This window comes from Camellia sinensis, chromosome 11, assembly GCF_055761805.1.
Source record: "Camellia sinensis isolate YWXY chromosome 11, ASM5576180v1, whole genome shotgun sequence".
Classification (NCBI taxonomy): Eukaryota; Viridiplantae; Streptophyta; class Magnoliopsida; order Ericales; family Theaceae; genus Camellia; species Camellia sinensis.
The window spans coordinates 6,641,293-6,713,381 of NC_138971.1; the positions used below are offsets into that span (position 1 = coordinate 6,641,293).

General features: G+C 40.0%; 1 pseudogene; it reads right to left on the reverse strand.

The window, feature by feature from the left end:
* Positions 1-38,664: 38,664 nt before the first annotated feature.
* LOC114273191 (MDIS1-interacting receptor like kinase 2 pseudogene) lies at positions 38,665-51,053 on the reverse strand (annotated as a pseudogene).
* Positions 51,054-72,089: the final 21,036 nt, after the last annotated feature.

The following is a 72,089-nucleotide window of genomic DNA, read 5'->3' on the forward strand; positions in this document are numbered from 1 at the left end:
TGGATTGATTAGTGATGTTTCGCCCGTAATTTTTTAATCACAATTGGAGGTGCTCCAATTGTGATTTTTCCACGTAAAAATCGGTAATGTCGATTTATTGATTTTGAAGCAACAATCTAAATCACTTTCGTATAGGCTAGATGATTTCAATTGTTAGTTTTAACTGTTTAGGAATTATTGCAATTAATTTTGGTCCGAATCACAAATCACTTAGGTTTTTCAATTGGTATCAAAGCAGGTCACTCTTTGTTTTTATCAAAACTACAGGAGTGTGATTTTGTGTGATTTGTGATATGGATTCAATTCGCGGAGGTAACTCGACCCATAGACCTCCGTTACTTGATGGTACAAACTATTCTTATTGGAAAGCTCGTATGAGGGCGTTTTTAAAATCTATTGATGAGAAAGTTTCGCACTGTGTGATCTATGGGTGGAGTGAACCTATTGTCACCGTTGATGGTGTTCATATCCCCAAACCACTTGATAAATGGGACATAATTGATTTTCAAAACTCGAGTTGGAACAGTGAAGTTCTCAATTCCCTCTTTTGCTCCGTCACACCAGAAGAGTTTCGTCGTATTTGCACGTTTGAGGTAGAAAAAGAGACCTGAGACATTCTTGAAACTATTCATGAGGGTACTACTGCTATTAAAAGATCAAAACATCAACGTCTCCCCTCCTCTTTTGAAACTCTTTTTATGCGTGATAATGAGACGTTTGATGATTTTATGCTAAACTTAATAACATCATGAATTCCTGTTTCACACTCGGTGAAAAAATCCCTGAAGCTAAGGTTGTTGGAAAAATTTTGAGGTCATTACCGGAGAAATTCCAATCAAAAGTGACAGTTATTGAGAAGGCTCGAGATGTTGAGAACCTCAAGCTTAATTAGTTGGTTGGAAAGTTGCAAACTTATGAAGCCCACTAGATTTCTAAGAAAAAACAAAAAGATAGTGTGGCTTTTACCAATGCTCATAAGACCGCTAGGACCCCTGAGATTGAGTTTGATCTAGAGTCCAAAACGACGGCTATGTTAATTAAAGAAAAGAAGCCTAATTTCAAGGACTCTAGTTCAAAAGATAAGGGTGCTAAAAAATCCAAAACTTTTCCACCAAAAGTTGCTCCAAAAACTGAGAAAAAGACTGTGAAGGGGCAAGGTGTCAAGTGTTATGAATGTCAAGGGTTTGGTCATATTGCTCTTGAATGTCTATCGAAAAAGAATCAAAAGAAAGTCTACACAGTGAACTGGGATGATGAAAGTGGGTCAGAGCAAGAATCCGAAGAAATTGAATCCGGTGAAGACGAAGATAGTACCTACATGGCATTCTGGTCTACCTTCACTCAACCACCTCTAAAGCCAGTTGAGTCTGCTCGTGGTCAAAGTCTGCACCGTGCTTCTGTCTTTGATGAGAGTAATTACTTATTCTGGAAGATCAGAATGAGGATGTATCTTAAAGCTCATGACCCTGAAGGTTGGCGAGCAATTGAAGAGGATGTTGAAAGTGCTGACAATCCGAGCAATCAAAGAGTTTTGAATACCATCCATGAAGTAATTTCTGAGAAAGACCAACAATGAATTGCTCACTACACAAAGGCCAAAGATGCATGGGACATTCTTAGTCAAGTCTATGAAAGAGGAGAGTTATCTTCACAACCATCCATCAACTTTCATGCCTTAGTTGCTCGACTAGATGAGATCGAGGAGAAAGTGAAGCAAAAAAAAGATGATGAAACCTCAGAAGACAACGAAGATATTGATAGTGATGGCCTACAACAAGCTTATGAAAAGCTTTACAATAAATCTCTGAACTTGTCCAAGATCAATGACAAACTCACTTTCAAGCTCAAAGCATGTGAAAGAGAGAATATCCAGCTAAAGGGAGAGATTGCAACAGCAAAAAATGATGTCTTCAAGATCTCTATTGACCTTTGTAGAAAACTTCTATCTTGTAGAAAAATTCTATCTTGTGAGACTGATAGGAATGAACTTCTGAAAATCTATGCCACATATGAAGAGAAGGTTGAAATCCTTGAGATGTCACGAGCTGCATTAGAAGAGTTGGTTGGTCAAAAAGAGGAAGAATTCAAAGATGCTAGAGCCACGATTGATATGTGGAACAAAGGGTGAAAAACACTGGAAGACATTATCGGGTCTCAACAGATGAGTTGTACAAAAGTGGGATAGGCTATGGTGATGCAACATTTCAAAAGGGGCAGGCCTCTACATCACATGACATCAAGACTCAAGCAAAGGGAAAGGTGAAGGTTTAACAAGGTGATCACTCTCTTCATCAACCTAAAGGGGGTAAGATCAACAAAGGGGAGGTAAAATATGTGTTTGTTTGTCATCGTTGTGGTAGGAGACAACCTTACATGTCTAGTCGAAACACCAAGATTCATGATGGTGTTCACAACGCTAAGGCGTTTACCAAGATTGTCTGTCTTGCTTCTGTTAAGGCCAAAAAGATATGGGTAAGAAAGAGTGACTGTAACAACGCCCGCGTGGGCCCCGTGCTACAGTTCGGACTCGATTTGTGTCACGGTTCTTAATCTGAACCAAAGAGTCCAAATCTGGCAAATCGTTTGAGAAAACAGATTTTGTTGAAAAAGTAGTGCCAAACATGGACTGCTTTGCCAGATACAGAGTCGCCACCTAAATATTTTAAAATGGGGGAATTTAGGAAACCCTGACTCGGTGCCGAAGGCCACGTGTCCGTCATCACCGGAGTTGTCTCGGCTCGGGAGCTTGGGTACGATCGGGGAAGGTCAGCTATGAGCACTCCCTTTCGCCCGGTCCGAAGACCGGCCTCTACTAACCGTGATATCCGTTTTTGAAAACTTTATGTGTTCTTAAACCAATTGTTAACCTAGAATTACTATGTTATGCGCGCAGCAAACAAGTATAGACCAAATCACCCAAATTGGAACAAAACATTTCATGTTCGTTTTGAAAATGGTTTGCTACTCGTAAGTAGGCTAAAATGCAGGTTTTGCCACCTTTAAGTGGGCTTTTGGAAAAGATGGTTTTGCCACTATCTAGTGGGCTTAAAAAAATCGCAGTTTTAACGCATTATCCCAATTTAAGCAATTTGACCTCCACCCACAGGCATTCAAGTAGTTTATCTCATGTAAGCACTTAGTCGCATGGCAAGCATACTGTCATGGCAACACTCACACGCATGCTGGATGCTAAAGCAAAAATACTTACATCGTACTCCGTGCCAAAACAGTAAACTAGTTAGCAAACATGCATGTCCTAGTTTATGTTAAAAAAAATGGCTAATGCATCACATGCAAAAATGCAATCTAGGCAGGCTCGGCTAACCTAAGCATGGCATATGAAATGCGATCAACTATCACATAGTCAATTTTTGAACTGAAGTACGAATGCAGTTAGCGTGATGTACCGAGCCTAATGCATGCAGTACAAATGCATGGATGCACACATGCGTAGCATAAGGTATGCTAAATTAAACGTGCCCTAATCTACCATCATAAGCAGGTAAATAAAAGGGAGAAAGAAGTGGGGGTTGGAAGACATACACCACACGCACGCACACTTATTACAAATATGCCCTCACTCGGAGGGACCGAATAAATATTACAAATTAATTAACTACGCAAGCTAATTAATATTAAAAATTGCTTAATTAATTAACAAATTAACTAAACTAAATAAAAACAGTAAACCGCCTCGGGGCGAGGGCCAGATGCAACGCATGCTCGGGACTGGCTCGGAATCGTACTGCCATGCATAGTTTGCCTCTGTTTTCCCTGCTCTGCTCTTCTGAAAACTGCCAAAGTCTCAGGGATGCCTCTCAGGACACTGGGGGATATCATCGGCTGACCAGAATTTCCACCGGCAGTATCATTTAGTCATCGGCACAAAATAGATCCACCGGCCATCGATTGACTGCCGGTCGGCACTAAATACTGCCGGCCGGCAATGAATTCCTGCAGAACCTGCAACTCACAGCAGTAGAGGGCAAAATCTTGCATGGCAATGCAATTCAAGCAATTTATGCACCCATCACATTCCTTCTCATGTTAATGACTCAAAGGAGGATGTGCTCCAATTCTCGGACCACCAATCACGCATTTCCATGCATGATGGCCCAAAGAATCAAGTGTGCAACTTCAATTTCAAAATGCATGCAAAATAAATAAACACACAAGGAGGCCTAACCTCTATCATACTCATCTCAAGAGGCAAGGTGATGCATGCAAGATGCAATGCAACTTAGGCATACGAGCTAAGGATGCAACATGCCGATACAAGCAAACATGCAAGGTGAGCATGCAAATAAGCAAAGGATGGTCTTAAACATGAATTAGGCAGCTCTAGTTAGGCCCAAAACAGTGGCCAATGGAAGAAAATGAAGTGCCTCGAAATGCGTGCGCACGGGCACGCAAACCGAGGCAATGGCATATGCAATGCAATGGCTAAAATGGCATATAGAATGCAACATGGACTTATACTAACATGAGAGAGCCTCAGCCACACTCACATAAGAGGTTGATGGATGAAAATGAAGTGCCTCGAAATGCGTGCACACGGGCACGCAAACCGAGGCAATGGCATATGCAATGCAATGGCACGAAAAATGATATGCAAACATGCCAATGGGATTTCAGCACTGAAATGTGGGGGAAAACAGCCCCGAAATGAGGCGAAAACACACCCGATGCATGGAATAGTCCCGAAACATGGACTTTTGGCACCCGAAATGGCTTACAGCTATACAAAGCATGCACAATATGGACATGGAGCATGAAGACAGAAGCAAGAAAGCTCTGAGACAAGCATTTTACTAGTACAAAACATGGTCAAACAGCAAACCAAGATAGGGCAAAACTAGCATGCAAGAAATGGCCCTAAACATGAGATTAAAAAGGAACTCATAGGTGCTGGCCCCAAACAGGTTATGGTCCTTCAACAATGTTGAAGAGGGACCCAAAATAAGACTATTTACAGTTTATGGCAGCCCCAAAAACAGTATACAAATATATTAGAAATGCAATGCAAAAATGAGGCTCAAAAGTGGCTATAACATGAGGTATACAGAACATTCACCAAACAAGAAAATACCCTTAATAAAACATGTTCAGAAGGTCAAAATAAAGCCACTTTTAGTTCGGACCAAGGTCCAAAAACAGCAACATCAGGGGCTGCCAAGACATACAAAAATGGGACCAAAAAGAGGATATAAAGGGAAGTATAACATGGAGGTCCGAAACAGTGTTGAGCCCTTCTTCAATGTTGAAGAAGGGCTCAAAATAAGCCTATATACAGTTTACTACATGCCCAAAACAGATTACACATAGGCCAAAAATAACATGCAAGATTAGGGCCTAAAGGAGAGATAAAGAAGGAAGTGCTAGCTACTATCCTCAAACAGCAAGAGGTCCTCAATCAAACATGAAGAGGACCTCAAAATATGATGATTTGAAGTTTGGGTCGGAGCCCAAAGATGTAACCACAAGGAGCTAAGATATAGGCCAAAAAAATGCACAAAAGAGGGAAAATGAGACTCACCCTTGTAGAACCAATCTTTAGCAACCTTTGGACTGAGTTTGGGAGCTTTTAACCTCTGGAGGACAGCCTCAAGCTGCTGTAATGGGCGTTGGATGCCTTGTGCTATGAGTTGATGAAGAAATGGCCCAAGAACAAAGGTGTTTGATGGTTGAATGAGAGAGATATGGAGAGAGATGGAGGTTTGTATGTATGTATATCAGATATATGTGGTATATCTCTGGTTTTTCTTGCCTCAAATCTCTAACCCTAACAAAGGAGGAGGAGAGGTGCTTATATAAGGCAAGGAAAACACTTAACTTACAAGCTAAGTCAAGGGAAAGGGGTCAAAGGGGTTCAAGGCTTATTGGAGAAGCTTGGACAGCTGGTAGGCTTCTTGAGGAAGCCAAGACAAGGGGTCAAGGCTTCCTCAAGAAGCCTTGAGCAAAGGGTGCAAGAAAAGGGGCCAAAGGGTGTGCAAAGGGTGCAAAATGGACACATATATGCACGTGGAGTAGGGTTTGTGCATCCCAGCTGGCACAGCTGGCATGCACCATGCTTGGAGGGTGCAAATGGTGCAAACCGGCCAGAAAATTTGGTCGTCGGCCAAAATAAAGTGCCGGTCGGCATAACATTTTGCCGGTCGGAAAAATAGATTGCCGATAGATGATTCCAATGTCAAAAAATGGCCGGTGGGTGTCCAAATTGAAGCCCCGGAAGTTAGCTTTCCAATGGCGCAAACCTTGCATTAAAATTCGTTCTGTGCAAAAAGTTATTCCCTTTTCCGTGAATCCGCGCAGATTCGATCCAACCGGGATGATGCCCGAATTCAACTGATCATATCTCCCCCACCCGGACTCGGCTCTAGGAGATTCTTGAGTGCAAAGTGAAGCCCCGGAAGTAAGCTTTCCGACGGTGGTGGCCCCGTAGCTAAACTCCAAGTGTACAGATAGATAAGCCCGATTCAGCGAGGGCTGCTCGACTCGCTTCTACCCGGATTCATGCCGAACTTCTCCCAAACTAGTTTTCTCCTCTCCTTTCCTCTTTTCTTCAACTCCAAAACCCTAAACAAAGTGTTTTGAAAGATTGGCCTCTCTTCAAGCCGAAGAAACTGATTCTTTGCCCTGCACATCTCTCAACACCGAGCAAACCATCAGTAGTGCCCAAGTCTTAAGGGCGGTCAAAAATGGGGTGTCTACAGTGACTTAACTTGTTTTGTTGTTCACATTGCACTGAAAGCACATGACTCACACATGTGGTATCTTGATAGTGGGTGCTCTTGTCACATGTCTTGTGACAAATCCTACTTTACATCTCTTGAAAAATATGAAGGATGAATTGTTATCTTTGGAGATAGTGACATTTCTAGAGTCATTGGAAAGGGCTCTATAAGTGTGGTTGGTCTTCCTAAGCTCAAAAATGACTTACTTATTGATGGTCTTAAGGCTAATTTTTTGAGCGTTAGTCAAATGTGTGATTCCTATCATGAAATATTGTTTTCAAAAAATAAATGTGAAATTTTGGATAAAAATGGAAATACTGTCATGCATAGGGTTTTCACATCTGATAACTATTATGGGATTGTTACCACTAATGATCTCACTTGCCACTCGGCCGTCATAAGTAACCTTGACCTGTGGCATCAAAGATTAGGTCACATGAATTTCAAAGACCTAACTAAGATAGCCAACGAAGAGCTTGTGAGAGGAGTACCCAAATGGGAAAGAAGGTGACCCATGTGTGTGGACCATGTCAACTTGGGAAGTAAACTCGTGCCCCTCATAAAAAGGTAAACAGCTTCATAACCAAACGTCCTCTTGAACTCATTCATATAGATCTTATGGGACCCACTCGCACTGAAAGCATTGGAGGTAAAAGATACATTTTTTTAACTGTGGATGATTACACTCATTTTTTATGGTTTAATTTTCTAAGAGAAAAATCCGATACATTTGATGCTTTCCAGTCCTTAGTCCTTAAAATCCAAAATTAACACGGTGTTTCTACTGGGCGTATCATAAGAATCCGAATTGATCATGGTTGTGAATCTGAAAATAGCTCATTTTCAGATTTTTGTGATATGCATAGAATTAAGCATGAGTTTTTTTGCACCCATTACTCCACAGCAAAATGGGGTTGTTGAGAGGAAAAACAAGAAAGTTCAAGAGATGGCTAGGGTCATGCTCCTTAGTAAGAAAGTTCCTTCAAAGTTTTGGGGTGAAGCCTTAAATACCGTTGTTTATGTTGTGAATCGTGTGTATTTAAGACCCAACACTTTACAAACTCCACATGAATCATGGAAAGGGTTGAAACCTAATGTAAAATATTTCAAAACTTTTTGGAGTAAATGTTACATTTTCAAAAATAGAGAGCCTTTGGGCAAATTTGACTCCCGAAGTGATGAACGTATTTTTCAAGAGTATTCAACCACTAGTAGAGCTTTTCGTGTCTATAACCTGTCTACTTTATCTTTAATGGAATCGATCAATGTGGTTATAGATGACACAAGTTCGCCTACACCATCTATACATGAGGAAGAAAATGGTGAGTCTCCAATCTTGGATACTGCACCACAAAGTCAAAGAGAAGCACAGGGTCAAGCCCAAGCAGGTGAGCCAACACCAACTTCTATGGTAAGTCCAAGTCCAAAGAGTGTACAAAGAGACACCACTTTTGATGCTCCAGTCACTACCAGTCTAGAGTTAAAACCATCAGCAAGGGTAAAACTGAATTATCCGGTTCAACAAGTGATTGGAAGTGTCTCAAACAGAATGAAAACCTGAAAACAAATTTGGGAAATGGTATCTCATACGTGCTATGTTTTGTTAATTGAACCTAAGAATGTAAAAGAGGCCTTACTAGATGATAGTTGGGTTAATGCAATGCAAGAAGAATTAGGTCAATTTTAACGTAACAAATTTTGGACTCTTGTTCCCAGACCTAGAGACTTGAATGTGATAGGTACCAAGTAGATATTTGAAAATAAATCTGATGAGAATGGTATCGTGGTTAGAAATAAAGCTAGGTTGGTTACTCAAGGCTATACACAAGTAGAGAGTATTGACTATGATGAGACGTTTGCCCCTGTTGCACGTCTCGAATCTATTCGTATTTTACTTGGTATTGCATGCTTTCTAGGATTCAAACTATTCCAAATGGATGTGAAAAGTGCCTTTCTGAATGGGTACTTGAAAGAAGAGGTTTATGTTGAGCAACCGAAAGGGTTTGAGGGCCCAAAATGTCCAAACCATGTCTAAGGCGTTATATGGGTTTAAACAAACCCCTCGAGCTTGGTATGATAGACTTACTACCTTACTTCTTGATAATGATTTTCAAAGGGGTAGTGTGGACAAGGCCTTATTTGTGAAACATACTAAGTCTCATATACTTGTTACTCAGATTTATGTTGATGATATTGTGTTTGGATCCACTTCTGATTCTCTTGTGAAACATTTCTCGGATTGCATGACACATGAGTTTGAGATGAGCATGATAGGGGAGTTGTCTTTCTTCTTGGGTCTTCAAATTAAACAGTCAACTTCGGGTATGTTTGTTTCTTAGACCAAGTGTGTTAAAAATCTTGTGAATAAGTTCGGTCTAGAGTCGGTCAAATATGCTAGAACCCCGATGAGCACTAGTCTTCACCTCTCCAAGGACTCCATTGGTACTAATGTTGATCCTACTCTTTACAGAAGCATGACAGAGAGTCTTTTGTACTTTACAGCCAGTCGGCCTGACATTGCATTTAGTGTTGGTGTGTGTGCCCGTTACCAAGCCTCTCCTAAGGAGTCTCATCTTCTTGCTGTCAAGTGCATCATTAAGTATGTTAATGGGACTTTAGGGTATGGGATTTGGTTTTCTACTGACACTATAACCAAGATCACTGATTTTTCTGATGTCGATTGGGCAGGGTGTGTGGATGATAGAAAGAGTACATCCAGAAGGTGTTTCTACCTAAGGAATAATCTAGTTGCGTGGCATAGCAAAAAGCAGAATCGCATCTCTCTTTCGACCACTGAGGCCGAGTACATTACTGTAGGGAGTTGTTGTGCACAAATGTTGTGGATGAAGCAAATGCTTTATGATTATGGTATAAACCAGGACACTCTCACCGTTTTATGTGATAATACAAGTGCCGTTAACATCTCTAAAAATCTAGTCCAACACTCTCGCACCAAACATATTGACATTCGTCATCATTTCATTCGAGAGTTAGTTGAAGAGGGTGTTGTAGTACTTGAACATGTACCCACTAAGCATCAAAAAACTGATATTTTTACAAATCCCTTGATCTTCTTCGGTTTGAGTTCCTTAGAAAGACCTTGGGTGTAGTTCTCATTAACTAGAGTGTGACTTGTTATTTGAGTGCTTGAGAGTGATTGGCTTTCTGTGTACTTGAATGCTATAATCTCATTGTCATTAATTCTTGCCATCTTTGCACTTAGACTTATATGAACACCTCTCATGCTGCTTGCCAGATTTGATTTATCTATGTTCATAGCTCATTCTGAATACTCATGCTCATTGAATTCATGATCTCATTCTGTACACATTCTTGAGATAAATTGTTGCAGGGGTTTCCGCATAAGTGATAATTTCCCTCTATGGACTTCTAACATTGTCTCTTATACATTTCTAGAGGAATTGACCTATACTGGCATATCATGGGTGATGTTGAGTCTCTTAACCATCCACAATCTGTTTTCACTTCCACGATTTCTCCCTCACTTCTTTGAAGTCTGGTCATTAGGAAAAGGCTACATCATAGGCACCAACTAGGCCATCCTTATTGTTTCCATGCTTCTCTAGTTTGGTCTCCATACTCTTGAGTGTGAAAGCCACCAGTGAGTGCCTACAAGAAAGAAAAGTAAACAAATCAAAAATGAAAAAAAAAGGAGGGGGGGGACTCATTGATTGAAGGGGAGCCTCCACTTTTACTCAACAAATACCCTTTGATTTCTAGTGGTTTGACTTTTCTTAGTGATGTTTAGATACTGTTGTCAGACGTCCAACCATCCGATCACTACTAGGATTAACTCTAGCACTGTGGCCTTTCAAGGATTGCACACACACACATTCATTATGTGAGCTCCTATGTTTGTCTCAGAGTTGTGCATTCATATGTTACTTATGATCATTGATCTTTGTTGACCTGTTCTGCTCATGATATTGTGCTTCATATTGTCCAACTTGTGAGATTACAGACTTCATGGTATGTGGATTATCTCATCTTAGCGTCACATTCTTGCTATTGTGCCAATTCCTTCTTGTTGCAAGTCCCACTTGACTGTGTGACTTGCTTTTACAAGTTTAGCAGGGTGTGTTTTTTATCTTGTTATTTTTCCCTCCCCCGCTCAAGCGGCAACTCCCGTGCTCAAGCGGATAATTCACTCATCCAGTACTTTTGTAGAGGCACCGAACTTTTGGGAGCTTGTTTTTTGCACTCGAGCGCATGAGTCTTGGCTCGAGTGAAGCCACGTGCATAAGTAATCACGCTTGAATGGGTAAACCCACGCTCGAGCAGACTGCACCACTTTAAAAGCCCAGCCCTCATCCTTTTAGCTCAATTTTTTCCTCAATTCTCTCGTCCTCTTTCTCTCCCCAAGGGATTGCTCTCTTCTATTGATGTTTACGCCTTGGATTGGCTTGTGTTTCTTTGTCTTTACCCTCTTTCATCCTTCTATCTGCACCTCTGGCATGTATTTCTTCTTTTTTCTCATTTGTTTCTGTTTTTATTTTTAGTTTGATTTGACTCAGTTTAGGGCTCTCGTTTTGTTGTTTTGGTTCTTTTTCTCTCTTTTGTGTCTGCATTTTTCTCTCTTGTCTCTATGTGCCACGTAATTGTTAAGTCTACTGTGATTGGATTTTCTTCCTCTGTTTTGGATTATTTGCATTTGAGAGTGGAGAATAGGCTTATCTATATTTATCTTGTGTTTTGTTCATTGTGAGTGTGCCTATTATCATGGTGTGTGCTTCATTTGTTTATACATGTTATGTCTTGGTTTCATTACTAATGGTTTTGTTTTTCTTAGGTTTGGTCTCTAATGTTTTTGGATTTTTTTTATTTGGTTTTTTGGGGTGGGTGTTTTTATCTTGATGGGGTTGATGTGTCTTTGGTATTAGCCATGTCCACATCCAAACGCTGAAAGTCCACAGCCAACTGCCCACTGTATAACCCCGACCGTTTTCTGTCTGCAAAAAAAGCCAAGTCCTTTAGGGAATTTTACACCTTTAGGACTATCCACCTAGAGCGCAATGTTCAACCTAATACATTTGAGTCCATACCCATTTGGCTGGTGTTTGATCTATTGGGGGGTGACCTTGCTTTTTCCTTTTTCGGTCGTCAAAACCTTGTTCTTTCCTATTGCAACATTGAGGGGGTTGATGATATTGGTCCTTCTTTCAAGACCTGGGTACGGTCTAAGGAAATCACTGTTACTCAAGAGTTAATCCGTGAGCTCTTAGGCATAGGCACTGTCTTTCAATGTCACTATCCCTTTCTTGCCCGACCTACATGTGATTTCAATCTTGTGGCCTCTGACTTATGTGGTGCATCTAAAACTTGGATCAAAGGGGCCTTAATCAAGAAAAATGAACTCATCCCCCGCTTTTGATTGCTCAACCTCATTGTCTGTGCCAACATCATTGTCACCACTCACAGTTTCGAAATCAACCAAGATCAAGGTTATATTCTCTATTGCATAGATCGCTAGCTACCCATCAATCTTGTCACCCTAGTCATCCAAAAGATAGTAGCTTCTTTTCTGAAAAAGTCCTTAGGTTTACCTTATGGTTGCCTTATAAACCATCTTCTCACCAAACTCGAGGTCCGTATCCTTGACGAATATGAGTTTGCCTTCCCTATCAAGCCGTTCACCAAAAAGACTGTCTCCCAAAGTCAGTCAGATGTTAAGGGGGGTCCTTTTGGGGTGGATGGTTCTGGTACAGGTGAAGATCCTTTGGCCTAGGAAGCTGAGTTTGACGCCACCACCACTGCTGCTTGTGAGGGGGAACAACCTCCTCTAGCTCGATCTATTAGGGGCCAGCTGTGCCAATTTGAGCATGTCCTGTTTTCTCGCTTTGATCGTTTGGAGAGTCAGATGGACATTTTTAATGCTCATCTCACTAACCTGGAGACCTCCATGGACGCATGGCTCATTGTCTTGGAGGCATCTTTTGGCTGCATTAAGCAGTGTGTTGATCAGTTCTCCATGCACCTTGCTCAGATTTTGTCATTACTTCAGATGCAGCTATCTCCACCGTTACCAGATCGGTGATTTTTGTTGCTCCTTGGACAGTGTTTCTTTTCTCTTGGACAGTTTACTTTTTTTTGCCCCGTTTTATCTTTATTTCTTCTCTTTCTTTTCTTGCCCTGTTTATCTTGCTTTTGTTTTCTATTGGCTTGTCTCCTGAACAAGTTTTTGCTAGTCATTTTCTTTTGCTACTACCACACTCAGGGTTTTTGGCATGGATATTGGATTATGGGGTATTATGGGTTATATTGGAATAGATATGGATATATTTAGCTTATGTCTCCCTGTTTATCTTATTATCCTATTTCCACGGTTTTGGTTTGTGTTTTATTTACACAAGTAGTTGGTTCAAAGTGTTTCTAAACTGATTTGTCCACGAGTTGGCTTGTAGTGTTTGTTTCTCTTAGGTAGTGTGTCTAGTGCATGTGTTTGTTAGGAAAAATGGTTAGAAAGTTTTGTTCAGGAATTGACAAATGGGGAGATTGTGAGGCCCCTACTTGTTGCCAATTCTACGAACAAACTTGGTTTAGTCGAATTATATTTTTTTCCTTGTTTTTTGGTCTTCCTGATCAAGTGGGAAAAGCTGCGCTCAAGAAAAAATCTCACACTCTCAATAGTTTGGCCTGTTTACAAAAGTACTGGGAGGTGTGTTTTCACGCTCGAGCGTAATTTTCAGCTCTTGAGCATAGACCCTGGTTAAGAACACGCGTTTAAGTGACATCGCTCGAGCGGCAAGTCCTGCGCTTAAGCGGAGATCGTGTATCTAACTGCTATAAATCTGTAGTTTGTTCCAACTCTAGGGTACGACTTCCATATTCTCTTTTTAGGTTTTATGGTTTTCTTCTGGAGGTTATTTGCTAGTTTTCCTTTGATTTCTTTAGGTGTTTATTCATGGATCAAGAGAGTTAAATCAAAGGGTTGTTGGTTTGATTTTATCAATACAAAGTGTTCGTCTTTGGTGGAATCCGGAGATTCAAGCGTGGAGTATTCGACGGAGTTCGAAGCTGTACATGGTCATTGATTCGACATGGATGTTGTGGATTGAACATCAAGCTGATCAATTCCAATACAAAGGGGGTGGTAAAAGAGATACAGATTGTTGACAAATTGATTGAGTTTGAGTAATTTGTTTCGGTAAATTTGTATTCTTTCTTTCTTTCATAGTGGATTGATTAGTGGCGTTTCGCCTATGATTTTTTAATCACAATTGGGGGCGCTCCAATTGTGATTTTTTCACGTAAAAATCAGTTGTGTCGATTTATTGATTTTGAAGCAACAACATAAATCACTTTCGTATGGATTAGATGATTTAGATTGTTAGTTTTAATTGTTTGGTAATTGTTTCAATAAATTCTGGTCCGAATCACAAATCAGTTAGGTTTTTCAAGGAGGTTAAGCCTCAAATTGTTGTTACCACAACACTTAATGTGAGTTCGATGCTCCCCCATTGTGTGAGTTTTGACTTAAGCGGAACTTATTTTGTGGAATCGGTGTAAGTTCTCAGGTTATGGTCTCTTGCTTAGAACGGACAACAGGAGATCTTGGTGATCTCTGCGAGAGGCGCTGCCTTAGACATGCAGAAGAGTGAGAGGATTTTCCAATAAAAAAAGAATGCGCTCTAACGCATTATTTTCTGCAAAAGAGTTGTGTGCTTGTGGAAAGAAATCCACACCCACAGTTTGAAATTAAGTAAAGTGGTCTAGTTTTTAAATAATTTTTATTTATTTATTTAAAATAAATAAAAAAAATTAATATAGTTATAGTTATTAGATCGATTTGATTTTTTTTTATTTTTTCTATTTATGAATGATTAATAGATTGTGGTCTAAAAAATGAGTGGTACCAATAGTGATACTTGTGGTGGACAACATGGGCCCAAACAACACCAACAAACTGGTCCTATAAATGTATATATAAAAGTAAAATGAATATGTGAAAAGTGTATTAAAATTATAAATATTTTGATGTCATATATTCTTTATTGATATCTTTTGGGGCTATCATTAGCAATATCTTAATTTTTCTCTTTAAAAAAATGTATTAAAAGAAGGGTAACACTAGGGGTGGTCATGGGCCTGATGGCACGCCAAGCCCAACTCGATATTTTTAGGGCTTACGAAGAATATTTAAAGTTTTAGTTTGATTAATTTTTAGGCTACACTTCGTGGAAATACACATGTCCTTGACATGTTCTCTTGATCAAGTTTCACAGGGAATTGTTGTTTGGTTGATGAATGGCATGGCCAGTTTCATTATTCCTGAGGGGAAACACGGAGGGCTCTTTCTTGAGAGCAACTGGTCAAATTCCACAATCCATTTGGTCAAATTCCACCATAAGTCACATCCGAATTAAAATTTATGCACGACAGCTATGAGAGTCCTATGCCCTTCACAATGGCAAACACTCGGAATTTTCTTACAAAAGCAATTTAAATAAAAATAATAAATTAATCTGTATTAGTCATTTTCTAATAGCTATTTAATTATTTCGAATAATTTTTTAGCTATGTAGTTAATGTCTTAAATTAGACTGTCATTTTATTGTACCTCATCTTTTGATAAATAACTTCTACATTCCATACTGTCTTATAATTTTTCCATCGAAATATAGTAGTAGAAAAAAAAAATTAAAAACTTAGAGAGATCATCCATTGTAAAATTAATCTTGAAATAAGGGGCCTTTTCATGTTCAATATCAAAATAATTTTAGAATTAATGAATAATAGTGTAATGTTGAAGAAGTTAAATTAGGTTGATCTTCAAACAAAAATCTCAACAAATCATGGATCATCCAAATTTCTAACTGTGGTCAAGTTTACTATTCTTGTGGAAAGAAGGTGGGCTCTTTCCTGAAAGCAAAGGGTGGATACAAAAGTCATACAATCCATTCAATTTGGTCCAACTCAACACATAGTTCACATCCTAATTAAAACTACTGAGCCTCTCTTCCCTTCACAAGGGCAATTGGGCAAAACCCCCAAGACCACGAAATCCATGGAGAGGTTATTCCACACTATTTATTACATGATGGTCATGTTTGTTTGGACGGACTGGATTAGCATTCCCATGACTAATAGTCCTAGGACTACGAATTCATTGGATTATATATCTCATCTTAACTAATAGTTAAGTTTAAAATAATTAGTCCGTATTTTAATTGTTTAACCAAACATCGGATTAATAATTTTATTGGACTATTAGTTCAATCCTAAGCTCATATCCATCAAAACAAACATGACCGATAAGTGATATTTTTTAGCACGGAAAAATTTGTCTCCAATTCAAAATATGAACTGGCGTATTCTTATGAACTGGCGTATTCTATCTCCTCACGTGTTTATTTTAATTATTTAAATTATTCATTTTATAGAGTATTTTGTATATGTTATCTTTGAAAAAAAATTAGTGCGATCCAACAATCGAATTTTTTCAATTTATAACGTTTATCTTTAAAAAAAATAAATGAGAAGTGTATTTTTTAAAAAAAAAATCATTCATTTTTTGAATAATAAACTTGATAAATTGAAATTGTTACGATTATTGAATCATCCTAATTCTTTTCAATGACAATATACCTAAAGTGTTTCACAAAATGAACCGTTAACAAAAACTTAGAATTGGAGTTGGTGGTTTTTCTTTTGAATATGTTTCCAGTTTGCTGCTACATTTCCTTCTGTCAATTGGGTTGGTGAGAGGAACGAGGTGGTGCTGTTTGGGGCGACTATGTGGACGAACTGTTTGGGTTTTAGGGACAGAAAGTCGTAGTGATGGTGGCATGAAAAAGAAAATTAGGGATAATATTGACTTTTTATCAAAAATATTAATAGTGTTAGACTTTAGATTTCACTTCAAATTACAACGTATTTAAGTGTATATTTCTAGTGAAAAGTATATTGTGTCCTATAAATATTTTGTCGTTTACTTGTGCTTTAAGGACACTTGCTAAAAAGATCCTTAATTTAAAACAACAAATGAGATAACGGGTTACACGGAGGATTGAAATTGTTTTGGAATTTAAAATGTAGGATTTAAATTGAAAATAATAAAAAAAATTTATGGTTTGATTTGTTATAATGGTCAAACTTTAGAATGTTTTTAGGACAGTCAGGCCATAAATCTATTTCTTTATCTTTTGGGTCATTTGGCCCAAACTCTAATTTCTTTGGATCAAAATAACATAAATTGTCCAAAAGAATAACTATCTATTAAAATCAAGGGAAGCTTACGTGTAAGTCCTAATATGTGGATTTATTGTCTAATAAGTCCTATAATAATTAATGACATTTTTCATTAAACACTATTAAAAAAAGGTAACTAATTGTTAATTTTCAACGACAAGTTGAAAATTTTGTCAGGAAAATCACTAATTATAAGTTTTAACTACATTTTAAAAAAATCGTTACAAAAAATGTTACTAATTTCAACTTTCAATGACAGTTTGAAAATTTTGTCACAAAAAAAGGTCACTAATTGTAAGTTTTAGCAACAATTTATAAAAATCGTTGACAAAAAAAAATACTAATTGTCAATTTTTAGCGACATACAAAAAATCATCATAAAAAATTATTTTTCGCGACTATTTTACTAGAACTTATTTTTAATAGGGCTTTATACGAATTAAGTCTAACTATTATGATCTATTGGTAGTTTATCCTAAAAGAAGGGAATCTATCTGTCTATGTCTTGAAATCACTCAATCTTTTCAAATCATCCAATTTGTCTATCTGTTTAAATTCACCAAGCCTATTTTCTTATGTGTTGAAATTCACAAAAATGTGGCAAATGTCACTCATTCAATACCCTATCTATTGAATATTAAACATTTTTTTACCTCACCACCACCACCACCTACTACCGCCAATGACTTTTCCAACACCAGTGACTTTTTCGACATGTCCTTATCGCCAAATAAGATTTTACCTTAGAACTAATGCCTTTTTTCCTTTTTTTTTTTTTTTTTTGTGTGTGTGTTTGTCATAGGAAAATCCTCACATCCTTTCTGCAAGTCCAAGGCAGTGCCCGTGACGAGATCATCAATGTGTCTTGTTGTCCGTTCTAGATGAGAGACTATAACCTAGGAGCTTGCACCGACCTCTCAACACAAGCCCCATTTAAGTCAAGACTCGCATAGTAGAAGGAAGTCAAACCCATGCCAATTTGCTGCATAACAGCACCTTGAGGTTCTCCCCCAAGCCAGTTTTACCTTAAATTGAACTTTTCACCAATTCTCCTTCTTTTTTTTTTTAATATTTTTTCCTAATTTTTTTTAACATAAACTATAAAAGGACATTATTTTTCCTACCACAAAAAATATAATTGTCCATAAATTAGTGATTCATAACTTTTGCAACAAATTAACATAACACATTATAAATATTCTTAACTTTCACTATATAAAGTCTTAACATTTTCAAGATGTGCATCTTTTTACGGTACACATCATACATTTATCCTAAGTTTTGCTCCAACATTACATCGTGTGTGCACAAGAGTTACAAGTAATAATATCAAGAGGGTTGCTATTAGCACCTAACTCTTTACTTTGACCTCCCTATTTCTTTGAACCCCTACCCAACAAAATAAATCCCCCCCCCCCCTTTTTTTTCTTTAAATCCCTACCTTCATACCAACTATACTCCTCATCTTTTTGACTCCACATTATCATCATCTTCAAAGCAACCTCTCAGCTTAAACCCTAATTCCATCCAATTCTACAATTTCCTTCAATTCAAACACAAACACATACACACGCGTGTGCGCGCGCGCGCACACACACACACACACATATATGTATAGAGATATAGTTGATGTAGAAGACAAATTAGCTTATTTTCAAGCAATCACAGGCCTCGAAGATCCTGATTTGTGCACCAAAATCCTCTCTGCCCATGGTTGGGACCTCGAACAAGCCATCTCCAATTTCACCTCCGCCAACAACAATCTCTCTGCCTCTTCCACCTCCACCACCACTACCACCACCTCCGTGACTGGACACCATTGTCGGCGTCAAAGTAGTAGTAGTTCGTCCCTTCATCGATCAATAGCACCAAAATCATCACTGGTACTCCGAACTTAGTGGTGATGCAAATCTTCAATACAGATCTTGACTGAGGCCGATCTCTCTATTTTTTGTCTCTAGACTCTCTCGCATTGAGGACGACGACGAGGAGTTCGGATTTGCTGGAGAAGATGAGAGGTTTTTATATAGGTGTAGGTTTGATGAACGTGGAAGAAGAAGAAGAAGAATAAGAATGATGAGAGAGACACGCAATGGTAGCAAAATCGTCGAAGATGGAAAGAGAGGTCCCCGATGGTAGTGGTCACCGGTGGAGATGGTGGTGAAAAGGTTGGTGGGATAGCTTTTGGGAAATTAGGGCTAGAATGTTAGGGATGAGGGTAAAAATGTAACTTTATGTTTGGACAAAATTGGAATTAAAAAAATAATAAAATGGAGGGTCCAAAGAAAAAAGGTAGGTGCTAATAGCAGCACTCAATATCAAAGAGTGGATTCTCTTTGATTATTGTTGGGCATGTGGGGTATACCACAGGAGGGTCTATTTTTATTATGATAGTTTAAATTGTTTATTTTGTTAGATTGTGTGTAAATTATTTATAACAAAAATTATATTAACAAATCACATAAGCATTATTTACATGAAGACCTACTAAAGTATTATGAAATATCATTTTAATGGACTCTAAATTATTGAGAAGTATCACTTTACCTACTAAACTGTAAAGTATACAAATGGACTTCCTAAACTATAAAAGCATGCAAATTGGACCCCCTATACTTCTCAAGAGTTTAGAAGGTCTCCGTGCACCCTCCCACATAATTTAGTTATATTGGTTTAAAAAAAAAATGATGACAAATATAATCTTAAAAATAGACTATTATTTTTAAAATATATATATATGATAAAATTGTTTGACTATGACTATCAATTTCAATTCATTTTTTTTTTCTAAATTATCTAAACATATAGTCTAACAAATAAACTATTTAAAATTTTCAAGTGAGACCGTAATAGACCCACAAACTCCGACAAAGAGAGAATGCTTACTCTTGAAAAAATATTATTGAAAACTTATTTTGAATATATTTCTAATACAAACATCATTTGTAAATCATTCTCCAAAATAATAAATTTAATTTCACAAAATTGGTAACTTTTTTTCACCCCTACATATAGAGAAAATTTTATTTTACCCGCAAAACTTTGCATCAATGATCAATTACACCTCCAGATTTCGAATAATTTCAATTTTATTCCAAATTTTTTAAAAATTGTGTTAATTTGCCTCCTACCGTCAGATTTAAACAGAAAAAGTTATAGGTGCAAACTCATCATCTCCTACCCAAGCTCACCCTCTCTCCTTACCTTATCTCTATAACTCCTCCGCCTACCACTGTCGGCGGCTAGCCCTCCTCCTCCCTCTGCCACTGCAACCCCTCCCTCAACCCCAAAACCCAAACCTTACACCAGAGAGAAGAGAGAGAGAGAAAAAGAGAGAGAGAGAGAGAGAGAAAAAAAAGAGAGGTGCCCAACGAACCCTAATTGATTATTCTGGTGAATCTACATCGTCGAACAAGGGCTGCCGCAACGACGACCTCAAGGGCAAGACTTTAGGGCTTGTGTTCCCATGACTGAGCGCAATGACTTTGCTTCACAATTGGGTCGATGAAGGCCACAAGGTTTCGATTTTGGAGCTTCGTCACAATCCACCTCAAGAAACTCTAAATTCTTTTACCCAAACCCACCAATACATGCACCACCACCACCACTTCCACCCAGTTCACATAGATTTCTCCCAATCAACCACTCACTTCCCTACAATGTGGAACCATGTTACAGTTACTCACCAACACCAAATCCTTCAAAAGATGCCCACAACTTCATAGCCACATGATTTTTTGTGGTACTCTTCGAAAGAACACCTATCTCAACACCAAACTCGTTGCCTTTTACACAAATTGCGGTGCCATAGACAAAGCCCAAGTAATTTTCGAACCAAATTGTATTGAAAATTTTATTTTTATGGAATTCCATGATTAGGGGCAATGCTTCTAATGGTTGTAGTCCCTTGTTCTGTATCGTGAAATGCTGAGTTTTGGCAAAACCAAGATAATTTTACGTACCCGTTTTTTCTAAAGGCTTGTTATGATTTGGGTGTTGTTGAAATGGAAAGGAAAGTTCAATGTGAGGTTGTTGTTTTTGAATTGGTGTCAGATATATATATATATATGTGTGTGTGTGTGTGTGTGTGTGTGTGTGTGTGTGTGTGTGTGTATAATTCTCTTCTCTTTATGTATTCAAAGTTTGGGAAATGGGACCTGATGAAGAAAGTGTTTGATAGAGACAATTTTTTGTGTGTAGTGAGAGCAAAGAGCTTATTGGTGGTGGTGGTGGTGGAGAAGATGACAGTGGAGAAGGGAGGAGGAGAGTAGGGGGAGGGATTTAGATAATTCAGGGAATGATGAGAGAGAGGAAGAGAGAGTGAGTTTGTATCTATAATTTGAAATTTGGAGCCAAAATGTAATTTTTTTTTTAAAAATTCTGTTTAAATGTGACGGTAGGGAGGCAAATTGATATGATTTCAAAAATTTTGGAGGTAAAACTGAAATTATTCGAAGTATAGGGGTGTAATTGATCATCAAGGCAAAGTATGGGAGATAAAATGAAATTTTCTCTAACATATATCTCTCTTTTCTCTTAAAACATAATTGTAATTTTTTTCTTTTTTCTTTCTCCTTTACTCAATTTTATGAAGTGAACTATTTGAATCACCTTTTTATTAAATTAATATAATTTTTAAAATAGGTTGATCTTGAAACAAAAATCTCAACAAATCATGAATCCACCAGATTTCTAAATCAGTAATGCTATGGACTCAGACATAAAAACCAAAAAATTATCTAGAATTTTACATTAATAGCTCAGACTTATTTCATATGTGAATCGCATACTACAATAAATCAATTTTCACCCTACATCACTCTAGCCCGAAAAATCAGGATAGATGTTTTGTGTTCCATAGCATTTTTGTTTCTAAATTCTAACTGTAGTCAACTTGTACTATTCATGGGAAAGAAGGTGGGTTGTATCCTGAAAGCAACAGGTATACAAAGCCATACAATCCATTCCATTTGGTCCAAGTCCTCACATATTTCACATCCTAATTAAAATTACCCAAAGACCACGTTACAAATGGACTTCACAGTATATCAGTATAGAGTTTAGATTGATTCTATACTGATTCTATACAAAAACATTGATTTATAATCAGATTTATTCTACATATAAATCTCATAATATAAACTTTCAAAGTTCATCATACACTATCATTTTTCACACAAATCTGAGACCCAAAATCTAGATCCCCAGACTTTCTGGATAATTATTAAAAGGAAATAGATTGGTGTTGTCTCTGTCTAGACATATGAAGTTTATTACGGATCTCATCGGTATATTTTGTAAGGGAAATAACAGCAAAGCTGGACAGTAAAAAAATATATTATAAATTAGTGGAAAAATTTATAAATTTTAATAATTAAAATAACATACTTTTTCATATTTTTGTAAATTTTTTTTTACTGCCACCACTATTCAGTTATTTCCCCACTACAAGAAATTACAGTTTTGGCAACCACTTGTGCCGACTAAAAAAATTTTCGTCGCAAAAAAATGACAAAAAAAATTTGTAGCTAAATGTTCATACTATTACCCACTAAAGTGATTTTGTTGTAGAAAAGTGATTTTGTGCGACCAATTTAAAATATTAGTTGCCAAAAATATATGCGGGAGGATGAACAATTAGCCCGGACAGTAAAATCTTTTAGCGACTAATACAATTTAGTCGCAGATATCAAAACGACGTCGTTTTGATATCTAAATGCATAAAGCGACAATGGCCAACCAACACTATTGTAGGGGATAACTAAACTAATTCAAACCCTTACATTGAAATAAAAACGCGCCGCTTCCATCACACCTTAGTCACGCCAATCACCTTGCCTCACCATCAATGTTGCCATCCACCGTTCTCGCCTCTCCACCGTCAGTGTCGCCGTCCGTCTTCAACATTTCTAATTCGTCTTCGCCTCGCCACCATCATCTAGATTTTTTTTTTCAACCTTTTGTCTCTTTTTGTTTATATCTCTCTATCTTGCTTTTTCTCTTTGATTTCTCTTAGTCCCCTTTCTTATACTCTTCTTGTTCCACAATGTCTCACCCACCAGGGCCCTCACCATCGCGATTTTTCGGAGCACCTTCAACTCTCCCTAAAAACAATTTGACGTATAAATCCTCTCTCACTCTCACTCACTCAGTCTCTGTCTGTCTCTCCCTCTCACTCTCAATGTTTCTATTGATGTTTGCTGTATTATGTCTAAGTCATAATAGCACTTGACATGTACACCTTGAATGTTTAGTGAAGGTATAGATAAGCCAAATCAAGCAATATATTTGGCTGTCCAAATTCTTAAGCATATTTGACAGATTGTTCTATCAAATCTACCCTCCAATTGTTACTCTCATTATTTTTGCCAGTTATGAAACTTGTTATAACTAATTGGTTGAACAATTATGATAATATGCTGGATTTTTGCTTTAATTGGATTGGCAATCTACTGGGATATGTCGATAATAGGATTTCAATCTGTTGTCTATGAAGTCCCTCAATTTGTGATGTTCCCTTAGAGTGTTTTATTTCTTATCTCTTTCTTTAAGTATCTCCTTTTATATTGGGAAATATACTCAATGAGAATCAACAACTTGGCTAAGTTTTGTAATTTATTTGTGAATTAAAGCGGATTTGGGGAAATTTTGAAATGTTTTTCTTGGGTGGTTGACAACTCACTATTTGGTAGAAGGGAAAAGAATGGAAGGGAAGAAAAGATAGAAGGCTTGGGTAAAAGGAAGAAAAAAAAATGACAAATTGAGTCATCTGTTTGGTACTATTTCTCATCAAACATGAGTTTAAAAGAGAAATAGCCAAGATAAATGAGAAGAGGAAGTCCAAGATAAAAAGAAAAAAAGAAACTACCCAACAAGTTGCTTGTGCTTGTGCCAGTGCCAATGCTTTTTGGTTATTGTTTTCCCTGTATTTAATCCAGTGGTATTTCTCCCTTGCTCATAATTTTTGTTATTAACCTAAATTTGTAAATCTTTTGGCATGTGGTTTGTCATTTTTGTTGCAATAAACTATATGATAATTATTATTATGCATATTTTCTTCGTATTTACATTAAAATGAACAACCTAATGTGTTGGTTTCTGTCATTTTGACACTTCGAAAATTGCAACTAGATGTAATACACTTTGTCTATGTTTTCTGGAATTCCTCATTTGGAAGTATCTAGGGGCACCAAGAGCTTGATAATTTTTCATGAATTGCAGGTGAAATTAATAGTGGAGTAATGACTTAAAGTGTTGGGAAAAACTTTTGTGATAAGTATGATTTGGACGGTGTTAGGTGGATCCTTATGTTCAAAACATTAGAAATCTCTATTATATTTTAAATGTTTGGAAAAGAAATTCAATCTTTTTAAAAAGAGTATTATTTTGAAAGTTGGTGATGGAAAAACTTTTTTTAGCGTTGTGAAGATCATTGGGTTGGCCAAAAATGTTAAGGTTAACAAATTTGATTTCACAAAGTTAATATAGTTTTGAAACCTAACTCAAATGAAAACCATATTTTTTTTTTCATGTGTTTTTTTAATTACCAATCAGAGCTACTTGCTCCTATAATTTTAATCTACTTGTGCAATTAGTTGTTGACTTCTCTATCCTCTTTTATTCTTTTTATTGAATTGGAAATTGTTGGTATGAATTCACTTCAGGAACAGAAAAATATATTGACATACAAAAATCAACTATGGTATCAGCATTTTTTTTAATTAACCTCTTCTTCCCCTTGAATACCAAGCATCACCTTATGATGCATCTACATTGGTCGAACATACCCATGATTTACACTTACGCTTAATTCTTAGGAAATAATAGTTTCCTTTTCTATTTTTGATTATCTAATATATCGATTACAATTCATGATTTACACTTCTGCTTAATTCTTAAGAAAGAATAGTTGCCTCTTTCATTTTCGATTATCTAATAAATCGAATATAGGCAACATGATTCGACATATACATACACAAAATAAGCACTCTAACTGTAATTCGACCACCACACGTAACTATAATGCGTGTGGGGGTCCAACTAGTTTATACAAAATATAAAGAGGACTACACAATAATCCTAAATTGATACCCTGGTAGGGCGCAGATTGCTGCCACCACCAAGCTATAATTCCACTCCATTGCAATACAGATGATCTTTTCCCTTTGATAGGTATAGATTACAACCACCTCCAATCCACCAGTCCAAACCACAGAACATTAAGCAACCATGTCTAAGTATAAATATCACAAAAGAGTTCATATGAATGTTCTTCACTTATAAAGTGCCATCTCTTATTTGGGGACCATGTAAGATTGATATGGCATAATAGAGAAATGGGTAATGGATTTGTAAACAATAAATGAAAACATGGACTACTACTATTCAAAAAGAAACTTAGGAGTTTGGAGAAACAGAGAAAGGAATAAAAGAAAAGGGGGTTTATGAGGGTGGTGTTGATTTGATTTGGTGAATTTAGGATTTTGTAGTGATTTCATTCGTGAATTATGGTTTTGGTTTGTTTGAATTATTTTCACCATTGTCAATTTTGAGTGATTCTTTTACATCTCAGTGTTGTGTTTCAATTTCTTCTTTTTAGTTTAGAATTGGACTATTTAGACTGTATTGGCTGTATCTCTTGCTTGCCTTTGTGCCATGGTGCATCATTATCAATTTCACCTCTTGTTTTAACTGTAAGTTAATCCCAACATATTTCAACATGAGCCGAAAAGAATTTTTTATTTTTTTATTTTGAAATGCACACATGCGAATGTTGTTCACTTATTTGCATACTTATGTATAATTATGGGTTTTATTTCAGGAGTCATAAGGTGTGCTGATGGTCATTAATGAAGCTTCTTCATTTATTTAGAATCATAGACATTCAGAGGTCACTAAAATTATGATTTCTCCTAAACTACTTTATGAATTATATATATTTTGAAATTATGCTTTCAAGCTACTTCTAGTAAACAAATTGTAAGTTTTATGTTATTTACATTTTGTACGTTATTTACATTAAATAAGTGTGAGTTCCCCTTCTGTTGCATTAAGTCTGTCTTTTTATATATATAAATAAACAATATATATATATAATGCTATTTAAATAATCCAACTAGATGGGTCGCAAAATGGATACGGGTGTTAGGTCACAACCCGACCCAAACCTAGTTTAAAACATATGTACAAGACAAGCCCAGTCCAACATAGCACAATCTGACCCATGCCCAAGGCTAAGTCCAACACATGCACATACCCAAGCCTAGGCCAGTCCAGACCAAGACTAAAACTAAATCTAAGGCCTCGTTTGGGAACAGGCTAATTTAGTAACTTTTTGGCTATTTGGCTAAAATATGAGCTAAAAAAAATTAGTATGTTTGGAATGACTTTTTGGCTTTTTACAAAAAGATGTGCAAAAAGTAGAGAGAAAAGAGAATCTTTGACTTTTTGGTATGGGTTGTTGGCTTTTTGGCTAATTTAATAACTTTTTGGCTTTTTGGCTAAAAAACGAGGGTTCCCAAACGTGGCCTAAGTCCAAGTCCAAGCCTAGGTCCAAGCCCAACTTCTATTGATGTCCACTTTATGAGACAATTCTCATTCACAACTTAATGGTTTCAGTCCATTATTTTTATGTTGCAATCTTCTCACTTGAGAAGATATAAAACCACTCAGACCCATCTCAACTGGCGGTTGGATCCCACTTTAATTTCAAATTCAAATTGGGTCTAAAAAATGGATCTAGAAAAGAGCTTATATATCATTTTTTTTTAAATACAATTTTTTAAAATTCATTTAAAAACTGAGATTTAGATTCACCATCCAAAACAAAACAAAAACAAATAAAAATAGAGATTTTGATTTGTAAGACAAATTTGCAATACATCATTCGATGAAATTTATGATGTTATTTGTAATAGAAAAAGTGAATCAAGCTTGTCATGGACTCTTCCTAACATGTTAATATCTTTCCCTCTCCCTTCACTTTTACATCTTTCATCATAAACCACCGCCTCCTTCCCCACCAACCATGATGACCACGACTACTACCACCACCAAATCTCAAATCACCATGAAACCTAGAATCACCGCCACAAACTCATCACCACTGTAGACACCCCATTTTTTACCGTCCTCAAGACTCGGACGTCATCGTGTGTGCACTCGATGATTGTGCTTGTTTGTGTTTGTTTTGAGTGCTCAAAGTCCTCGGTGGAGTGCCTTGAAACCTTATCTATTTTGTGCATTGTTTTGGACAAAGAGCTTGTTGTTTCAAGTCTAGAAGAGTGGGTGACTTGTCGGCTAGCCCCTTGGGCTATTGGCCTTGGCTTGTTCTTGTCGGCTACCAGTGGTGGTGTAGACACCCCATTTTTGACCGTCCTTAAGACTTGGACGTCACCGTTTGAACACTCGGTGATCATCCTTGTTTGTGTTTGTCTTGAGTTCCCGGAGGTCTCGATTACACGCCTTGCGTCAAGATCATTCGATTCGATTGTTTTGTGTTTGATTTTGCACCAAACACTTGTGTTTTTACTTTGGAGGGCAGGGAATGGCTTTTTGGCCATCCCCACACTCCACCGGCCATGGCTTGAGGCCACCGGCTGTGTTTTGTTGCCATCGGCCAAATGTTTGGCCGACCGACACTCTAGATGGTCGACCGGCCATCTATTTTGGTCAAATTGCATTTTTGGCTAGCCGACCACTGTTCATCTGCTTTTGCAGATATTTTTATGCCAGCTGTGCTAGCTGGCATACACTTTGCTACCCTCTATACACATGTAAAGAGGGATCTCCCTCTTGACTAGCTTGTTTGGAAAGCTTTACAAGAGGGATTGTCTATAAGAGGGAGCCTCTTCTCCCTCCATTAGGGTTAGAAAAAAAGCTCCAGAGGTCTGGTTTTTAGGGTTAGAAGTGTGTGTCTATTCTATCTCTATACCTCCCTCCCTTGTGAGTTAAGTGTGTGTTTGTCCTTATTATTGCACACAAACACCTACCATTACACCTTTCCTTAGTTGCTGAGGCATTAGAGGGTTGATCTTGGACTTTTTGAGCTGGTTTTGATCCAAGAAGAGGACTGGTCTTGTGATCTTGGAAGTATTCTTCAAGGGTGAGTGTTCTTGCCCTTTATTCCCCATTTTTGCATAGCTTTTTTGACTATCTTGAAACTATTTTTAGACTTTGTATATAACTAATAAAATTCTTGATTTTGAGTGCTTAATATAGTTGTTTAAGGTTGCTTTGTCGTTTGGGGGTGTTTGACCCCTCTTAGGCCTTGTTTGGCCCGATTTTTATGCTATTTTGGTGAGCTCCGGGACCACTTTGTTTGGGCCTCCTCACCACTGAAATCTTGAGGGATTTCAGTGGTGAGGATGGTTCCATAAGGTCCGAAGAAGGAGAGGGCCACCCCCTCTCCTTGTTGTCTTCAATAATGGCCATTTAAGCCTCATTAGTGAGCACCTTGTCTAAGTCTATGTTGGCCATGCCTTAACTATTTTTTATGCTTATTATGCCATAATATAGCATTGTCGTGAGTTGGTTTAGGTACACCATGCTTGCTTAGCATACAATGTTGTATGCCATGAATTGCCTTAACATGCCTTGTGCGTTGAGCCTTGTTTCTAGCATGTTTTTGGCTTAGCTTTGTGAATCTTTTTTGCTTGTTTTAGCATGCTAAAGGTCTGGTTTTGGTCATTTGGGTTGTCCATGCTTTGCTTCGTATAGCTACCATGTAACCTCTCCTGTATGCCTTAAGCATTGACAAATCTAGCATGCCATCCTTGCATCATTTCAGTGGTTTGGAACCACTTGTCATGTCATTTCAGTCCTCATGGCATGCTTGTATGCTTGCATTTGATGTCCCTTTAATGCTTTATAAGGTTGTCATCTTATGCTCCATGTTTGGCCTCTTTTGTATGCTTGCATGTTTAAACCATTTAGACGCCATCTAGGTGTGTCTTTGGTCTTGTTTAGACCTGCATTGGGGCTGTTTGGAGTCCCCTTGGCCCTTTGAGGCTTGGTTGGCATGGCCATGGTTTGAGCCCTTTGGTTGGCCTCGAGCTTTGGGCTTGTTAGCATGCTTCGATTGCTTGGTTTAGGTTGGTGTGGCACCATCCTCATGTGATTTTCAGAGCTTATATTGCTTGCCATATGCCCATGTTTAGCCTCTTTTAAGTGTACTTAGAAGTTGCTCTTTGATGCCTAAGTGATGGACCATGTTTGCATGCATGCTTGTATGTGCATTTGGCCCTCATTTCCTTAGCATTGGCCACTGTTGTTGCATACTTGTGTGTTGTTGCATGTTTAGGTTGTTTAACATGTTGCTACATATTTACCCCATGTGTTGTTGCATGATTGAATGAAGTCACATGCTTCCTTGCATGCTTGACCATCCCCATTGTATCGGGCATACTTATTGGTTAGCATGATTGTCACATGCCTTGAATGCTTGTTCGCATTGTTCATGTTGCATACTAGCTCATATGTCTATGTTGCATTGCATTGACATGCATGCTTAGCCTCTTGAATTGAGTATGATAGAGGTTGAGCTCCTTGCTTGTTTATGTGCATTTCATTTGAAATCAAAGTGCATAACTTGGTTTCTTGGGCCATCACGCAGCGAAATGCGCGATTGGTGGCCCGAGAACCGAGAACCATGTCCCTTTGAGTCATAAACATGATAAGGGATGTGTTGGTGCACACATTTGCTTGGAATGCATTGCCATGCCTTGTTTTGCCCTCTATTACTGTCAAAACAGGCTTCTACCGGTAGATTTGGCCGTCTGATCATCTTTAGTGCTGACCGACCAACAATTGGTGGCCGATAGCTTAACCAGTGGCCGGTGATCATTTACTTTGGCCGGTGACCATTTCCCTTGGCCGGTGGTATCCCACAGGGTTCATAGAGTGCACCTTGGGAATTTTGTAATGATCAGAGAAGGAAAACAGTATGGACAGAGGCAACCTGTGCATGGCAGTGGACTTCCGAGCGGAGCCGAGCACGCATTGCATTGGACCCTCTTCCCGAGGCTATTTACTATTTTATTAGATTAGTTAATTTGCTTAACTAGTTTAATTGGTCTGTAATATTTAATTAGCTTGTAGGTTAGTTAAATCTGTATTATTCTTTCGGTCCCTCCGAGCGAGGGCAAATTTATAATAAGTGTGGGTGCGTGTGTGCATGTCTTCCAACCCCCACTTCTTTCTCCCTTTTACTTACCTGCTTTGATGGTTAGTACTAGGACATATTTAACTTAACATCCTTATGCTATGCATGCGTGCATCATTCATCAGTATTGCATGCATCGGGCTCGGCACATCATATTAACTGCATAGTATTTCAAATCAAACTTGAATATATGTTATCTGTCGCATCTCACATGCCATTCATAGATTAGCCGAGCCTATTCTAGTGACATTTTATATGAGATACATTAGCCACCTTAACATGAATTAGGATCATGCATATGATTACTAACTAGTTCACTATTTTGGCACGGAGTACGATATAAGTATTTATGCTTTAGCATCTCGCATGAGTGTGAATGTTAACATGATAGCATGCTTACCATGTGGCTATATGCTTATGTGATATAACTGCATGAATGCCTGTGGGTGAAGGTTGGATTGCTTGAGTTGGAACAACTCATCAAAATCCGTGTCTTAGTCTACTCGCGAGTAGCAAATTTCAAAATATTTTCCAAACAAACGGATATGCGATGCTTTGTTCCAAATTAGGCAATCTAGTCTATACTTGTTTTGTTGTGCGCATCACATAGTAATTCTAGCTAATTAAACCGAAATAAGAACACATAACGTTTTCAAAACAAGATATCATGATTAGTAGAGGCCGATCTTCGGATCGGGCGAGAGGGGGTGCTCATAGCTGACCTTCCCCAATCGTACCCAAGTTCCCGAGCCGAGGCAACTTTGGTAATGACGGACACGTGGCCTTAGGAAAACGAGTCAGGGTTTCCTAAATTCACTCAAAATAAAATATTTAGATGGCGACTCTGTATCTGGCAAAGCAGTCCATGTTTGGCACTTCTTTCTAAAAATCTATTTTCCAAAACGATTTGCCGGATTTGGACTCTTTGGTTCAGATTTAGAACCGTGACACAAAAGGGAGTCCGAACTGTGGTGGCATAAAGCCCGAGGGCGCGTCCACAGTTTCTGGCGACTCTGTTGGGGATTTATAGAGCTTGACTCGAACTCGTGATATCCTGTTTTGATTTCACTTATGTGTTTCTTTGCATTGCATGTACATTGGTGCGCCTAGGACACAGTGTTTGCCTTCTGCCATTCCTGAACGGTTGTCGGAGGCTTGTCTTGTCAAGGCATGACCATAAGGCTGACCGGTTATGGGCTCTGACAGTATTGGAACACAAACCCCGGTTTTACCGGGGCACCCTTTTGACCATTCGACCTAGTGCATATCGAAATCCGTAGTGACCATTCCAAGCTAGGACAGGTTGCTTACCTGATGTTAGGTTGTTTAAAACCACTGTGTGCGTAGTGAAACCCTAGCTCCTGACAAAATAGGACAGGGAAACCCTACTCCAACATAGGGGTGTTTTGGCTCTCTCTTACTTGCTATGTGCTTTTAGAGTGTATCTCTACAGGAACGTACATACCAGTTTGCAAGTCTGGGGCATCAGGCCTAAAGGCATCAGTATCAGAATTTGAGAATCGATTATATCCGCAGATATCAGATTCAGTGTTTCGAGGCAGTGATTTTGTGGAACAGTGATCAGTAGCAGAGTACAGTTATTCGGCTACGCTTATGTCTGTTCAGTTGGGCTGAAATACTGTTTCCTTTCCCTTTCAGTCTAGAGATTTGGGTTCAGAGATTTGGTGTTCTTCCTCGCTGAGACAAGACAAATATCGGATCCATCGATCACCGACTGCATCATCTCCGTTTGGTTCAACGGACTTATGACGACCCAAAGCTCAGAGGAAATTGTGGTTATGGCAGCCGCGTTAGACCAAGGGATCATCTCGCAGGATGAGACCAATGTTGATGTACCGCATCCACCCAGGTCGCCTACTGCACACCCGATCTGGACCCCCCAGTTGTATCAGGCTCGTGAGCCCACCATGTTTGAGTTAATGGGAATGATCGGCGACCTCCAGAGATCCGTGGTTGATCTAGCCTATGGAATGTCAGCTTCGCCACCAGCCACATCATATGCCGGGAATTTTGTACCACAGGGGCCCCCACTACTGGGGCGGATTGTGATCGAGCTCAGCCAACCAGAGGTTGCCTCCAGCTACGGTAACAATGTGTCAACAACAACCGAGTTTCGCTCTGATATAGTAACCCAAACCCTCGATCAGACTGAGGCTAGAGGTAAGAACAAAGTGGGAACAGATGCTGATCCCGTTGGACAACTGCTATGGGCAGTCGAGGCTTTGAAAGCCGGGGGAATGAATAAGCAGCAAGTGTTCGCAGTCACGACTAAATCTGTGGATGATGCTTTCCCCCACTCCAACCGAAGGCAGTTCAAGCCAGGTAGAAAATCGGGATAGGCCCCGTCATGCCAAGACAGTTCCTTTCATTCCCAACCCTGCACCAGGAAAAGATCAGAAAGCCAAGGCAGTGCCTGCCGACCCTTTCGCTAGTGCGTCTAGCAAGAACCCTCAGACTTCGAAGTACCTGCCTCGAGGGCGCAGAGTCTTTCACGCCCTCTACATGCTTTTGTCTAGGGCATTTCAAATTTTGGCTAAAAAGGGACATCTTAAACCCTTCGAGCCTCGGCCTCTTCCAAAGAATCTCCCTCTCTCACATGATGCTACCTTGTACTGCGCGTACCACCAACAGTCCGGTCACAGCACCGATGGTTGTTTTCGCCTTCATCATGAAGTGCAAGACTGGATCGACAATGAGGTTATCCTCCCACCTACCTCAGCAAAGTCTGTCACTACTGAGCTATTGGACTTCGAAGATACTACAAGTTTGTGATCAGGGGTTGGACCACCTGCGGGCGGCACTCGGTGCATTTCGGACGTGGCGTCTGGCATGCACTTTTGAGCATCTGCGAATGCCAATTTTTGTGGTTCCTGACTTAGGTGTTGAGTCAGTTTGGTGGTCTTGTTTTGAGTCTGTCTCTTTGTTTTGAGTCAGTCTTTTTACTTAAGGGTCTGTCTTGTCGCGTCGAGTTAGTCCCATTGTATAGAATATCGGGTGATTTCGGGGTTGTTGCTTTGAACGCCCTTTTGTTTTGTAATTACCCTTTTGCTTTCTTTTGAGTCAATCTCTGTCGTGGAGCCAGTTGCAACCAGAAAATCTGAATGAAACAACTGTGGCTGTCATGTTTTGTACTTATTGCTGCTTTGAGCCATTTGTGCCAACAGATCTGAATGAAAAAGCAGTAATTCCCACACTCTTGTGTTTGTTTCTGTCGTGTGCCAATTGTGCCAGAAATTCTAAATGAGATGGCAGTATTTGACTAGAAGCTGTGTCTTTTCTGTGCCTTGAAATCATTGCATTGACCTAAGTTTTTCAAAACCTTTTTGAACACTGCAGTGAAAACAAAAGGGAAGGAATTCCTCGGGATTTGCAAAACTTTAATCATTTGAGAGAAAGAGAGGCATGCTAAGCCCTTAACGATTGAAATCATGTTTGTTAACGTGAGTACTGAGAAGGACCCTAGCTTGATCCAGATTGGTTCCGCACTGTCTTCAGCACGAGCGATTAGTCGCTTTCTTAAAAATTTTCAAAAAACGTTATGCGCAGTCCTGCGAAGACCTGTGTGGAATCGCTCTTGAGATTGTGCAGCTTAGGATCGCTCTCAGCCTCAAGACTTGAGCCCTTGCTTTAAAACCTTGAACCACAATTCGGAGCGTTCAACGATCGACCATCAAGAGAGACCTGTGTGGCCAGATTGGAAGTAGCCCTAGAACAAGGGCCACCAAAGTCAGATCAAGAAGATCAGATCTCATCAGAAGAAGCTTCTGAAGCTAGAGCAGAAGCACCCCTCCAACTAGGGGCAAAAATGTCCGATGTGCTCGAAGAACCGAAGATGGGTCCTTCAGCAAATCAATACAACAGTCATTTTCCTGGATTCAAATGATTTCAGGATCTCAAAACCATTTGGCATGGACTTGTTACACTTTTACCCTTTGAGAGGCTCGCTGGACCGAAAACCCGGAAGGGCGACCCAGGCAAAAGTTAGAACAAGAGAAAATACAAATAAAACAGAAAAAAAAATGCAAAAGAAATGAAAAGAGAAAAATAGAAAAAAAAAAGAAAAGAAAAGAATTAAAAAAGGAAAGAAGAACAAAGCTCGCAAGGTCGAAAACCCGCAATGGACGCCTTGGCAAAAGTTAGAGCCCAAAAAAAGTGAAGGTTAAAATACCTGAGTGTACCTTAACCCGAACTACGTAAGGCTTGATTCTCATGTTTGGGATACGTAGGCAACTTCATCTTGAAGTCCAGCCCCCAACGCTTTCATAGCGACTGAGTCCATGTAATGGTTTTGATCATCCTTGCCTTCTCTGAATCCGATAGTTCGGTTGTGACAACATGAACTACGTAGGCTTGATTCCCATGTTTGGGATACGTAGACAACTTCATCCTGAAGTCCAGCCACCAACACTTTCAAAGTGATTGTGTCCATATATTGGTTTTGACCATCTTCGTCTTCTCTGTATCCAAGAGTTCGGTTGCGATCATCACTAATGAGGACTGACTACAGTATGCTGCGGCGTTATCCAGACAAGGGGCAACTTTCCGTTGCCATGAGTCGCCATCCAAACCAGAGGCAACTTTCCGTTGCCGTGCAGTGCCCTTTGGAACAAGGGGCAATTTTCCATTGCCTCCGATCCGAGGTTGTACATCTCGAGAGTAAGTTTCATGCTCGTTGAGCACTGGTTGTTTGCCAAAATGATTTTTGAGATTTTTTTTACTGAGGTTGATTATTTTCTCGAAAATTATTCTATCTTTTCCAAAACTGGACCATTTTCTTAGACCCAAGAGAGGAAAATTTTAAGTGCTCATAGCCTGACTTGCATGATTTTAAATCAGAAAATTGAACAAGCATGTTAATCTAACTCTCATTTTGGTCAAAACTGTTTTAGTAGAAAACCAAAGCAAAAAATGGTCAAAATGATGAAATAGGGGCACAGTTGAGTCAGGTGTTCTGTCTTTTCCCCGTCGTTAGCTACTTGCCAGAAGGGCACCCTATTCGCCAGAAGAAGGGCACAACTGAAGTTAACAACAAAGGCGTGAAAGCTCTCAACAACCTTCAAGCAACGAGGTATCGAGCCAAGTGCGAAGCACAAATTGGAATGGATCAAGATACTCCATCCAAAACATCGACTAGACGTCCCAGGAGGAAATAGCCGCGAGCTAATAATGTTAGGCGTGAACCCACAACTTCCTATTCATCTACTAACCACCCTGGGGAGGGATGGAAAATGAGAGAATAAAGAATAGAGAGGTGTAAGTTGAGAGAAAAATGAGCAAAAGCGTTTTTGAGAGAAAAAACCGAACCTGAGAGCCGAGTGATGTGAGAATCACAAATGAGAAAGGGTGGGAAATAATGCCCGAAGGAACTGGCTCCTCGTGATTTAAGGTTTCTCATTTTTGTAAACACATCGGTATGTCGTGTCTTTTGTTTTGTTTACCTCAACTTTTGTTTTGAGTCTTTTCCGAGCGTGTGTCGTTGTGATTAGGTCGTGTACTTTCTGTTTGAGTCTTTTTTACAGTGTTCAGTTGTAGGCTTAATACCCCGGTTTGAAAAACCTTTTTTCAATCTCAAAAAAATTTTAATCATGCTGCGCTCAGAGTGCTGTGCCATTCTCCACATTTATGTGAAGCAAAAGAAAAAAAATGGGAAAATTTGGGGCATCTGAGTGTGCTTCAACTTCAGCCGATTCTACCTTTGTACTCTGTCTTGTCAAATTGGACTGTTTGTTCAGGGTTTGCCGTGTGCAGAATAAACAGAATGGCCTGTATGCAGATTAATTCCCAACAGAGTATGGGCCGAGTGTTCAGACTAAGCAGTGGGTTGTATGAGTTGTTTTGCTGTTGGCCGGTTCGTTACCTGGTTATTACAATACAAATGTTTGACTTTCAGACAGAAGATCAATTCCATTTACATTGTTATGTGATGTGATGTAATGTAATGCGAAGCATGAAATGTACAAATATAACACTTTTTCAGATAAAAAGCTTTGTTTCATTTCATTATCTTTTTCAAGTACAAAGTTTTGGAAAAAATAAAACCTGCCTGCGGCAGTACAAGGTACTCCAGCCACCAGCAAAAAAGAAAAGTACAAAAAGAAAAGAAGAAGAAAAGCAGCAAAAATCTGGATCAATGTCAAGAGGCCTCAAGCCTAAGGGTCAGTCCTCGTCCTCTTCCTGGATGAAGGTCCAAGAGCATCGTCATCAGCGTCGTCATCTGAGCCTGAGTCAGTGCCATCTTCGGTCTCCTCCTCAGATGACTCCGCCTCTGCCTCTGCCTCCGTCTCCGCCTCGGACTCATCGTCATCGGGGACTGGTGCCCTTGAGCTACTCCCAACATGAGTGCGCCCCGCCTTGGTGCGGGGGTATACTCTGCCCTCTCCATCTCCCTCTCGAACAGGAACGGATGGTCCAGCTAGAGCACCTCCTACGGTAGGAATCTGGAAGGTATGCTGAAAAGTACAAATGGCAAACGCATCAGTATGCTACAGAATGCAGTGTATGAATACAGTGTGTGAATACTGTGAGCAGTGTATCAGTATAGAATGCAGTGTATGAATACAGTGTGTGAATACTGTGAGCAGTGTATCAGTGCAGAATGCAGTGTATGAATACAGTGTGTGAATACTGTGAGCAGTGTATCAATGCAGAATGCAGTGTATGAGTACAGTGTATGAATGCCGTGAGTAGTGCTGTGAACAGTCTGTGGGCTACAGTGTGTCAGATACCGTGAGGGCCGTGTATCAAGTGTTGTGTTGTGCTGTGCATCCGATTGTGTGAAACAGTTTACGGTTTAAGACCATGGTCAGAAGAACATACCGGAATATTGTAAATCGCCAGAAGGTTGAGGCTCTGCTGGAGCATCCCCATCACAGAGGCGGTCAACTCTAGGGACTGGCGAGTGTACTCAGACGAAGCCTGCAAAAGTGTTAGAAGTCTCAGTATTTTGCGGAATATCAAATGAATTGAAATGAACTAACTGTGCAGAATGCAAAATACAGTAGTACATACCGGAGGCAAGCCGTAGAACCCGACTAGCTCGTGATCAACCGGAGGGGGAGCAATGGGGATCAGGTAAGTCGCCCCACCACGCCCTCGGCATGTCATCGTCACGGGCAGTGCTGGACAATTAGCCCCCCTCCCTCTCCGAGCTCCGCTCCTGCCACGGGCCCGAGCCACCCTCGGTTCTCCCGCTCCTGTCCCTACTCCAGCCACTGACCCCGCAGGCCTCTCTCTCTCAGCTCGACGGCCGCTACTCAAAGGCCGCATAATATACATCTGAACGTACTCTGAGTAGTCGCCTATGCCTCTTAAGCGTATCGTATCCCAGCCGATCCTGTAGTCGGCCATCCGTTCAGGGGTGAACCTCTCGGTATCCCTCATGTGCTCAGGAGGATGAACCGGGACTATCTACTCCGGTAAACCCAGGGTCTGGCGTAAGAAACGCTCACCCAGATACCAGGCCCGACAGACCGGCCCCTCCAGCAAAATCCTAAAACGAGCAGTCTCCTCCGCACCGGCAAATCGCTCCCGTATCGCAGCTGGCAATGGAGCCCAAGGCTGCCAGGTGATCTGTAAATGGCATGTAGTTTGTTATCTACTGTTATTGAAAATACAGTGTAAAGTGAAGTTTAAATAAACTGTAAAGTTGAACATACCTCCGCGGGGGTGATGGTGTCAAAGTAACGGCGGAAGAAGATGAACGTCTCCCGCGGTCTCCACACGCATCTCACGTCGAAGCGTCGGGAGAATGGAACGACAAGAGGGGTCTCCTCGTCAAGCACTGGCGCGAGCCTCAGAAAGTAGGCGTAGACCCACAACTGCAGAGTAAGTATCAGTATGCTTATCGGATAAAGCAGAATGTAGAGTAAAGCAGAAATCACAGAGTCGTGTATCGTACAGTGTATTGTGTAGAGTGTACAGTGTGTGCAGTGTATAGTCAGTGTAAAGTAGAATATATGTATGCCGTGTGTATAGTATATGACCAACGTGAAGCAGACCGCAGTGTGTGCAGCATACAGAGTACAGATAATGAAAAGGCAGAAATGTAAAACAAAGAAAGAGATGTACCTCCCAAGCTCGCCAGTAGCCTCCGAGCAACTGTCCGTTGCCACGGGAAACTAAGCTCATGTATCCGTATAAGGTGGCCAAGGCTGCTCTACCCCAGTCATAGCGCAGGATCCTGGTCACGTCCACCAGAGCGCTCAGCAAGCAGAGGGGCACGGTGTTCGCCTGGTCGGCGAAAATAGTCGTCCCCAGCAGAAACATGAGGAAGCCGCGTGAATACCGCTCCACCTCCTCCTGAGTGGTAGGCTCCTGGACCTGGAAGTGGTCCTCGAACCACAAATATCTGATATACCCTGCCCGCGCGAGTGGCGGCTGAGTGCCAAGCAAGTGTATCTGGGCAGCGTCCCACTCATCCATGTCGGTGTCGAAGGGCATCGGATCACCCCCTACCCCGATGCCGGTGAGCATCGAGAAGTCATAGGGAGTCATCGTCATGTCTCCCACGACAGAGAGGTGGAATGAGTCGGTGGTGTCTTACCACCTCTCCACCAGAGCGGCGAGAAGAGGCCTGCTCGCAGTAAGCCAGGAAAGTCCTCTGCAGAAGACACCGAAGCCGGCCTGGTCTACGATGTGGCGGACCGCATCTGGTAGCTCCATATACCAATCTTTGGCAGCAACATTCCCATACCCCCGAAAAGCATGGGAATCCCCCTATATTCGAAAGCAAAACAGTTGAGAAGCAATGTAAAACGTACAGTTTTAAAAAGCATTCAGAATTGGTGACAATACAGCGTGTGTGCACGTTCTCAAATTCAAACAAACATCGGGTGCCGATATGCTTACAGAGAATTACGACATGTGATGTGTCAGTGTGTTTGAGTGGTTCAGTACAGACACAACGTGTGTGCATTTTTCAAGTTCAGACAGATATCGGGTACCAGTGTGCTCGCAGTGAACTACAGTGTATGATGTGTCAGTGGTTCAGGGCAAATACAGTATGTGTGCTCGTGTTCCAATTCAAACAGATATCAAGTGCAAATGTGTTCACAGTCAACTACAGCATACAGTGTATCGGTGTATCCGAGTTAAGCAGTTAAAGAACAGGATCAACTATGGCAGTTAAATGTTCTACATTGCGGAAAATGAAATGGGGAAGAATATACCTCGGAAGCGCCGTATGATAGATGCGACTCCGGCTCGCGCAGGAGAAGCTCTGAAGGCACCGTCCTATCAAAACTCCTGAATTGGCGAAGTCCGTCAGGAGGAAGCACATGAATCGCCGGTCGGTAGGTCGCCGGATCGAACGGGCGGACGCTCAAGGGAAGGAGCTCAGCCTCTGGATCCATCTCATGCTCTGGAAGAGTCCCACCGCCTGGAATATCGTCTGCCATCTCGAAGAGAATGTGAAAATGGCCGGGAATGTGGAAACCGAGCGAGAATGCGGAAAGTCAATGGAAAGTCAACCCCGGGAGGGTGGAAAATGGCCGGAAAAGCCGAAGTGTGGAAAAGACACGGAAATCAAGAAAAACTCAAGCGAAACAAGCCCCGAGTGGTGGAAATCACAAAAAAGACACCGAAACGAAGTTTCGTTCGGTTCAAAACGTTCGAAACGCAATGGTATACGCGAATCGAATGTCGAAACGGGCCCTAAAACCGAGAAAAACGGTGAATGGAAGGGAGAAAAATGCTCTAGAGAGAGAGGGGAAGGATTTTTGCACAAGAGGCAAGTGCAAAAATAGGGTTCGAAGCCCTATTTTAAAAGACCCGAGGCCAAAAGACCAAACTGCCCCGATTCAGGCATGTTGACGTGCATGATAATGCGAGATATGTGCATAACGATGCGAATGAAACGACATATGTCCCAACGCGCGTTCACATCAAAGCGTTGTAAAGCAACACATGTAGGGAAACTTTTGAATCTCGTAAGAGACAGAAGGATACAAAAAGGATACATCGCACCCGTATTCGAGTGCCACGCACAGAAGACACGGTCCGAGGTCAAAACGGAGACCGGTTGAGCTTTGAAAATGCACTTTCTTATACTGTCTTGAGCTATGAAGTCCCCGAACCACACATCTGACACAAAAAAGGGTGTAGGAGGTTCACTGGCCATTGTAGGAGGTCACCGGCTATCCATCGGCTACCAAAAAGGTTCACCGGCCAAAAATTTGGCCGACCGGCCAACAATGTGTTGTCATGCACCTTCGACGGTCTGGTAAGACCTTCAATATGCACGGTCTGGCGAGACCTTAAACCCACTCGGTCTGGCGAGACCTTAAATCCGCTCGGTTGCATTGTCATGCATCCCTTACTCGCATTATTGTACACGCCATACTTGCATTAGTATGCACATTCTTTGGGTCGCGTCGTCAAGCGTACCTCATTTGCATTATCATGCATCTAAAGCCGTGCGTTGTCGCGCATTTCAAGTTCATGCATTTTCATGCATCTCAAAAGCCGCGCGTTGTCGCGCATTTCAAGTTCATGCATTATCATGCATCCCAAAAGCCGCGCATTGTCGCGTATTTTGAAATCATGGATCATCATGTATTTCGAGCGACACGCGTTGTCACGCATTCAAGTTCACATGCATCATCATGCATCATCATGCATTTGCATTTCAAAAAGAAAAAAAAAAAACACATGCATCATTTGCATTCCAAAAACAAAAACAAAAAAAAATGCATCGTCATGCATTTTCCCTTTCATGCATTTGTCATGCATTTCAAAAATTTTCAAAAAAAAAAAAAAATAAAACATGCATCGTCATGCATTTTCCCTTTCATGCATTTGTCATGCATTTCAAAAAATTTCAAAAAACAACAAAACAAAAACATGCATTTTATTGTATATATGCATATGTCATGCATCATTGTATATATTGCATGTGTCATGCATTCCATTGTAAATAGTGCATATGTCATGCATCATTGTATATAATGCATATGTCATGCATTCCATTGTATAGACTGCATATGTCATGCATCCACTGTATATATTCCATCCATTGCATATTGTAAATATTGCATTGTAGCTTACATGTATTCACTGCATCACCCCCACCTACGGCTTGCGCCTTTCCAGGTTGAGCTTGGTCTGGTATGTGCCCGTATTTTTCGTGTTGAAACACAGATCTGAGACTTTTGTGTACGTGCCTATTCCACGCTGGTATGTTGGTTTGAGGGTTGCGGCACCGTTTCTGTGTTAAACGTTGGTCTATATGTGTGCATGCCTTTTCTAGGCAAAACAAGGTTTGGTCGCGTGCTTTATCCGCTGTGAATACTACATTTGCATCCATTGCATTTCTCCCCAGCAGATTGCATTGTAAATATCCATTGCATATTGTATATATTGCATTGTAGCTTGCATGCATTCACTGCATCACCCCCTCCATTTACGGCTTGCGCCTTTCCATGTTGAGCTTGGTCTGGTAGCTGCCCATATCTTTCACGTCAAAGCATAGTTATGATATTATGTGTACGCACCTATTCCACGCTGGTATGTTGGTTTGAGGGTAACGGCACCATATTTGTGTTAGACGCGGCTTGTATGTGTCCATGCCTTTCCTAGGCAAGATTTGGTTCGGCTGCATGTCATATTCATTGTATATATTACATTGTAGTGTAATTTTTGCATCCAGCATTAGGATCATTGGTCTTTCCTCAGCGGGTCATTTCCCCACTTATGTCATTCCACCAAATTACTTGTTCTTGTGTCCGTCTACATCACTCATAGTTCTGCATGTGTACGCGCCTATTCCACGCTGGTATGTTGGTTTGAGGGTTGCAGCACATTTTCTATGGTAGACGGATTTTGCATCTCCATCATCCTTTTGACATTTGTGTGGTTTTGAACCGCTCATGATTTGATCATGATTCAATTGCATTGCATTTTCATTTGCATTATTATACATAGTTTTGTATATATCGCATATCATTTTGCATTCATTTTGCATGTTATGCATGTTGCTAACAATATTGTACCTGTTGAGTTTTCTTTCTTTTTCAGGCACGATATTGTATGTACGGTTCATTTGAAGCTGGCACGACCAGACGAACCGCACGGGTATTATATTCTCCGCGTGAAACGTAGCGAGAATTACATGATTCTCTTACACTCTCTCTGCATTGTAGGGTAGTTTTGTGTTTGCTAGCTTAAAACTGTCGCATGTTATGCTTCGTTATGGCTTTCTTTGCATGATCATAAGTTATGCTCGGCTTCTTCCATTATCAATTGCATTTTGCCCCTGCCTTCGGGCGCATATCTTTATTGTTTTGCATGCTTTGTCTAAGTCTTCGGCCTTGTCAAAAATGGGTCGTCTCTGGGCTTTGACACTCACTCCCGTCATTCTTATGACTTTCGAGTTCTGTAAAAGAGGGGCAACTGTAAACACCCCATTTTTTACCGTCCTCAAGACTTGGACATCACCGTTTGAACACTCTGTGATCATCCTTGTTTGTGTTCGTCTTGAGTTCCCGGAGGTCTCGGCTATGCGCTTTGCCTCAGGATCTCTCGATTCGACTGTTTTGTGTTTGGGTTTGCACCAAACACTTGTGTTTTTGCTTTGGAGGGCAGGGAATGGCTTGTTGGCCATCTCCACACTCCATCGGCCATGGCTTGAGGCCACCGGCTGTGTTTTGTTGCCATCGGCCAAATGTTTGGCCGACCGACACTCTAGATGGTCGATCGGCCATCTATGTTGGTCAAATTGCATTTTTAGCTGGCCGACCACTGTTCATCTGCTTTTGCAGATATTTTTATGCCAGTTGTGCTAGCTGGCATACACTTTGCTCCCCTCCATACACGTGTATAGAGGGATCTCCCTCTTGACTAGCTTGTTTGGAAAGCTTTACAAGAGGGATTGTCTATAAGAGGGAGCCTCTTCTCCCTCCATTAGGGTTAGAAAAAAAAATCTCCAAAGGTCTGGTTTTTAGGGTTAGAAGTGTGTGTCTATTCTATCTCTATACCTCCCTCCCTTGTGAGTTAAGTGTGTGTTTGTCCTTATTATTGCACACAAACACCTACCATTACACCTTTCCTTAGTTGCTGAGGCATTAGAGGGTTGATCTTGGACTTTTTGAGCTGGTTTTGATCCAAGAAGAGGTCTGGTCTTGTGATCTTGGAAGTATTCTTCAAGGGTGAGTGTTCTTGCCCTTTATTTCTCATTTTTGCATAGCTTTTTTGACTATCTTGCAACTGTTTTTAGACTTTGTATATAACTAATAAAAGTCTTGATTTTGAGTGCTTAACATAGTTTTTTAAGGTTGCTTTGTCGTTTGGGGGTGTTTGACCCCTCTTAGGCCTTGTTTGGCCATATTTTTGTGCTATTTTGGTGAGCTCCGAGACCACTTCATTTGGGCCTCCTCATCACTGAAATCTTGAGGGATTTCAGTGGTGAGGATGGTGCCTTAAGGTCCTAAGAAGGAGAGGGCCACCCCCTCTCCTTGTTGTCTTCAATAATGGCCATTTAAGCCTCATTAGTGAGCACCTTGTCTAAGTGCATGTTGGCCATGCCTTAACTGTTTTTTATGCTTATTATGCCATAATATAGCATTGTTGTGAGTTGGTTTAGGTGCACCATGCTTGCTTAGCATACATGTCTTGTAATGCCATGAATTGCCTTAACATGCCTTGTGCTTTGAGCCTTGTTTCTAGCATATTTTTGGCTTAGCTTTGTGAAGCTTTTATGCTTGTTTTAGCATGCTAAAGGTTTGTTTTTGGTCATTTGGGTTGTCCATGCTTTGCTTCGTATAGCTACCATATAACCTCTCTTGTATGCCTTAAGCATTGACCCCTCTAGCATGCCATCCTTGCATCATTTCAGTGGTTTGGAACCACTTGTCATGTCATTTCAGTCCTCATGACATGCTTGTATGCTTGCATTTGATGTCCCTTTAATGCTTTATAAGGTTGTCATCTTATGCTCCATGTTTGGCCTCTTTTGTATGCTTGCATGTTTAAACCATTTAGACGCCATCTAGGTGTGTCTTTGGTCTTGTTTAGACCTGTATTGGGGCTGTTTGGAGTCCCCTTGGCCCTTTGAGGCTTGGTTGGCATGGCCATGGTTTGAGCCCTTTGGTTGGCCTCGAGCTTTGGGCTTGTTAGCATGCTTCGATTGCTTGGTTTAGGTTGGTGTGGCACCATCCTCATGTGATTTTCAGAGCTTATATTGCTTGCCATATGCCCATGTTTAGCCTCTTTTAAGTGTACTTAGAAGTTGCTCTTTGATGCCTAAGTGATGGACCATGTTTGCATGCATGCTTGTATGTGCATTTGGCCCCCATTTCCTTAGCGTTGGCCACTGTTTTGGGCCTAGTTGAGGGCTGCCCAAATTGGTTTAAGTCCACCCTTTATGTGTTAGCGAATGCTTACCATGTGTGTTATTGCATACTTGTGTGTTATTGCATGTTTAGGTTGTTTAACATGTTGCTACATATTTACCCCATGTGTTGTTGCATGATTGAATGAAGTCACATGCTTCCTTGCATGCTTGACCATCCCCATTGTATCGGGCATACTTATTGGTTAGCATGGTTGTCAAATGCCTTGAATGCTTGTTCGCATTGTTCATGTTGCATACTAGCTCATATGTCTAGGTTGCATTGCATTGACATGCATGCTTAGCCTCTTGAATTGAGTATGATAGAGGTTGAGCTCCTTGCTTGTTTATGTGCATTTCATTTGAAATCAAAGTGCATAACTTGGTTTCTTGGGCCATCACGCATCGAAATGCGCAATTGGTGGCCCGAGAACCGTGAACCATGTCCCTTTGAGTCATAAACATGATAAAGGATGTGTTGGTGCACACATTTGCTTGGAATGCATTGCCATGCCTTGTTTTGCCCTCTGTTGCTGTCCAAACAGGCTTCTACATGATGATTTGGCCGGCCGACCATCTTTAGTGCCGACCGACCAACAATTGGTGGCCGATAGCTTAACCAGTGGCCGGTGATCATTTACTTTGGCCGGTGACCATTTCCCTTGGCCGGTGGTATCCCACAGGGTTCATAGAGTGCACCTTGGGAATTTTGCAATGATCAGAGAAGGAAAACAGTGTGGACAGAGGCAATCTGGGCATGGCAGTGGACTTCCGAGTGGAGCCGAGCATGCATTGCATTGGACCCTCTTCCCGAGGCTGTTTACTGTTTTATTAGATTAGTTAATTTGCTTAACTAGTTTAATTGGTCTGTAATATTTAATTAGCTTGTAGGTTAGTTAAATCTGTATTATTCTTTCGGTCCCTCCGAGCGAGGGCAAATTTGTAATAAGTGTGGGTGCGTGTGTGCATGTCTTCTAACCCCCACTTCTTTCTCCCTTTTACTTACCTGCTTTGATGGTTAGTACTAGGACATATTTTACTTAGCATCCTTATGCTATTCATGCGTGCATCATTCATCAGTATTGCATGCATCGGGCTCAGCGCATCATACTAACTGCATAATATTTCAAATCAAACTTGAATATATGTTATCTGTCGCATCTCACATGCCATTCATAGATTAGCCGAGCCTATTCTCGTGACATTTTGTATGAGATACATTAGCCACCTTAACATGAATTAGGATCATGCATATGATTACTAACTAATTCACTGTTTTGGCACGAAGTACGATGTAAGTATTTATGCTTTAGCATCTCGCATGAGTGTGAATGTTAACATGATAACATGTTTACCATGTGGCTATATGCTTATGTGATATAACTGCATGAATGCCTGTGGGTGAAGGTTGAATTGCTTGAGTAGGAACAACTCATCAAAATCCGTGTCTTAGTCTACTCGCGAGTAGCAAATTTCAAAACATTTTTCAAACAAACGGATATGCGATGCTTTGTTCTAAATTAGGCGATCTAGTCTATACTTGTTTTGCTGTGTGCATCACGTAGTAATTCTAGCTAATTAAACCGGAATAAGAACACATAACGTTTTCAAAACAAGATATCATGATTAGTAGAGGTCGATCTTCAGATCGGGCGAGAGGGGGTGCTCATAGCTGACCTTCCCCAATCGTACCCAAGTTCCCGAGCCGAGGCAACTTTGGTAATGACGGACACGTGGCCTTAGGAAAACGAGTCAGGGTTTCCTAAATTCACCCAAAATAAAATATTTAGGTGTCGACTCTGTATCTGGCAAAGCAGTCCATGTTTGGCACTTCTTTCTAAAAATCTGTTTTCCAAAACGATTTGCCAGATTTGGACTCTTTGGTTCAGATTAAGAACCGTGACACAAAAGGGAGTCCGAACTGTGGTGGCATAAAGCCCGAGGGCACGTCCACAGGTGGCCAACGGCCATCAATCACTTTTTCCATATATTTATTGACAGTTGTGCCAGCCGTTGCACACTGAGCTGCATCTCCATACACATGTATGGTAGGATGTTCCTAAGCTCAAGACTTGTTTTTCTATATATAGGGGGGTTCCTCCCCCATTTTGGAGGGTTAGCAATTTTAGACCAAAAAAATATCTCTCTCTCTCTCTCTCTCTCTCTCGATATTTTGTGCTTAGTTGCCTTGTTACTCTATACTTTTGCATACCAACCCTTAATCAAACTTGACCATCTTTGAGCTGAGGTCCCTTGGAGTCTTGTTTAAGGTCTAGAAGGAGGTTTGAGCTTGAATTTGTGCCTAATTTGTACTTTGCTTCAAAGGTATAGCACTTTCCTTGTTTAAGCTTGTTTTGTATCTTTGTTTTGCCATCAATTTCAATTGTTTTTGGGCTGATTTTGAACTGTCAAAAACTCTATTTTTATGGTTTAAGAGTGTTGGTTTGAGGTCATTTTGGGTTGGGGGGTGGTCCACCCTTCTTCCTCCTTTGTTTGTTAAGCTTTTGTACCATTTTTCATCACTTTCAAACCAACTTTTTTAGGCCTTTTAACCACTAAATTTCAGAGGTTTTTCAGTGGCAAAAACCTTATTTTGAAGTCCAAGATTGGAGGGGTTAGCCTCCCCTCCCTATGTCTTGTTAGCATGCCTAGTTAGCCTCATTTATTAGCTTATTATTTTAGCTTTTTGTGACTTAAGTCCAGCATGTTTTAGACTATATTTAGGATTGTTTTGCCTCTGTTTTTGGCTGGTTAATTCATTTGAGCCTTGTATGGCATGGTAGTAGTGTAATTTCCTTTACTAGCTTGGTGTTTTAGGGCTTTAATCATCATTGTTTTGAGTTGATAGCATGTTTTAGTGTTGTTTTGCACTTAATTTTAGCACTTTAATCTCTGCAATCTCCCTCAATTCTTCACTCTTTTATTTGCTTTGAAAGTGGTTTTAAACCCCTTGTTTGCCTAAATGTGAAATGGAGGTGCTACACCTAATGATTTAACCCCTTAGGGGGTTCATTACCAACAGTTTAATGCCCCTTTTATGCCCAAAGTAACTTGTGGTTTGAGCCATCTTTCCATTAGAGGACAATCACCAATGGACAATTTGATTAAAGAATGGCTTGGTAATCAAAATGAGTAAATAAAATTGACAAGTAAAAAAAAGGCAAGATAAGCATCTTTCATGTTGCATTGCATTTGTTCGAATCGGACGTTAATTCGAACACAAGGAAAATGGAACATTTCATACTCAAAAGTGATGAAATGTGTCATTTTCCTTGGTCTCCATTGCCCTTGATCATGCATGATAGGGTGATGGTCTTTTTGAGTCTTGTTTTGTGTTTATTGAACTTGTACAAACTCGGTTCCTTAGCCATCATGCATGGAAATTGCTTGGTTGATGGTTTAAGGGCCAAGAGTTACACTCCTTTGAGCTTATTTGATGATAATGAGGGTAACAGTACAAGCAATCCTTGAGAATACACTACTTTGCCTCTGTTTTCTCTCTGTTGCAGCAAGAAGAAGTTCAGGACAACAGTAGCCGACCGGCCACCAGCAGTGCCGACGGCCACCATTGGTAGCCGGCCGGCCATCAATGAAATTTGCACAGTGTGTTGATAAGGTGGAGTAGAGGTGTTCTGGAAGTTGGCGGCATTGTCAATGTTCAAATGTGCAAATAAAGGCATTCAGTGGAAAAGTGGTGGCTTTTTTCGGGTGGAATCCGAGCATGCATGGGCCTCCCTCACTTCTCGACATTAGCTAATTAGATTAATTAGCAATAGATGAAATACATGTTATAACTATTTGAGTAGAGTAATTAGTTAGTTACTTCATGTTGTAATTAATTAGCCTAATTACTTTGTAATTAGTTAGTTAAGTGTTTAGCTAATTAATTTGATTTGTAATATTTAATTAGCTTAGAATAGTTAGTTAATTCATTTCAAGTGTTGTAATAAGTTAGCTTAATTAGCGTAGCTAGTTGGTTAGCTTATTCATTCGAACCCTCCTTCGCGAGGGCGTAATGTTGTAATAAGTGTGCCTGCGTGTGTGTATGTCTTCCAACCCCACGTCTTTCTCCCTTTTATTTAATCGCTTTCGATGGTTAGATTAGGGATCATATTTCAATTAGCATATCGCATGCTTGCATCCATTCATCTTGTCTGGCATGCACCGAAGTTCGGCACATCATTCAAACTACATTGCAATTTCAATAATTCTTTGAATACGTGTTTAACCGCATGTTGTTCAAATCGATCCATATGCCATATTAGTAGCTGAGCCTATTAAATTACATATTGCATATGTTGCAGTAGACACCTTGTATAGTTAGGATCAGGCATCTTTCTAACTAGTTTCGATTTTGGCTTGAGTACTTGGTGAGTTTTTACGCTTTAGCATACTTGCATGAGTGTAATTGCTATATTGCCATGTTTAGCATGTTTGCCATGAGGCTATGTGCTTAAATGCTAAACTCCTTGAATGCCTGTGGATGAAGGCTTGTTGTTTGAATTGGAATAATTCAACAAACGTGTGTTTTAAGCCCACTTTGTTTAGTAGCAAATCTTGTTTTAAGCCCACTATGTTTAGTGGCAAAGTCGCATCTTTAAGCCCACTTGAGGTGACAAATTCAAACATTTTTCAAAAACAAAACATGAGTTGAATTGTTCCAAATTGGGCAAACTAGTTTATACTTGCTTGTGCTCGTCACATAGTAAAGCTAGTTTAATAACCGGAATAAGAACGCATAATGTTTATAAAAACTCATATCATGATTAGTAGAGGTCAATCATTGATCGGGCGAGCGGGGGTGCTCAATTCATGACCTTCCCTCCTCGTATCGAAGTTCCTGAGCCGAGGCAACTTTGGTGATGACGAACACGTGGCCTTTGGCACAAGTCAGGGTTTCTTAAATTTTTCCAAAATAAAAACATTTAGGTAACGACTCTGTATCTAGCAAAGCAGTCCAATTATGGCATTATTTGATTTAAAATCAGTTTTCCAAAACGATTTGCCGGATTTGGACTCTTTGGTGTTTATCAGTTTCACATTTCACTTGTGAGACTAAATTCAGAACCGTGGGAGTCCGAACTGTGAGACCTTTCTTTTCAAACCTTTCTGAAAGGCGGGGCATGAAAAGAGGCGAGTCCACAACCACCAACATCAAATTTGAACCATTTTGGTAATTCATACATAATTATTCAATGCAAAATAGCATCCCCGCAACATTGCTCTTTCAAATCAATATCAAAGAAGCCTACAATTTTGGTTCTACAAGGTAGGTATATATTCGAGAAAAATAAAAATAAAAGCAACACAAAATAAAATAAATAAGATGACAATAAAGAGAGAAGCCACACCATATGTGTGTGGTTTGGCTACTACCATACACACATAGCACACAAAAACCCCAAGCGTAGATCTCTCTTTTTATTGATTTTCACTCTTCAATATTTATTCTTGCAATAAAAATCCCTACATGAAAAGTATATTTCAATAGGTAATAGAGAGGATTGGGTTTTATCTAATATCTAACATGTCCTTACTGAACAAAATAGCTTTGCACTATTTTGAGGCTTGAGTTTTGCTAAGTGCACAAAATTAGTGCATGGAAAAATATGCAGAATAGAAAGGGATCAATTTTGTGCACATAGGTGAGGCTCTATGGAATTTTTTTGGGTGGATAACAATTGAGAAACAATGTGCATAGTTGGCCTAGATTGTGGATTGAAATGCAAACACGCAATTGCCAATTTTACACTACACATCACTACCTCTTTAACTTCAAGAGAGAGAGGTGAAAGGCATTGGTCTAACACATCCTTTAGCTCTATGTTCTCAATAGTTGAGGTCAACAGACAGGTGATGAAGTCTCCTGGATGCTTTCCTTTGATCGTCTCAAATGCCAACACACCAAAGCTATAAACATCACACTTTTCAATTACATTCATTAAGTAAGCAAGCTCTGGAAAAAAAAAACGCTCACACACATGCACATGATTAAGCACTTGTTTTCTTACATTTTAGATTCTACATCAATTTACGAGAGCATAAAACTATGTTTACTTGGTGCAACATATCCATATGTGCCTGCAAGTGCACTCTAGTTTGAGGAATCTAGCTTTAAAAGCTTGGCGGTACCAATGTCTGAAATACGAGACTCGTACTCCTCATCAATCAAAACATTGTTGTTAGAAATGTCTCGGTGAACAATTGGCGGTGTGCAATCATGATGCATGTATGACAAAGCGCTTGCAATACTTGTAATAATATTGACCCGTTTAGACCAATCCAATTCTTTAGCTTCTTCATCTCTGTTGAAAATTGTAGCCAAGTTATCCCTTTCGAGGTACTCATAAACTAGAAAAGAGTGTTGAGCATGTGAAGAAAACCCGAAAAGCTTCACTATCTGTTGATGCCTAATTTCTATCAATGCCCTCACCTCATTTAAGAAATCTTTACTGTCAACCTTCTTGGATAATGGATTAAGTTCGTTCAGCGCTACTATATTAGGTGATGGTAGCTTCGCCTTATAGATAGTTCCATATCCTTCCTTTCCAATGCAATATGTGGCATCCAAATCCTTGGTAGCTTTCACAATGTCATTGTACATTGCTCTTCCATCATATATTGATATCGATAACAGATCTTCATTCGGGGGTTAGGTGTCACCCTCTTCAACTTGTGACTTTCTCTTTCTTGGATCGAAAATAATAAGAAGTCCGGTGAATGCGCCTAGAATTAAAAGCGCTCCGCAAAGAGGGAGAACGATTGTAAGAACAAGTGTCCTCTTTGCTAGAGTTTGTTTGGGCAATGTAGATGGAATTTTGCAAGGCTGCAGGCCTTTGACATTTCCACACAGACCTTTTTTCCCTGTAATGCTTCTATTGATACATTCATGAAGGCGCTGCTCATGGGAATAAGGCCTTGCAACTGATTGTATGATATATCAACAAATGCCAAGCAATGCATATCTTCAAAACCCTTTGGAATGAGACCAAAGAGATTATTGTGGGTGAGGTTCAACTTCTCCAAGCTCTACAAATTTGTGAGCTTCGATGGTATTTCTCTTATTAGAAAATTAAACTCAAATCTATTTCGGTGAGGTGAAATAACTTACCCATTTGAAATGGAATTTTCTAGCTAAACATGTTGTTGCTCAAGTTCAAGTGAAACAAATTCAGATAATTCTCTGGAATACTCGGTATTGACCCATTGAATCTATTTGTGGACAGATCAAGGTATGAAAGCCTAGTTAGTGATCTAGTTCTTGAGGTTACCACATGAAAGTTGGTTATCAAATCAAAGAAACTTCTCCAAAGAAGTCAACTTCCCAAATTCCTTTGGAATCTCCCCAACTAAACGATTTGAACCAGTCGATGTAGTTATATTGAATTTCCAAGCCCCGGTGGAATGCTACTGGTGATGTTGTTCCTCGCTAAGTTTGGGAGTGTCAAACTTGGAAACCTTTCCCAAATTTATGATAATTCACTAGAAAAATTGTTGTAACTCAAATCTATGTAGACTAGGTTTAGATAAGCACCTAAATCTTCGGATATATTTCCAATGAATTGGTTTTCATCAAAGCAAGCTTTGAATAAGCTTGAACAGTTTTTCAAACTCTGGGGAATTGTACCTGTGAGCTGGTTGTGGTTCATAGTGAAGTTTATAAGTTTACCACCTTGGAAAACCTCTAGGAGATTGCGAGAAAATTGGTTGTCATCCATTTCTAGTGTAAGCAAGTTTTTCAAATTGCCAAAAGTTGGGTTTATGCTTCATGTGTAAATGGAAGCCATAGAGTCAATGGAGAACGGCTACCACCAACCGACTAGCCAAAAGGTGAGGCACCAAAAGTCTTCAAAGGAGCTGGTGGAATAGCTAGCCATATGGGCTAGCCAAGCTCTTTGTCCTATCTCATTATGTGTATAAATAGAGAAGAGAGGGAGAGAGTTCAATGGAGTGTGGAAAACCGTGAGTGGGAAAATGTAGAGAGTGAGACAGAGAGTCCCTCTGTGTGAGGGAGGGGGAGCTCAGTGGGAGTTGAGTGAGAATGGTCTTCTCATCCATTGTAATGTCTTTGTAATCTCCATTTATAGTGAATCTCCAGTTACTCTCCCGTGGACGTAGGAATTGTCGCCGAACCACGTTAAATATCGTGTCTCCTTGGGTGTGTATATGTTTTTCTGCTTGGTATGATTTGTAGAAGGTCTTGCACGGGATCCCCGATTCCCAACAATTGGTATCAGAGCAAGGTGGTGAAAAACAGAATGTTTTTCCTGAATGGACCAAAATCAAATTGTTCAAAATTAAGTTTTGAGCATACCAGAAGGAAGGTCTCAACAAGAGGAATCCAGACCTAGAAAAACAAGCCCAAACGGAGATCAGGGTGGACCTCACGCGCTTTTGAAAATGGAGAGTGAGGACCACTCTCGGACACGTACCACACGCGTAGCGAGAGGTTGAAGATGACCACCTTTCACCAAAGCCGAAGTGTTTAAATATTATTTGAGGGATTTAACACACATGGCGTGGCTTTGGCAGAATGGATAAGGTGTTGTGGTGCGTACATGTTCAGGGGTTCAAAACCCCACAGTTGCGTACTGAAATTTATTTTTTTGGTGAAGGAAGACGCAACATTGACATAGTGGATGATATCAGCAGAGTAGGCGGGCGGGTCCAACTCAACCCAAATCCGACACATGTGGTGTCCCATCCGAATGACGTCAGCATCAAATAAGGTGGGTGGGTCCGACCCGAACCAGATCCGACCTAAGGGGGATCTAGGTAGTGACATCAACGCGACGCAGTGGTAACGTCAGTGATGACACATGGCAGGCGCCGTTAGAGAAAGAAGATGGAATTTCTCCTAGAGTTCTGGAAAATTGCAAGGAAGGCCTAATTTTTTTTCCAGAAATTGTGGTATGGCCCAGCTTTCGGGAAAGTTTTTCAGTGAGATCCCCAGAAGTGCAGTGAAGGTTGGTCCTAACCGAACGGACCATTCCGGATGCCACTGCGTGGTCAAAATAATGAGATTCTGAACAATTTTTTGAAGATTGCCAAAACATGGGAGTTTGTCATCTTCAATAATTTGAGGAAGGTTGCCAGATATTGTGGAACACTGTGGAATCATTGAAAAGGTTAGAATAGGTAGATTATGACCAGATTGGACAACCAGATGTGATGAAGAGATAGATCATTGGAGATTAGAAAAGATTAGGGTTGACCAAATGGTGGAGGGCGATCAGAGGATTGCAAAGATGATTATATCCGGAGTTGATTGGAAGGTCTAGTTCAATCAAAAGTCCATTCATCGATAGATAGATGATTGGCAACCAATACAGGCTCAGGGAAATGCTGTGGCAATTGGAGCTACTATATACGAGAATGTACTAGTGGTATGTGGACAAGTAGAACAATAGTTGTAGAGGAGCATACTAAGCGTAAGCATAGAGGTACAAAAGCACAAATGGGTACGCAAAAGTGTTGTGCTAGGTGCAGATGTACAGTGTAGAGAAAGCGTAGGTAGAGTATGCAACAGCAGGTTGTTGAAAGTTCATAGGAACTTCCAGACAGAGAAAATGAGATGGATAAAATGCAAGAGTGCGCGCCAAGGTATGGCAAGTCTCTTTTCTCTATGGTGGTTTCTTTAGTTCCATGGCAGTGGAGGATAGAGTTTATGTGAATCTATCAGGCGAGCTCGACCTAGGGAAACCAAAAGCCATGGGTACGAGCACTATGCAAGAAATTGCATAGTTGATGATGCTTTGATAGATGGAACTACTGTCAACCATCAATCTATAGAACAACAGATCAGGGATTGCAAAGGCACAAACAACGAGCATATAGGAATGCTAGAAGGTTGTTCAGAAGTGTAGAGGGCAAATGCTAATAGTTCAAAGGAAAAGCTCTGAACAAAGAAAACCGAGGACGTTGATAGGACAAACGACGAGTTTTCTGTTGCTCCAGCCATGTATTATGATGCATGGTAGTTTAATGGCATTCCAAAGAGGAGCTGCAATGTCACTAAGCACTCAAGGAAGTGTAGAGCATCCCAGGTAAGGGGTGCCCCAGGTAAGGGGTGCAGGGCATCCAATCAGGGGGTGCCAGATATCTTGGTTACACAAGTTCAAGCATATCAGGTGAAGACATCTGAGACAAGAAAGCATGGAAGAGATCTATCGGGGATAGAAGCAAAGGGCTCTCTCTAAGAGAGAATCAGAGAGTGGTGTGAGTTGAGTGACGATGTAGGATTTCCTCCTCCTCCTCTTATATCTTTGTATTTTCTCCAGTGTATTATCTCTAGCTTTAAGGGGATGGAGGCGTCTTAGTGAAGAGATGCAAACTATGCTAGATTTTGGGCATGACAGGATTAGCAACCAGTTTTGTTACGGATACAACACATCACCCCACATAAGCAGAAGGGGGTGATTATTAGGTTTCTACTCCATGTGTGAATGGAAGCCATAGAGTCAATGGAGAACGGCTACCACCAACTGACCAGCCAAAAGTAGCTGAAAGGTGAGGCACCAAAAGTCTTCAAAGGAACTAGTGGAACAACTGGCCATATGGGCTAGCCAAGTTCTCTGTTCTATTTCATTATGTGGAGAGAGAGTTCAGTGAAGTGTGGAAAACCATGAGTGGGAAAATGGAGAGAGTGAGACAGAGAGTCCCACTATGTGAGAGATGAGAGCTCCCTCTGTGTGAGAGTGAGAGCTTAGTAGGAGTTGAGTGAGAGTGGTCTCCTCCTCCATTGTATTCTCTTTGTAATCTCTGTTTATAGTGAATCTCCAGTTACTCTCCCGTGGATGTAGGCATTGAGGCCGAACCACATTAAATATGGTGTCTCCTTAGGTATGTGTGTGTTTTTCTGCTTGGTATGAATTCTAGAAGGCCTTGAGAAGGATCCCGATCCCCAACACCAAATTCATGTGGAATGGGACCGGAAAGTTGGTTGGAACGAAGGAAAAGAATTTCTAACCTAGACAAATTGCCTAATGAAGCAGGAATAGGAACCTTGAGTTGATTTTCGCTTAATTCCAGATCATTGAGGAACTTCAAATTCCTAGTTCTTTAGGAATTGAACCAGAGAGTTGATTATTCCAAGGATATCGGAGTGTTAGGGTGCTCAAATCACCAAAAGATATTGGAATTAAGCCAGTAAGATTGTTGGTTTCAAAGCTTAGGCTCTGGAGTGATTTCAACTTTCCTATCTCTTGTAGAATGGAACCAGATAGGTGATTGTTGAACAAGTGCAACACAATTAGCTTATTCAAGTTTCCAAGAGTGGAAGGGATGAGACCTATATCCACGTCAAGCTCGACAAGATTGACAAGGTTTCCCATTTTCGAGGGATGTGACTAGAAATATCATTCTCATAAAGATATAGAGGAGCCAAGTTTCTCAAATTTCCTAAAGAAGAGAGAATGGGTCCAGAAAGACTGTTGGTGTACAAAGCAAAGCTCAGTAAAAGACTTTAACTGGCCTATCTCTTGTGGAATTAAGCCATTCAATTGATTTTCGACTAGGTGGAGAGTGTCAAGATTTGTTAATTGGCCGATTTCTAGTGGGATGTTTCTCGAGAATTGGTTGATGGACAAATCAAGATAGATGAGTTTGGAGAGGGAGCCAATTACAGGTGGGATGACACCAAAGAGGTTATTCATGCTCAGATCGATATATGCAAGATTGGGAAACAATGAAAATGTAAATTTGTCGAGCGTACAATTTGGACTTGAATTTGTGACGTTGAACCTATTGACTCTTCCATCGAAGTTGCAAGTAACTCCAAACCATCTTCATGGGCCGGCAGTTATTGAGATGTTCTCATGAGGTGGAAAAACCCATGAAGTTAGCAAGGAATGATTTGTGCTTTGTATGGTGGCTTTCCATGTGATGAGAGCATTAGGTTCTTTAATAGAAGCAGAAGTAATATTAATGGTTGAAAAAAAGAGTGTAACAAACAGGACTAAGGAAACAAGACAGAGTTGTTTCTCTAACAGTCCCATTGTTTGTCCCTTTGATGAACTAATGGGTAGTTTAAGGCTCTAATTTGTATACACATTTTTCCACTAGTATATTTTCATAGTAGACTGAAAATAGAAGTCTTTTTGTTCAGATATGCAATAGAATAAGTAAAAAGAAGAACATATGTAATAATAAGAAGTCTTTCAGATTGTGGCTTCAACACATGCATAGTTTACACATGGTTCCTGGTTCAATTCTTCTCAATGGCAATTTGAATATTTTTTAAAGCAATTTTTTTGTAGAATGTTAAGAGTTTCCATTTCTCTTCCATTCCATCACTAGTTTTGGGGAAGTGCTCTACAAATTGTTGCTTTTAATTACAATATTCTACTTAACTGGACGTATCTCCACTCGATTCTGATGTCATTTGGGAATAAAAGCATCCTTGGAACTATGCTAATGGTTAAAAAAGCTAGTACAGTACATGAATTTTTTATTGCAGATGGGACATTTTGTATTTTGTTATATGTGAACTTTGGTTAAAGTGTTTTTCTTCATTGTGCTAGGGAAATTTGTCGAAATAAAAGTTTGTACAAGCCCGGTCCAAAGTGTAGATGGATTTGCTCTAGTCTGGTTAGAGTCCGACCTTTATTACAAATTCCCTTACCCAAACCTGAACTTTGAATTTATTTCAAAAATTTAAGTCTAGCTCAGGTTACTCGAATTTAACACAAAAATTAATTTATTGTGTTGTGCATTGAGTTGTCTTTAACCAATTCATTGTACTTGAAAAGGTGAAAAAAATTCTCAAAAACTACAAACATGGAACATAAAAGGATTTGTTTGAGTTGTGTATGAGTAAGCTTGAACAACTCTCAACATAATTTGAGTTAAGTTAATGCTAGTGCTACATGCACCAATTAGACCATTTGTTAGCACACTAATTAGAACACTAATTGGTCCATATAGCATTATTCGTTAAGCTAAACAATCTCTCAATCTAACGAAACTTACCCGAATTGCACACTAACTCTGGCGTATAATTCGAGTTAAGTTAAACAATCTCTCAGGCTATGTTTGGTTGGAGGATTTGGGAAGGAATTTGGAAAAGAAAAAGGAAAAGGTAGGTGAAATGTAAATAAAATACACATATATTTCACTTAGTTTCACACACCTTTCCTCCCCCCTCCCCTCTTTTTTTTTTTTTTTTTTTCTTTCTTTCTTCCCAAATTTCTCAACCAAACACATCATCAATCTAATAAAACCTGCCTGAATTGCATAGTAACTCTGGCATATAAACAAGGGCATTGGTCTTTGTATATCTGGGGTAAAAAAAGCAATGGTCGTTTATCTTGTAGCTACATAGGAGTCTCAAGTCAAGTCAACGATTTTTAATCATATAAAACTACTAGGAAAAATGCTATGTGAAACTGGAGGTTTTGGATTGACCAATTCAAGGCAGTAGAACACTTGGTAATGGCCTAAGGATTAACATTTCAGGTCTTAAGTTTGAAACTACTTCGGCCAATCTCCTGCCCATAGTGTAGTTGGTTAGGAGTGTTACGTCCCTACTTGTAGCCAATTCCGCAAACAAACTTGGTTTAGTCGCGTTGTATTTTTTTCCCTATTTTTTGGTCTTCCCGATCGAGAGGGGAAAACTACACTCAAACGGAAATCCCACACTCTTAGTAGTTTGGTTTGTCTGCAAAAGTACTGGGAGGTGTGTTTTCATGCTCGGGCTTAATTTCCAGCGCTCGAGCGTAGACCCTGGTTAGGAACACCCATTTAAGTGGCACCGTTCGAGCGTAATTTTTTTCCTATTTTTTGGTCCCTACTTGTTGCCAATACAAAGTGTTCATCTTCAGTGGAATCCAGTGATTCAAGCATGGAGTATTCGAAGGAGATTCAAAGTTGTACGTGGTCGTTGATTTGACATGGATGTTGTTGATTTGATATCAAGTTGATCAATTCCAAAACAAAGGCGGTGGTGAAAGAGATACAGATTGTTGAAGAAAAATTGATTGAGTTTGGGTAATTTGTTTTGGTAAATTTGTATTCTTTCTTTCTTTCATATTGGATTGATTAGTGGCGTTTCGCCCGTGATTTTTTAATCACAATTGGAGGTGGTCCAATTGTGGTTTTTCCACGTAAAAATAGGTTGTGTCGATTTATTGATTTTGAAGTAACAATCTAAATCACTTTCGTATGGGCTAGATGATTTAGATTGTTAGTTTTAATTGTTTGCGAATTGTTGCATTTAATTCTAGTCTGAATCACGAATCACTTAGGTTTTTCAATTGGTATTCGAGCAAGTTACTCTTTGTTTTTATCAAAACTATAGGAGTGTGATTTTGTGTGATTTGTGATATGTATTCAATTCGTGAAGATAACTCGACCCATAGACCTCTGTTACTTGATGGTACAAGCTATTCTTATTGGAAAACTTGTATGAGGGCGTTTTTAAAATCTATTGATGAGAAGGTTTAACACTGTGTGATCTATGGATGGAGTGAACCTATTGTCACCGTTGATGGTGTTGATATCCCCAAACCACTTGATAAATGGGACACAATTGATTATCAAAACTCGAGTTGGAACAGTAAAGCTCTCAATTCTCCCTTTTGCTCCATCGCACCAGAAGAGTTTCGTCGTATTTGCACGTGTGAGGTAACAAAAGAGGCTTGGGCCATTCTTGAAACTATTCACAAGGGTACTACTTCTGTTAAAAGATCAAAACTTCAAAGTCTCACCTTCTCTTTTGAAACTCTTTTTATGCGTGATGATGAGACGTTTGATGATTTTTATGCTAAACTTAGTGAGATCATGAATTCTTGTTTCACACTCGGTAAAAAAATCCCTGAAGCTAAGGTTGTTGGAAAAATTTTGAGATCATTAACCGAGAGGTTTCAATCAAAAATGAGAGCTATTGAGGAGGCTCAAGATGTTGAGAACCTCAAGCTTGATCAGTTAGTTGGAAACTTGCAGAGTTTTAAAGCCCACCAGATTTCTAAGAAAAAACAAAAAGATAGTGTGGCTTTTACTAGTGCTCATAAGACTGCTAGGACCCCTGAGATTGAGTTTGATCTAGAGTCCGAAATGACGTCTATGTTTACCAAACAGTTCAAAAAAATTTAAAGAAAAAAAAGACTAATTTCAAGGACTCTAGTTCAAAAGATAAGGGTAATGAAAAATCCAAAACTTTTCCACCAAAAGGTGCTCCAAAAACTGAGAAGAAGACTGTGAAGGGGCAAGGTGTTAAGTGTTATGAATGTCAAGGGTTTAGTCATATTGCTCTTGAATGTCCATCAAAAAAGAACCGAAATAAGGTCTATACAGTGACCTAGGATGATGAAAGTGGGTCAGAGCAAAAACCCGAAGAAGTTGAATCCGATGAAGACGGAGATAGTACCTACATGGCATTCTGGTCTACCTTCACTCAACAACCTCTAAAGCCAATTGAGTCTGCTCGTGGTCAAAGTCTGCACCGTGCTCCTACCTTTGATGGGAGTAATTACTTATTCTGGAAGATCAGAATGAGGATGTATCTTAGAGCTCATGACCATGAAGGTTGGCGAGCAATTGAAGAGGATGTTGAAAGTGCTAACAATCCGAGCAATCAAAAGAGTTTTGAATACCATCCGCGAAGTAATTTCTAAAGAAGAACAACAGCAGATTGCTCACTACACAAAGGCCAAAGATGCATGAGACATTCTTAGTCAATTCCATGAAAGAGGAGAGTCATCTTCACAACCATCCATCAACTTTCATGCCTTAGTTGCTAGACTAGATGAGATCAAGGAAAAAGTGAAGCAAAAAGAAGATGATGAAACCTCAAAAGACAACGAAGAGATTAATGGTAATGACCTACAACAAGCTTATGAAAAGCTTTACAATGAATCTCTGAACTTGTCCAAAATCAATGACAAACTCATTTTCAGGCTCAAAGCATGTGAAAGCGAGAATATCCAGCTAAAGGGAGAGATTGCAATAACAAAAAAGGATGTCATCAAGATCTCCAATGACATACAAGATCTATATGGAAAACTTCTATCTTGTGAGACCGAAAGGAATGAACTTCTGAAAATCTATGCCACATATGAAGAGAAGATTGAAATCCTTAAGATATCACAAGCTGCATTGGAAAAGCTGGTTGGTCAGAAAGAGGAAGAACTCAAAGATGCTAGAGCCACGATTGATATGTGGAACAAAGGGTTAATGATAATGGAAGACATCATCAGGTCTTAATAAATGAGTTGTGACAAAAGTGGCATAGGCTATGGTGATGTAACATTTCACAAGGGACAGGCCTCTACATCACATGACATCAAGACTCAAGCAAAGGAAAAGGTGAAGGTTCAACAGGGTGATCACTCTCTTTATCAACCTAAAGGGGGTAAGATCAACAAAAGGGAGGTAAAACCTGTGTTTGTTTGTCATCATTATGGTAGGTATGGCCACATTCGCCCTTATTGTTTTGAGTTGTTTGGTAAGGTTCCTCAAAAAATTAGAAATTCTAATACTTTATGGGTTAGGAGACAACCTTACATATCTAGTTGGAACACCAAGATTCATGATGGTGTTCACAATGCTCAGACGTTTACCAAGATTGCTAGTCTTGCTTCTGTTAAGACCAAAAAGATATGGGTGAGAAAGAGTGACTTAACTTGTTTTGTTGTTCACACTACACTGAAAGCACATGACTCACACATGTGGTATCTTGATAGTGGATGCTCTCGTCACATGTCTGGTGACAAATCCTACTTCACATCTCTTGAAAAATATGAAGGAGGAATTGTTACCTTTGGAGATGGTGGCACTTCTAGAGTCATTGGAAAGGGCTCTATAAGAGTAGCTGGTCTTCCTAAGCTCGAAAATGTAGTCTTAAAGATAATTTTTTTAGCATTAGTCAAATGTGTGATTCCCATCATGAAGTATTGTTTTCAAAAAAATAAATTGGAAATTTTGGATAAGAATGGAAATACTGTCATGCATGGGATTCGTACATCTGATAACTGCTATGGGATTGTTACCACTAATGATCTCACTTGCCACTTGGCCGTCATAAGTAACCTTAACCAGTGGCATCAAATATTAGGTCACATGAATTTCAAAGATCTAACTAAGATAGCCAACAAAGAGCTTGTGAGAGGAGTACCCAAAATTGGTAGGAAGGTGACCCATGTATGTGGACCATGTCAACTTGGGAAGCAAACTTGTGCCCCTCATAAAAAGGTAAACAACTTCACAACCAAACATCCTCTTGAATTTGTTCATATGGATCTTATGGGACCGACTCGCATTGAAAGCATTGGAGGTAAAAGATACATTTTTTTAACTGTGGATAACTATATTGGTTTTTCATGGGTTAATTTTTTAAGAGAAAAAACGGATACGTTTGATGCTTTCCAGTCCTTAATCCTTAAAATCCAAAATTAACAGGGTGTTTCTATTGGGCGTATCATAAGAATCCGAACTGATCATGGTCGTGAATCTGAAAATAGCTCATTTTCAGATTTTTGTGATATGCATGGAATTAAGCATGAGTTTTTTGTACCCATTATTCCGTAGCAAAATGGAGTTGTTGAGAGGAAAAACAGGGTAGTTCAAGAGATGGCTAGGGTCATGCTCCTTAGCAAGAAAGCTCCTTCAAAGTTCTGGGCAGAAGCCTTAAATACTGTTGTTTATGTTGTGAATCGTGTGTATTTAAGGCTTGGCACTTTACAAACTCCATATGAATTGTAGAAAGGGTTTAAACCTAATGTAAAATACTTCAAAACTTTTAGGAGTAAATGTTACATTTTCAAAAATAGAGAGCGTTTGGGCAAATTTGACTCCCGAAGTGATGAATGTATTTTTCTAGGGTATTCAACCACTAGTAGAGCTTTTCATGCCTATAACATGCATACTTTATCTTTAATGGAATCAATCAATGTGGTTGTAGATGACGCAGGTTCGCCTACTCTAACTATATATGAGGAAGAAAATGGTAAGTCTCTAATCTTGGCTACTGTACCACAAAGTCAAAGAGAAGCACAGGGTCAAGCCCAAGTAGGTGAGCCAACACCAACTTCTATGGTAAGTCTGAGTCCAAAGAGTGTACAAAAAAACACCACTTCTGATACTTCAATCACTACCAGTCTAGAGTTAAAACCATCAACAAGGGTAAAACTGAATCATTCGGTTCAATAGGTGATTAGAAGTGTCTCAAACCGAATGAAAACTCGAAAACAAATTCAGGAAGAGGTATCTCATATGTGCTATGTTTTGTTAATTGAACCTAGCAATAAAAAAGAGGCCTTACTAGATGATAGTTGGGTTAATGCAATGCATGAAGAATTAGGTCAATTTGAACGTAACAAAGTTTGGACTCTTGTTCCCAGACCTAGAGACCTGAATTTGATAGGTACCAAGTGATATTTAAAAATAAATCTGATGAGAATGGTACTGTGGTTAGAAATAAAGCTAGGTTGGTTGCTCAAGGCTATACACAAGTAGAGAGTGTTGACTATGATGAGATGTTTGGCCCTCTTGCACATCTTGAATATATTTGTATTTTACTTGGTATTACATGCTTTTTAGGATTCAAACTGTTCCAAATCGATATGAAAAGTGCCTTTCTGAATGGGTACTTGAAAGAAAAGGCTTATGTTGAGCAACCAAAAGGGTTTGAGAGGCCAAAATGCCCAAACCATATCTACAAGTTAGACAAGGTGTTATATGGGTTGAAACAAGCCCCTCGAGCTTTGTACAATAGACTTACTACCTTTCTTCTTGATAATGATTTTCAAAGGGGTAGTGTGGACAAGGCCTTATTTGTGAAACATACTAAGTTTTATATACTTGTTACTCAGATTTATGTTGATGATATTGTGTTTGGATCCACTTCTGATTCTCTTGTGAAATATTTTTCGGATTGCATGACACATGAGTTTGAGATGAGCATGATGGGGGAGTTGTCTTTCTTCTTAGGTCTTCAAATTAACAGTCACCTTCGGGTATGTTTGTTTCTCAGACCAAGTATGTTAAAAATCTTGTGAATAAGTTCGGTCTAGAGTCAGCCAAACATGCTAGAACCCCCATGAGCACCAGTCTTCACCTCTCTAAAGACTCCACTGGTACTGATGTTAATCCTACTCTTTACAGAAGCATGATAGGGAGTCTTTTGTATGTGTGCCCTTTACCAGGCCTATCCTAAGGATTCTCATTTTCTTGCTGTCAAGTGCATTATTAAGTATGTTAGTGGGACTTTGGGGTTTTGGGGTCTAGGATTTGGTTTTGTACCGACATTACAGCCGAGATCACTGGTTTTTCTAATGCCGATTAGGCAGGGTGTGCTGATGATAAGAAAAATACATCCGGAGGGTGTTTCTACCTAGGGAATAATCTAGTTGTGTGGCATAGCAAAAAGCAGAATCCCATCTCTCTTTCGACTGCTGAGGCCAAGTACATTGCTGCAGGGAATTATTCTGCACAAATGTTGTGGATGAAGCAAATGCTTCATGATTATGGTATAAACCAAGACACTCTCACCCTTTTATGTGATAATACAAGTGCCATTAGCATCTCTAAAAATTCAGTCCAACACTCTCACACCAAACATATTGACATTCGCCATCATTTCATTCGAGAGTTAGTTGAAGAGGGCCTTGTCGTTCTTGAACATGTACTAACTGAGCATCAAAAATCTAATATTTTTACAAAACCCCTTGATCTTCTTCGGTTTGAGTTCCATAGAAAGACCTTTAGTGTAGTTCTCATTAACTAGAGTGTGACTTGTTACTTGATTAAGTGAGAGTGATTGGTCTTTTATGTACTTGGATGCTAAATCTCATTGTCATTGATTCTTGCCATCTTTGCACTTAGACTTATATGAACACTTCTCATGCTGCTTGCAAGATTTCATTTATCTGTGTTCATAGCTCATTCTGAATGCTCATGCTCATTGAATTCATGATCTCATTCTATACACATTCTTGAGATAAATTGTTGCAGGGGTTTCCGCATATGTGATCATTTCTCTCTATGGACTTCTAACACTGTCTCTTATACATTTTTAGAAAAATTGACCTATACTGGCATATTATGGGTGATGTTGAGCCTCTTAACTATCCACCAACTGTTTTCACTTCCACGGTTTCTCCCTCACTTCTTTGAAGTCTGGTCATTAGGAAAAGGCTACCTCAGAGGCACTAACCAGGCCATCCTTATTGTTTCCATGCTTCTCTGGTTTGGTCTCCACACTCTTGAGCGTAAAAGCCACCAGTGAGTGCCCACAAGAAAGAAAAATCAAAAAATTAAAAATAAAAAAAAGGGACTCATTGATTGAAGGGGAGCCTCCGCTTTTACTCAACAAATACTCCTTAATTTCTAGTGGTTTGAATTTTCTCAGTGATGTTTAGATACTCTTCTCAGAGGTCCAGCCAGCCGATCACTACTAGGATTAACTCTAGAACCGTGGCCTCTCAAGGATTGCACACACACACACATTCATTATGTGAGTTCTCATGTTTGTCTCTGAGTTATGCATTCATGTGTTACTTATGATCATTGATCTATGTTTACCTGTTCTGTTCATGATATTGCGCTTCATATTGTCCAACTTGCGAGATTGCGAACTTCATGTATGTGGATTATCTCATCTTAGCATCACGTTCTTGCTATTGTGCTAATCCCCTCTTGTTGCAGGTCCAACTTGACTGTGTGAGTAGTTTTTATAGGCTCAGCAGGGTGTGTTTTTTATCTTGTTATTTTTTCCTCCCCCGCTCGAGCGGCAACTCTCACGCTCGAACGGATAATTCACTCATCCAGTACTTTTGCAGAGGCACCAAACTTCTGGGAACTTGTTTTTTGCACTCGAGCGCATGAGTCTTAGCTCAAGCGAAGCCACCCGCGTAAGTAATCACACGCGAGCGGGTAAACCCACGCTCGAGTGGATTGCACTACTTTAAAATCCCAGCCCTCATCATTTCAACTCATTTTTTCCCCTAATCCACTCGTCATCTTTCTCTCCGCTTGGGCTTGCTCTCTTCTCATGCTGTTTACGCTTTGGATTGGTTTGTACTTGCTTGTCTTTACCCTCTTTTAGTCCTTTATCTCCACCTGTGGCATGTATTTATTCTTTTTCCTCATTTGTTTCTATTTTTTATTTTTAGTTTTATTTGCCTCGGTTTAGGGCTCTGGTTTTGTTTTCTGATTTTTTTTTCTCTCTTTTGTGTCTGTATTTTTCTCTCTTATCTCTGTGTGCCACGTAATTGTTATATCTATTGTGTTTGGATTTTTCTCCTCTGTTTTGGGTTATTTGCATTTGAGAGTGGAGAATAGGCTTATCTATATTTATCTTATGTTTTGTTCATTGTGAATGTGCCTACTATCATGGTGTGTGCTTCATTTGCTTATACATGTTGTCTCTTGGTTTCATTACTAATGGTTTTGTTTTTTTTTATTTGGTTTTTGGGGGGTGGGTGTTTTTATCTTGATGGGGTTGATGTGTCATTGGTATTAGCCATGTCCACATCCAAACGCTGAAAGTCCACAGCCAACTACCCACCGTATAACCCCGACCGTTTTCTGTCTGCAAAAAAAGCCAAGCCCTTTAGGGAATTTCATACCTTTAGGACTGTCTACCTAGAGCGCAATGTTCAACCCAATACATTTGAGTCCATACCCATTCGGCCGGTGTTTGATCCATTGAGGGTTGACCTTGTTCTTTCCTTTTCCGGTTGTCAAAACCTTGACTGGGTCCAGGAGTTCTATTGCAACATTGAGGGGGTTGATGATATTGGTCCTTCTTTCAAGACCTGGGTACGGTCTAAGGAAATAACTGTTACTCAAGACTCAATCTGTGAGCTCTTAGGCATAGGCGTTGTCTATCGTTGTCACTATCCATTTCTTGCCCGACCCACTTGTGACTTCAATCCCGTGGCCTCCGACTTATGTGGTGCATCTAAAACTTGGATCAAATGTGCCTTAATCAAGCAAAATGAACTCATCCCCTGCTTTTGATTGCTCACCCTCATTGTCTGTGCCAACATCATTGTCACCACCGACAGTTTCGAAATCAACCAAGATCAAGGTTATATTCTCTATTGCATAGATCGCCAGCTACCCATCAATCTTGCCACCCTAGTCATCCAAAAGATGGTAGCTGCTTTTGAGAAAAAGTCATTGGTTTACCTTATGGTTTCCCTATAAACCATCTTCTCACCAAACTCGAGGTCCCTACCCTTGACGAAGATGAGTTTGCCTTCCCTATCAAACCATTCACTAAAAAGACCATCTCCCAAAGTCAGTCGCATGTTAAGGGGGGTCCTTTTGGGATGGGTGGTTCTGATACAAGTGAAGATCCTTTGGCCAAGGAAGCTGAGTTTGATGTCGTCGCTGCTGCTGCTGGTGAGGGGGAGCAACCTCCTCCAGCTCGATCTATCAGGGGCCAACTGTGCCAGTTTGAGCATGCCATGTTTTCTGGCTTTGATCGTTTGGAGAGTCGGATTGACATCTTTGATGCTCATCTCGCCGATTTGGAGACCTCCACAGACACACGGCTCACTACCTTAGAGGCATCTTCTGGCCGCGTTGAGTAGTCTGTTGATCAGTCCTCCATGCACCTTGCTCAGATTTTGTCCCTGCTTCAAATGTTGTAGCCTCCACCACCGTCAGATCAGTGATTTTTGTTGCTCCTTGGACAGTGTTTCTCTTCTCTTGGACAGTTTATTTTTCTTTTCCCCGTTTTGTCTTTATTTCTTCTCTTTCTTTTCTTGCCTTGTTTATCCTGCTTTTGTTATTGGCTTGTCTCCCAAACAAGTTTTTGCTAGTTATTTTGTTTTGCTACTACCACACTCAGGGTTTTTGGCATGGATATTGGATTGAGGGGTATTATGGGTTATATTGGAATAGATATAGATATATTTGGCTTATGTCTCCCAGTTTATCTTATTATCCTATTTCCACAGTTTTGGTTTGTGTTTTGTTTACACAAGTGGTTAGTTTAAAGTGTTTCTAAACTAATTTGTCCACAGGTTGGTTTGTAGTGTTTGTTTCTCTTAGGTAGTGTGTCTAGTGCATATGTTTGTTACGAAAAATGGTTAGAAACTTTTGTTCGGGAATTGACAAATAGGGAGATTGTTAGGGTCCCTACTTGTTACCAATTCCGCAGACAAACTTGATTTAGTCAAGTTATATTTTTTTTCTTGTTTTTTGGTCTTCCCGATCGAGCAGGAAAAGCTACGCTCAAGCGAAAATCTCACACTCTCTGTAGTTTGGCTAGTCTGCAAAAGTGTCGAGAGGTGTGGTTTCATGCTCAAGCGTAATTTCCAGCTCACGAGCGTAGACCCTGGTTAGGAACACGCATTTAAGTGACACCGCTCGAGCGACAAGTCCTGCCTTCGAGCGGAGATCACGTATCTAACTGCTATAAATCTACAATTTGTTCTAGCTCTAGGGTACGACTTCCAAATTCTCTTTTTAGGTTTTATGGCTTTCTTCTGGAGGTTATTTGCTAGTTTTCCTTTGATTTTTGTAGGTGTTTATTCATGGATCAAGAGAGTTAATTCAAAGGGTTGTTGGTTTGATTTTCTCAATACAAAGTGTTCGTCTTTGGTGGAATCTGGAGATTAAATCGTGGAGTATTCGACAAAGTTCGAAGCTGTACATGGTCGTTGATTCGACATGGATGTTGTGGATTCGACATCAAGCTGATCAATTCCAAGACAAAGGCAGTGGTGAAAGAGATACAGATTGTTGAAGACAAATTGATTGAGTTTGGGTAATTTGTTTCGGTAAATTTGTATTATTTCTTTTTTTTCATAGTGGATTGATTAATGGCGTTTCGCTTGTGGGCTTTTAATCACAATTGGAGGTGCTCCAATTGTGGTTTTTCCACGTAAAAATCGGTTGTGTCGATTTATTGATTTTGAAGCAACAATCTAAATCACTTTCGTATGGGTTGGATAATTTAAATTGTTAGTTTTAATTGTTTGGTAATTGTTGCAATTAATTCTGGCCCGAATCACGAATCACGTAGGTTTTTCAAGGAGGTTAAGCCTCAAGTTGTTGTTACCACACACTTGGTGTGAGTTCGATGGTCCCCATTGTGTGAGTCATGACTTGAGTGAAACTTATTTTGGGGGATCGATGTAAGTTTTCAAGTTTTGGTCACTTGCTCAGAATGGAAAACAGGAGATATTGGTGATCTCTGCAAGTGGCGCTGCCTTGGACATGCAGGAGAGTGAGAGGATTTTCCTATTAAAAAAAAATGTGCTCTAACGCATTATTTTCTGCAAAAGAGTCGTGTGCCTGTGGAAAGAAATCCACACCCACAGTTTGAAATTAAGTAAAGTGGTCTAGTTTTTAAATAATTTTTATTTATTTATTTTAAATAAATATCAAAAATTAATATGGTTATAGTTATCGGATCGATTTGATTTTTTTTTTTTTATTATTTTTTTAATGAATGATTAACAGATTGTGATCTAAAAAATAAATAATACCAGTCGTGGTACTTGTGGTGGACGACATGGGCCCAAACAACACCAACAAACTTGTCCTATAAATGTATATAAAAGTATTATGAATATGTGAAAAGTGTATTAAAATTATAAATATTTTGATGTTTTATGTTCTTTATTGATATCTTTTGGGGCTATCATTAGCAATATCTTAATTTTTCTCTTAAAAAAAAATGTATTACAAGAAGGGTAACACTAGGGGTGGCAATGGGCCCTTTTTTCTCTTAATTTTTTCTTAAAAAAAATGTATTACAAGAGGGCATTTTTTATTTATTTATTTATTTATTTTTAAACTTCTTATAAGAAAGAGTAATGGTGTGGTGTCATATATGTCTTTGCAGGCAAAATTATATTGCCCTTTGTGCTTGTATTTGAAATTCAATTTCAAGTCAAAATTTCAAAATAAATAAATAAAATTGATAAGAGAATAAATTACTTCGTCGCCATTAACTTCTCAGGCAACATCCCTTGAGCAATGGTCTAGCAGTTGGATATCATCTAGTTAATATCTTAAATTAGATTGCCATTTTATTGTACTTCATCTTTTGATAAATAACTTCTACATTTCATACTGTCTGTACGGGGAGGAAATAATTCTCCTCGTATAATCCTGTTGACCAAGTCCACGCTCCTCCGTACGACGTCGCTTTATCACCTGAAAACACAAACGTGAGCTAGCCGGCGGGTGTGTGCCGGAAACCTCTCCGATGCCTAAGTCAGTAAGCTTGACAAATAGACAAAGTTTTATGCTCTCAGAAAGAATTATGTTTAATTACCTCCTCCAAGGTGATGTTTGTGGGTTTTTATAAGTTTCCCGTGGCACAATCCTAGTAGGACTTGTATTTCTCCATGCAGAGTCCTCCTAGGATTCATACTCCTAAGGATAATGCTTATCCTTTTACACCCTCCCCCACTGCTTAAACCAAGTGGGATGGTTTCCTCCATGGCCGAACTACCATTTGACCGAAATAAAACTTGGCTGTACTGAGCCACCGAGTGGACCTAACTCATTCATAGTTCGGTTCTTTTATCTTCCCTTTCTTATCTCGGTTTTCCATGTAGAACCCATAGTACGGTTTTAGACCGAGCCAACGACTTTCGACCGGTATAACCCCAAGACCGGCACAACTCCAAGTTGCTTTCGGACCGAAGTACCTCTATAGTCACTGTGCCGAAGTAACTTTGTCCCTCTTTATGCCGGAATAGCTTTGCCTCTCCTCGGCCGGAGTAACCCTGTCTCTCCTGGGCCGGAATAACCTTGCGACCTTTTCACCAAGTCCTTGGCACTTTGGGCCACGAAGCCTACCACATAGCTCGGCCCAATTTTTACCAAAAATTACCCTCTCAATTGCCCCTTAATTCCATCTGCATAGCATGATTGGGATTACCAGTCTACCAGCCGAGCTGGCGTCGTTTTAAGCTTTTTCAGCCGAGCTAAAAATACTTTAGCCTTTCCAGCCGAGCTAAAAACTCTCGAACTTTTAAGCCGAGCTAATTTTACTCCAGGCTCCGTTTTGTCCGGTCAAAAACGTCTCTTCAATCATAGCGTCTGTAACGCTTCCCATTCCAGTGACACGTGGCAGGCTCTGATAAGCTGTGGCCAACTGTCACGCCGCCCTGCAGAAATTTTGTACAGTTCCCGCCTTTTCTCTCTCTCTTATTTCACAAAACACTCTTTTCTTTTTTGAACCATTCACCCATTCTCTTCACCTTCTCTTCTCCCTTATTTCCTGAGCCCCTGAGCTTTGAGCTTGCTGTGTTCGTGCCTCCATTGCTGCCATTGCCTCCATCTCTTAGCTTCTCTCTTACTCGGGTAAGCAAGCCTATCCTTCTTGCTCTTTTGCCTGTTTTATCATCTGTTTTTGTTTTGTATGCTTTTTGCAAATACTTTTCTCCATTTGTTGCTTTTGCTTCCGTATTTTTATGAAAAAACCAGTAGAACTTCATGTGTGTATGAACTATTATGTAGAAAAACCAGTCTTAGATCCAAAATCACATAGCAACCGAACTAGGATCCTGTTTGCCCCAAATAGGTAGATCTCTGTAGTCAATAACCGAAGTAAGATCACCAAGTTTTGAATATAGCAAACTAGGAACCTCGGTTGTCAACCGAACTAAGCTTTTTGGGGCCAAGCCGGCTTTCTTGGTTCCTAAACCGAACTCAGAAAGCCGCCCCTAGAGGCTTAACCGAAGTAACTCTATTCACACTGCAACCGATTTAGGCCTTGGGGCTACACCAGCTTTCTTAGTTTTTTAGACCGAACTCAGAAAGCTGCCCCTAGACGTTAAACCGGTCTACCGAGCAAACTGCTCAAACCGAGCTGCCAAACCTTTTGTTGAACCGAGATAGAACCAGTTTTTTGAGGCCGAAGTAGGGCTTTTATACCTTGCTTTTAAATTGTAGCACGGTCCGTTGATCAGTGCTTTAACCCCCTCTGTTTTTTACTTTGCAGACTTAGGTTACCCAGGCACTCCTGCGTGCGCTCAACCGAGCTACTGAGCACGATTTTTGCACCGATATAAATTATAAGTAAATTATACATCAGATGGGTAAGTATAGGTATCTAGTTGAGACCCCTGGTGGCATGGCCGAATTTAGGAAAGATTACCAAATTCCTGATGACGTCCACCTGGTGTTGGCCAAAAAAGATGTTATTCCTTGGGAAAACGAAGGCTTCGTCCCTTTTACCCTTCAATCCATAATAGAAACCGGACTACGGTTCCCTGTCCAACCATTAATCTGTGAATTTCTTAGGCAGACTAGATTATGCCCCACCCAACTGTCCACCAATACATACCGCATTATAATGGGGATGGCCGCACTGAACCACCAAACCGGATTAAACCTTGGCCTGGCCGAAATATTCCATCAATACTCCATCGGCTCAAAAGATGCTGGGTGGGTCTATTACCTTAGGATTCGCCGCCGCCGAGAGAAGATAGTTAAACACACACCGGACAAAGATCTTAATGACGACTATTTTTTCTGGGTCTCTGGGAACTTTGAGGACTTTCAAGCCCAAATTCCTGGCCGACCTATAAATTGGAAAAAGGGAGAGCCCGGTAATTTGACTTCGGTCTTCTTCATTGTATTTTATTTCGGTTTTTTTGTCTATTGACCGAACTAACACTTCTCTTTTTTGTAGATTTCGCCCACCTCCGTTCCCTATATAGCTATCCCA